General features: G+C 47.2%; 2 protein-coding genes across 4 annotated transcripts in view; both read left to right on the top strand.

Moving 5' to 3' along the window:
• The window catches only part of LOC143287300 (uncharacterized), a 28,146-nt gene extending 24,030 nt beyond the window's left edge, over window positions 1-4,116 (top strand). For both annotated transcript variants that reach the window (XM_076595248.1, XM_076595247.1), the window contains exon 7: window positions 2,003-4,116. In XM_076595248.1, the coding sequence (XP_076451363.1) occupies window positions 2,003-2,537 (535 nt within the window). In that variant the 3' untranslated portion in view covers window positions 2,538-4,116. The remainder of the gene's footprint in view (window positions 1-2,002) is intronic.
• Window positions 4,117-19,843: 15,727 nt separating this feature from the next.
• On the top strand, window positions 19,844-57,921 carry LOC143287556 (alkaline phosphatase-like). Of its 2 annotated transcripts, none has more exons than XM_076595646.1 (11): window positions 19,844-20,046; window positions 33,237-33,344; window positions 34,712-34,935; window positions 35,751-35,925; window positions 40,485-40,648; window positions 41,177-41,284; window positions 42,187-42,289; window positions 48,931-49,071; window positions 49,376-49,567; window positions 53,110-53,256; window positions 56,962-57,921. In XM_076595646.1, exons 2-11 carry the CDS (start codon window positions 33,257-33,259, stop codon window positions 57,249-57,251), a joined length of 1,632 nt encoding a protein of 543 aa, XP_076451761.1. In that variant the 5' UTR covers window positions 19,844-20,046; window positions 33,237-33,256; the 3' UTR covers window positions 57,252-57,921. The 2 variants fall into 2 exon arrangements, with proteins under 2 accessions (XP_076451761.1, XP_076451760.1); XM_076595645.1 differs by lacking the exon at window positions 19,844-20,046 and adding an exon at window positions 31,662-31,689.
• The last annotated feature ends 7,079 nt before the right edge of the window (window positions 57,922-65,000 follow it).

Raw genomic sequence — 65,000 nt, 5'->3', positions numbered from 1 at the left:
GAGGTGGTTATGTCAGGGGGGGGAGGGTGGTGGTAGGGATGAAAAGAGGAGGTGGTTGTGTCGGGGGGGGGGGGGGGTGGTAGGGATGAAAAGAGGAGATGGTTGTGTCAGGGGGGGGTTGGTGGTGGTAGGGATGAAAAGAGGAGGTGGTTGTGTCAGGGGGGATGGTGGTGGTGGTAGGGATGAAAAGAGGAGGTGGTTGTGTCAGGGTGGGGGGGGGGGTTGGTGGTGGTAGGGATGAAAAGAGGAGGTGGTTGTGTCAGGGTGGGGGGGGGGTTGGTGGTGGTAGGGATGAAAAGAGGAGGTGGTTGTGTCAGGGGTGGGGGGGGGGGGCGGTTGGTGGTGGTAGGGATGAAAAGAGGACGTGGTTGTGTCAGGGGGGGGGGGGGGTTGGTGGTGGTAGGGATGAAAAGAGGAGGTGGTTGTGTCAGCGGGGGGGGGGGGGGGGGGGTTGGTGGTGGTAGGGATGAAAAGAGGACGTGGTTGTGTCGGGGGGGGGGGGGGGGGTGGTAGGGATGAAAAGAGGAGATGGTTGTGTCAGGGGGGGGTTGGTGGTGGTAGGGATGAAAAGAGGAGGTGGTTGTGTCAGGGGGGTGGGGGTTGGTGGTGGTAGGGATGAAAAGAGGAGGTGGTTGTGTCAGGGGGGGGGTTGGTGGTGATAGGGATGAAAAGAGGAGGTGGTTGTGTCAGGGGGGTGGGGGTTGGTGGTGGTAGGGATGAAAAGAGGGGGTGGTTGTGTCAGGGGGGGGGGGTTGGTGGTGGTAGGGATGAAAAGAGGAGGTGGCTGTGTCAGGGGGGTGGGGGGTGGTGGTGGTAGGGATGAAAAGAGGAGGTGGCTGTGTCAAGGGGGAGGGGGAGCGTGGGGGGGGGGGTAGGGATGAAAAGAGGAGGTGGCTGTGTTAGAGGGGGAGTGGAGGGGGGGGGGCAATAAGCACGGAGGGGAGGGGAAGAAACTTATTGGTAGGGACACCAGGAAGTAAGGTGGCTGGGGGGGTGGGGGGGTTGGGATGGCGGGCCAGAAGATCAGAGGGGTATGTCGAAGTCGAAACGTTTTGGTTTGCACAAGAGTTACCAAGGACAAAAGAAAGAATACAAGAAAAAGAACACGAGAACGACCAACCACCAGACAACGTGGACAATGGTTCCAGAGTGTTTCCAGAGGGAGGGGAAGGTGGGGGTGAGGGGCTGTGCTTTAACTGGAAAGAAGTCCTGCCAGATGAGAAGTTGAGTCCAGGTGTGTGAGAGGGTCGGGGTCGATGCCGGAGAGCGGGGGAGAGGGGGGGGGAGGGGTGGCGATCGATAGGTGGCAGGTGGTGGAGGGGAGGGGTGGCGAGGCAGAGGATGGTGTGGAGTATAATGGATTGTGCTTTGATTTGGATTCCCAAACTAGCCGTTTAAATCCGTATTTCAAGAGCAAGTTCTTGCTTCAGATGAACACATTTTAAAACATCAAAACAGTACACTTTCATTTTATTTCTCCAAGAGTACCCTTTGAGGCTTGTCGAACATGTGTGTGCATTCGTTACTCGCATAGCATACACAGAAAGATGAGGGAAAGGCGTGGGATGTGGGAAGAATATTGATACCAAAATACTTTGAGAACCCTTGTTTGCATAGTTACCTTTGGTAATTACTGCTTTCACCACAGTTGCTGTTTGCTGCTTTTGCCGTGACTGATGCTGCTAGAGTGATACATTGGACTGTCCGACTGCTTCGGCTTTGAATGAAAAAATATTTTCATCTTTATCTGTTTTATGCGTTGATTTGCCAACAAAAGAACCCTGGGTGGAAAATGTATTATTTCTTCGTATCGATCGTTTATTGCTGTAACTTACGTTCGTGTCCTTACATAAACTGGGTACTTACTGTTCCCTCAGAAGCACTTCCACTTGTATAAGCTCTTGCTTGTTCTACTCCAATGATTCAATGTTGCTTCAATACATTGCAGTCCAGTGATTCACTGCTTAAAAAAACATCCATTTCTGCTGCTACTGCTCTACAGATCCGTGCCCTCGCTCCTCTTCGCCTATCCCACGGACAGCCCGACGCTCGCTCGACTGAGGAGACCCTCACCGCCCCCCAAGCTGAAGTCGTCTCAAGGGGCAGGCACCATCGGCTACGGGCAGTTTCGTCACTACACCAGACCCCGGTTGGAGGAGAACTTCCACGGGAGCAAGGCCTGCACACCCCCCCAGTCCTGGCAGGACGACGACCTTGGCGGCTTCACTAGCTTCGACGCCAGGATCCAAAGATCCCCAGCTGGGGTGCAGGACATTCTCCGCTGCCGTCGCGCTCAGGCGGAGGATATGTCCAGCCTGGAAGAGCTTGACGACGTCCTGGAGGAGAATTCTCACAGGGACAGCGAGAAGTACATGACCATGAGGAGGTTTGAGCGGGGCTCCCGTCTGCCCGGTGACTGTGGCCACAACAGGTCGGCGACCTTCACTTCCGCCGTGCTGCATGGGCCTGTGTACATGAACCTGCTGGGGCTGTACGGGGAGCGAGGGGGGGAGGAGGGAGCGGGGGGGCCACCATGAGGAGGAGGGGGGTAGGGGGGGTTGCAGTCCTTCCGAGGCATGGAGATCGAGGTGTATAGGTGACGTATAAGTCGTCTGTTTGTACATAATAATGAAATAATTATGTGCGCGTATGCGTACGAAATGGAAACAAAATATCGTTATGTTTAAGTTTTTTGTGCTTTTTTTCTAAATTGCTCATATATGTATAAAGAATTTTTGAAAGTTGAAAACGGATACATTCCATATATATACGGTTGACATGAATCGAAGCATATATATTGTGGGTTTGGAATTGGGGAAGGGTGGGAGTTGCGGGGAGTAGGGAGGTTCGTTGATGTATTGAGGGATTTGTATGAGAATGATAATTCGTACACTGTACTCAGTTTCTTCCGTGAAATGTCGGTCAAACAGAAAATGAACATGGCCTTTTTAAATTTTTGTTATAAATGTAAAAACAATTTCTTCCGTGTAAACATAACAAGCGGACTTGACTATTATCATTATTGTTATCATTATTAGTGTGTGCGTGAGTGCGTTCGTACGTGCGTACGCGTCCGAATGTGTGTGTGTGTGTGTGTGTGTGTGTGTGTGTGTGTGTGTGTGCGACGTGACTTCGCAAAGAGCCATCTATTCACAAATGAAATTGTGGTGTTTGTTTTGAGCAAAGGGGAATGCTGAGCCATTATGCCCCAAGAGTTTGGTTGTTGTTTTTTGGTCTTTTTTTTTTTTTTTTTTTTTTTTAGTTCTCTTGGGGAAAATGGAACTATTGAATGAAATATGAGGAGGAATTTTGTTTAATGTCCCGTCACACATACTGCTGATTGTAGACATTTTGCTGAAGAATGAAAAACTTACAAATGAATGTTAGCATTTAAAGACAAACAAGAAAGGTGGGGAAGGGGGAAACACGAGGGGGGAAGGATGGAATCAAAGATGGATATCTGAAATACACACAAACACACTTCAAGAAAAGTACTTTGTGGACTTCACAAAGCAGAAGTCATGACATTGAAATGGGTGAAAAGCCACGCGTATCCTTGACTTTAACAAACACGACCTGTGCGTGGTTGGAGAGGGTTCAAATCATACCATTGACTGTAATCATTCAGCTTCATTGTTGACTCAGTGTTTGAAGTAAATGAATGAATGCGTTACTGGCATGTGCAACAGAGTGAATATGCTGCACTCGCGAATTGCTCAGCGTTGCTCGTTCTTCCCTCGCTCTCTCTGTCTCTTTCTCTCTCCATATATATATATATATATATATATATATATATATATATATGTATATATATGTTTGTGTGTATATATATATATATATATATATATATATATATATATCTGTGTGTGTGTGTGTCTCATTCTCTATCTGTCTATCTATCTACCTACCTGCCTACCTCCCTACCTACTAGCTACAGCAGGATCAGCATTTTGTGGTGAAATGTTGCCACTGTTTGAAATGTTTCGCTTCGTTTTTGGTTTTGTGTCGATCTTGCACATTTAGGTGATTTTGTAAATCTCTAATCATGAGATGTGGTATGCATTTGACGGACTGTCAAAGTGGTTAGAGTGCCACTGAAAGGGAATGGTTGGTGCAATTCTGTGAAGAATAAAGATGAATTTCACTTTTTTTGGTTTGCGTTTCCTCTCCCTCTCTCCCTCCCTCTCTCTCTCTCTGTGTTTGTGTTTGTGTGTGTGTGAAGTGAACGCCCCAACATTAATGCTGTGAAAATCATTGTAGCATTCACCTGCTCTGATTAACTGAGGAATGCATTCAGCCGCGGGTGTCTGCTTCACCAGAAGCATTGAAGCAAGGGAAACAAACACGTATATTACAGAAAGCTTCAGTTCAATCCGGTTGCTTCTCTTCTTTTAGTCACCTCTCTCTCTCTCTCTCTCTCTCTCTCTCTCTCTCTCTCTCTCTCTCTCTCTCTCTCTCTCTGTGTCTCAAAGGGCAAACCTTCAGTCTTGGCGGCTTGAGACATGCTGCTGACAGAAGTGGCTGGCGTGAACTGCCAAAGGAACGCAGTGAGAACATTACAGGGAGACCACCGACGGTGCCTTGCTGCTGCTAGAGACGGCCACACAGAGCTTTCTGCTGACGTTCCTTGCCCCTCCAGTAACCAGTGTGCTTCGGTCTTGGGGTCTGGAGCCCCATGTGTGTCCACCGATGACGTCCATCACGTGACGCAGCCCGTCATTCTCGGTGCCCGAGACACAGCCCTGATGACGATACCTTCACAACAACTGCTGGGCTTTTTTGTTTGTCCTATGTAGCACAATAAATGTCTTGCAACAATAGATTATGCTGCAACATATTGTGATGCGTTTGTTTTTTTTTCCAGTCGTTTTACTGCATTACTGCATTTTCATTGGATGATAACGAAGATGCTGATGATGGCGATTTAACGACCAACACCCTTATCATGGGACAATAGAGGTGAAAGCATTTTTGCATGTTAGACGAGATAAAACAATAAAATACAAGAATGGCAATAGCTGTTCATTTCAGGACCCCCAGTGAAGTGTGGGGGTATCACCTGTGTCGCCTGCTTTCTCCCTGATGCCTGGCTTGCCCTTGGTTCTTACTTTTGCCACTGAAATCAGAGTTGTTGGCAGTTTCATTCTGATACGTGGGTAACAGAAAATAGTCAATGGACATACCGATTTCCTATATTTACATAGGGGCGACACCTTTTTTCAGTTTTATTTTCATAGGTTTTTTTTTATTTTCTATTTTTTGGTGTGTTTTTTTTATATATATATTTTTAGTGGGATTCAAAGATTGGTTTATTATGAGGAGATGGAGTGTTGATTGTTTTCTTCACACTTCACACTGCATGCAACATTTAGCCAGGCACCACAGCAGGATGGAAGAGACGTGCAAGTCCAGGGAGGACTGTCAGTTCCACACTACAGTGCTGGTATCTATAGTGCTGGTATCTACAGTGCTGGTATCTACAGTGCTGGTATCTACAGTGCTGGTATCTACAGTGCTGGTATCTACAGTGCTGGTATCTATAGTGCTGGTATCTACAGTGCTGGTATCTATAGTGCTGGTATCTATAGTGCTGGTATCTACAGTGCTGGTATCTACAGTGCTGGTATTTATAGTGCTGGTATCTCTATAGTGCTGGTATCTCTATAGTGCTGGTATCTACAGTGCTGGTATCTACAGTGCTGGTATCTACAGTGCTGGTATCTACAGTGCTGGTATCTACAGTGCTGGTATCTACAGTGCTGGTATCTCTATAGTGCTGGTATCTACAGTGCTGGTATCTATAGTGCTGGTATCTATAGTGCTGGTATCTCTATAGTGCTGGTATCTCTATAGTGCTGGTATCTACATAGTGCTGGTATCTATAGTGCTGGTATCTACAGTGCTGGTATCTACAGTGCTGGTATCTATAGTGCTGGTATCTACAGTGCTGGTATCTATAGTGCTGGTATCGGGGACAGCCCAACAGCGCCAACAGTCCCAAAGTACGAAATTAGGAAAATCCGAAAGTAGACCAAAAGCGCGCCGGTCGACTTTGTAGATATTTCAATCGTTCCAGCCGATTCTTGTGCATTATGAATTGGCATTCTGCTATTAAAAGTCATCTTAATGCTTCAACGCCGTGTGTGTAGTTTTGACATGTTATTTGATTATTATGTTAGCAAATCTGGTAACACAGCATGCAGTCATAATTATTTGACCGTATATCGTCACCGACATGGACTGCAAGAACAGAGGTACACGGTACACGGTAAAATCTTCTTTCTTTCTTTTTTTTTAATCATTATCTCTGCGAGGATCCGCCATTCGCGCTTTGCGGGACATAGGCAATGGACGCCATTGATTTACCGGGGGGGGGGGGGGGGGTGTGCATTTGTACTGCGTACAGCGCTACTGGGTAAAATGGAAGGTTCACACTTGGGGCTGTAGCCATGATATCCACCCCGCTGATGGCCAGGTTGATCTTTACCCCAGTCAGGAAGGTCTGGCGGTGGCCGTGTAGTCCGGCGTGTGTGTGTGTGTGTGTGTGTGTGTGTGTGTGTGTGTGTCTGTGTCTGTGTCTGTGTCTGTGTCTGTGTGCGTGCGTGCGTGCGTGCGTGCGTGCGTGCGTGCGTGTATGTGTGTGTGTGTGCGTACGTGCGTGCATGTGCTCGTGCGTGCGTGCGTGCGTGCGTGCGTGTGTGTGTGTGTGTGTGTGTGTGTGTGTGTGTGTGGCTCACATATTCTTCATGAAGTGGGTTATGTACACTCACTGTGTGTTTAGCATCCAGGAGTTTGTCCAAAGCCATGTCAGGCGGCAGGGTGTCCTTTGGTCCAGAGACATTGGAGTGGGTTGAAAAGTGGGTAGAAGGGGGTGGGGTGGGGGGGATAAAGGGCTGGGTGGACTGGGGTGGCAAGCGGTGGAGTGAGGTAGGGTATGATGATGATGATATGGATACTTATACAGCGCAGTGGGGTGGGGTACAATGGGAGGGGTGGGGTGGGGTGTGGTAGTGGAAGGGTTGCAATGGGGGTGGTGTAGGGTGGGGTATAGTGGGAGGGGTGGTGTAGGGTGGGGTATAGTGGGAGGGGTGGTGTAGGGTGGGGTACAGTGGGAGGGGTGGTGTATAGTGGGAGGGGTATAGGGTGGGGTATAGTGGGAGGGGTGGTGTAGGGTGGGGTATAGTGGGAGGGGTGGTGTAGGGTGGGGTACAGTTGGAGGAGTGGTGTAGGGTGGGGTATAGTGGGAGGGGTATAGGGTGGGGTATAGTGGGAGGGGTGGTGTAGGGTGGGGTATAGTGGGAGGGGTATAGGGTGGGGTATAGTGGGAGGGGTGGTGTAGGGTGGGGTATAGTGGGAGGGGTGGTGTTGGGTGGGGTACAGTGGGAGGGGTGGTGTAGGGTGGGGTACAGTGGGAGGGGTGGTGTATAGTGGGAGGGGTATAGGGTGGGGTATAGTGGGAGGGGTGGTGTAGGGTGGGGTATAGTGGGAGGGGTGGTGTAGGGTGGGGTATAGTGGGAGGGGTGGTGCTGGGTGGGGTACAGTGGGAGGGGTGGTGTAGGGTGGGGTATAGTGGGAGGGGTATAGGGTGGGGTATAGTGGGAGGGGTGGTGTAGGGTAGGGTAAAGTGGGAGGGGTGGTGTAGGGTGGGATATAGTGGGAGGGATATAGGGTGGGGTATAGTGGGAGGGGTGGTGTAGGGTGGGGTATAGTGGGAGGGGTTGTGCAGGGTGGGGTATAGTGGGAGGGGTTGTGTAGGGTGGGGTATAGTGGGAGGGGTGGTGTAGGGTGGGATATAGTGGGAGGGGTATAGGGTGGGGTATAGTGGGAGGGATACAGGGTGGGGTATAGTGGGAGGGGTGGTGTAGGGTGGGGTATAGTGGGAGGGGTGGTGTAGGGTGGGGTATAGTGGGAGGGGTTGTGTAGGGTGGGGTATAGTGGGAGGGGTGGGGTATAGTGGGAGGGGTGGGGTATAGTGGGAGGGGTATAGGGTGGGGTATAGTGGGAGGGGTGGGGTATAGTGGGAGGGGTATAGGGTGGGGTATAGTGGGAGGGGTGGTGTAGGGTGGGGTATAGTGGGAGGGGTTGTGTAGGGTGGGGTATAGTGGGAGGGGTATAGGGTGGGGTATAGTTGGAGGGGTGGTGTAGGGTGGGGTATAGCGGGAGGGGTGGTGTAGGTGGGGTATAGTGGGAGGGGTATAGGGTGGGGTATAGTGGGAGGGGTGGTGTAGGGGATATTGGAAGGGGTATAGGGTGGGGTATAGTGGGAGGGGTATAGGGTGGGGTATAGAGGGTGTGGTGGTGTTGGGTGGGGTATAGTGGGAGGGGTGTAAAATGGGGTATAGTGGGAGGGGTATAGGGTGGGGTATAGTGGAAGTGTTATAGGGTGGGGTATAGTGGGAGGGGTGTAGGTTGGGGTATAGTGGGAGAGTATAGGGTGGGGTATAGTGGGAGGGGGGTGTAGGGTGGGGTATAGTTCGAGGGGTGGTGTATGGTGGGGTATAGTGGAAGGGGTATAGGGTGGGGTATAGTGGTAGGGGTATAGGGTGGGGTATAGTGGGAGGGGGGTGTAGGGTGGGTATAGTGGGAGGGGTGCTGTAGGAGGAGTATAGTGGGAGGGGGGTGTAGGGTGGGGTATAGAGTGAGGGGTGGTGTTGGGTGGGGTATAGTGGGAGGGGTGTAGGGTGAGGTATAGTGGGAGGGGTATAGGGTGGGGTATAGTGTAAGGGTTATAGGGTGGGGTATAGTGGGAGGGGTGTAGGGTGGGGTATAGTGGGAAGGGTGTAGGGTGGGGTATAGTGGGAGGGGTATAGGGTGGGGTATGGTGGGAAGGGTGTAGGGTGGGGTATAGTGGGAGGGGTATAGGGTGGGGTATAGTGGAAGTGTTATAGGGTGGGGTATAGTGGGAGGGGTGTAGGGTGGGGTATAGTGGGAAGGGTGTAGGGTGGGGTATAGTGGGAGGGGTGTAGGGTGGGGTATAGTGGGAAGGGTGGAGGATGGGGTATAGTGGGAGGGGTGGTGTTGGGTGGGATATAGTGGAAGGGGTGGTGTTGGGTGGGGTATAGTGGGAGGGGTGGTGTTGGGTGGGGTATAGTGGAAGGGGTGGTGTTGGGTGGGGTATAGTGGGAGGGGTGGTGTTGGGTGGGGTATAGTGGGAGGGGTGGTGTTGGGTGGGGTATAGTGGAAGGGGTGGTGTTGGGTGGGGTATAGTGGGAGGGGTGGTGCTGGGTGGGGTATAGTGGGAGGGGTGGTGTTTGGTGGGGTATAGTGGGAGGGGTGGTGTAGGGTTGGGTATAGTGGGAGGGGTGGTGTTGGGTGGGGTATAGTGGAAGGGGTGGTGTTGGGTGGGGTACAGTGGGAGGGGTGGTGTAGGGTGGGGTACAGTGGGAGGGGTGGTGTAGGGTGGGGTATAGTGGGAGGGGTGGTGTAGGGTTGGGTATAGTGGGAGGGGTGGTGTTGGGTGGGGTATAGTGGGAGGGGTGGTGTTTGGTGGGGTATAGTGGGAGGGGTGGTGTTGGGTGGGGTATAGTGGGAGGGGTGGTGTTTGGTGGGGTATAGTGGGAGGGGTGGTGTTGGGTGGGGTATAGTGGAAGGGGTGGTGTTGGGTGAGGTATAGTGGGAGGGGTGGTGTTGGGTGGGGTATAGTTGGAGGGGTGGTGTATGGTAGGGTATAGTGGAAGGGGTGGTGCTGGGTGGGGTATAGTGGAAGGGGTGGTGTTGGGTGAGGTATAGTGGGAGGGGTGGTGATGGGTGGGGTATAGTTGGAGGGGTGGTGTATGGTAGGGTATAGTGGAAGGGGTATAGGGTGGGGTATAGTGGTAGGGGTATAGGGTGGGGTATAGTGGGAGGGGGGTGTAGGGTGGGTATAGTGGGAGGGGTGGTGTAGGAGTATAGTGGGAGGGGGGTGTAGGGTGGGGTATAGAGTGAGGGGTGGTGTTGGGTGGGGTATAGTGGGAGGGGTGTAGGGTGAGGTATAGTGGGAAGGGTGTAGGGTGGGGTATAGTGTAAGGGTTATAGGGTGGGGTATAGTGGGAGGGGTGTAGGGTGGGGTATAGTGGGAAGGGTGTAGGGTGGGGTATAGTGGGAGGGGTATAGGGTGTGGTATAGTTGGAAGTGTGTAGGGTGGGGAATAGTGGGAGGGGTTTAGGGTGGGGTATAGTGGAAGGGTTATAGGGTGGGGTATAGTGGGAGGGGTTTAGGGTGGGGTATAGTGGGAAGGGTGTAGGGTGGGGTATAGTGGGAGGGGTGTAGGGTGGGGTATAGTGGGAAGGGTGTAGGGTGGGGTATAGTGGGAGGGGTGGTGTTGGGTGGGGTATAATGGGAGGGGTCGTGTTGGGTGGGGTATAGTGGGAGGGGTGTAGGGTGGAGTATAGTGGGAGGCGTGATGTAGGGTGGGGTATAGTGGGAGGGGTGTAGGGTGGGGTATAGTGGGAGGGGTGGTGTTGGGTGGGGTATAGTGGGAGGGGTGGTGTTGGGTGGGGTATAGTGGGAGGGGTGGTGTTGGGTGGGGTATAGTGGGAGGGGTGGTGTTTGGTGGGGTATAGTGGGAGGGGTGGTGTTGGGTGGGGTATAGTGGAAGGGGTGGTGTTGGGTGGAGTATAGTGGAAGGGGTGGTGCTGGGTGGGGTATAGTGGAAGGGGTGGTGTTGGGTGGGGTATAGTGGAAGGGGTGGTGTTGGGTGGGGTATAGTGGAAGGGGTGGTGTTGGGTGGGGTATAGTGGGAGGGGTGGTGCTGGGTGGGGTATAGTGGGAGGGGTGGTGTTGGGTGGGGTATAGTGGGAGGGGTGGTGTTGGGTGGGGTATAGTGGAAGGGGTGGTGTTGGGTGGGGTATAGTGGAAGGGGTGGTGTTGGGTGGGGTACAGTGGGAGGGTTGGTGTAGGGTGAGGTACAGTGGGAGGGGTGGTGTAGGGTGGGGTATAGTGGGAGGGGTGGTGTAGGGTTGGGTATAGTGGGAGGGGTGGTGTTGGGTGGGGTATAGTGGGAGGGGTGGTGTTTGGTGGGGTATAGTGGGAGGGGTGGTGTTGGGTGGGGTATAGTGGGAGGGGTGGTGTTGGGTGGGGTATAGTGGGAGGGGTGGTGCTGGGTGGGGTATAGTGGAAGGGGTGGTGTTGGGTGAGGTATAGTGGGAGGGGTGGTGATGGGTGGGGTATAGTTGGAGGGGTGGTGTATGGTAGGGTATAGTGGAAGGGGTATAGGGTGGGGTATAGTGGTAGGGGTATAGGGTGGGGTATAGTGGGAGGGGGGTGTAGGGTGGGTATAGTGGGAGGGGTGGTGTAGGAGTATAGTGGGAGGGGGGTGTAGGGTGGGGTATAGAGTGAGGGGTGGTGTTGGGTGGGGTATAGTGGGAGGGGTGTAGGGTGAGGTATAGTGGGAGGGGTATAGGGTGGGGTATAGTGTAAGGGTTATAGGGTGGGGTATAGTGGGAAGGGTGTAGGGTGGGGTATAGTGGGAGGGGTATAGGGTGTGGTATAGTTGGAAGTGTGTAGGGTGGGGAATAGTGGGAGGGGTTTAGGGTGGGGTATAGTGGAAGGGTTATAGGGTGGGGTATAGTGGGAGGGGTTTAGGGTGGGGTATAGTGGGAAGGGTGTAGGGTGGGGTATAGTGGGAGGGGTGTAGGGTGGGGTATAGTGGGAAGGGTGTAGGGTGGGGTATAGTGGGAGGGGTGGTGTTGGGTGGGGTATAATGGGAGGGGTCGTGTTGGGTGGGGTATAGTGGGAGGGGTGTAGGGTGGAGTATAGTGGGAGGCGTGATGTAGGGTGGGGTATAGTGGGAGGGTGTAGGGTGGGGTATAGTGGGAGGGGTGGTGCTGGGTGGGGTATAGTGGGAGGGGTGGTGTTCGGTGCGGTATAGTGGAAGGGGTGGTGTTGGGTGGGGTATAGTGGAAGGGGTGGTGTTGGGTGGGGTATAGTGGGAGGGGTGGTGTTGGGTGGGGTATAGTGGGAGGGGTGGTGTTGGGTGGGGTATAGTGGAAGGGGTGGTGTTGGATGGAGTATAGTGGAAGGGGTGGTGCTGGGTGGGGTATAGTGGAAGGGGTGGTGTTGGGTGGGGTATAGTTGGAGGGGTGGTGTTGGGTGGGGTATAGTGGGAGGGGTGGTGTTGGGTGGGGTATAATGGGAGGGGTGGTGTTGGGTGGGGTATAGTGGGAGGGGTGGTGTTTGGTGGGGTATAGTGGGAGGGGTGGTGTTGGGTGGGGTATAGTGGGAGGGGTGGTGTTGGGTGGGGTATAGTGGGAGGGGTGGTGTAGGGTGGGGTATAGTGGGAGGGGTGGTGATGGGTGGGGTATAGTTGGAGGGGTGGTGTATGGTAGGGTATAGTGGAAGGGGTATAGGGTGGGGTATAGTGGTAGGGGTATAGGGTGGGGTATAGTGGGAGGGGGGTGTAGGGTGGGTATAGTGGGAGGGGTGGTGTAGGAGTATAGTGGGAGCCGGGTGTAGGGTGGGGTATAGAGTGAGGGGTGGTGTTGGGTGGGGTATAGTGGGAGGGGTGTAGGGTGAGGTATAGTGGGAGGGGTATAGGGTGGGGTATAGTGTAAGGGTTATAGGGTGGGGTATAGTGGGAGGGGTGTAGGGTGGGGTATAGTGGGAAGGGTGTAGGGTGGGGTATAGTGGGAGGGGTATAGGGTGTGGTATAGTTGGAAGTGTGTAGGGTGGGGAATAGTGGGAGGGGTTTAGGGTGGGGTATAGTGGAAGGGTTATAGGGTGGGGTATAGTGGGAGGGGTTTAGGGTGGGGTATAGTGGGAAGGGTGTAGGGTGGGGTATAGTGGGAGGGGTGTAGGGTGGGGTATAGTGGGAGGGGTGGTGTTGGATGGGGTATAGTGGGAGGGGTGGTGTTGGGTGGGGTATAATGGGAGGGGTGGTGTTGGGTGGGGTATAGTGGGAGGGGTGGTGTTGGGTGGGGTATAGTGGGAGGGGTGGTGTTGGGTGGGGTATAGTGGGAGGGGTGGTGCTGGGTGGGGTATAATGGGAGGGGTGGTGTTGGGTGGGGTATAATGGGAGGGGTGGTGCTGGGTGGGGTATAGTGGGAGGGGTGGTGCTGGGTGGGGTATAGTGGGAGGGGTGGTGTAGGGTGGGGTATAGTGGGAGGGGTGGTGCTGGGTGGGGTATAGTGGGAGACCACGGAGCTGGAGTCGCTGGCCGACCCCACGATGCTGATGTCGGCCTGGGACTTTCTCCTGCCCTTCATGATTCGGCCTTGCTGCTACTGCTGCAGCGGGTGTTCACGGCTCCATACCGGCTGATGGTGCCAGTCCGCTTCAACATTCACTCTGTTTCAGACGAAATGGGGAAATCATTTTAGTAGTCAGTCGTGTCCGATCATGACCGTCAGAACAGTAGAGGAGGCTACTGCTATCCCGACTATATTAGTTAGACTGCTTATAATGGAGAGTGTTTTGCCCAAGTTACATCCCCACTCTCTCGGCCATGAGGGCTATAGGGCAGTTGGCGTTGGGAAAAAATAAAAGGGCGTCCCAAAATGTTCATTTCGTTCTGTAGGGGTGGTGTGGTGTACTCTCTCTCTCTCTCTCTGATGCTGTAAATACTGAGTAATGCAGTTTTATACCTATCATCTATGGCATATGGCGAGGAGCAAGGCGTCCTCATAATGTCTTTCATTGTTGCTTATGAACAGTAGTGTGTGTGTAAGTGTGAGGGGTAGGGGTTGTGTGGATGGGGGATCGGGAAGGGCTCTCATGAGGCGTTCTGTATCCAAAACATGCTTTGCTGTTTGACCAGCCGGTGTGCTGCCCTACTGGAACAAACACAAACGACTCTGGACACACTGACCAGACTGGTCTCCCCTGTTCTTCACCTGGAGTGCTGGTCCTGACGCTGGCCATTCAGATGACAAAATCAACCAAGGTTCCATGTGCAGCATGCACTTAGTGTACGTACACTAAGAAACCACGACAACAAAAGGGTTGTCTGTCAAAATTCTAATGAACATCCATTCTAATATACACGTGTGGTGTGCACGTGACTGACTGACTGACTGACTGACACAGGAAATGAATGGTGAGCGCCTAAAGTAGCGTGGGTTATGGAAACTACAATATACCCAGCATGCACTCCCCCAAAAACGGAGTATGGCTGCCTACATGGCGGGGTAAATACGCAGATTGGTCATACACGTGAAATGTTACATGTCTGTATGAGTGTCCTGTGTGTGTGACTGAAGCCTGACTAAATGACATAGGAAACGAGTGATGAGCGCATATTCAAATTCAAATTCAAATTCAAATTCAAAAACACTTTATTAAATCACATGGAAATCAACGTGTGCAATCACAGGTTCGTTGTAGACACCAACATAAAAATGAACATATGTACCATACAATACACTAAAACAAGTCAGATATAAACTCTCAGTAGCTGACTAAAACAACCCCACACCCGCACACCCCTACACATGCGCACACATTAAGACAATAGAGTATTGCACAACAATGTATACCGATAGAAAACATCCAGCAAATATAAATATTTACCTCTCACCCCCCCCCCCCCCCTCCACACAGAAATGGTGAGAGCACTATGCGGTGCCCCAGTGTTTGTAAAAGCGCTTAGTGTAGTCCCTGACCGGATATAGGCATTGCATGAACATCAGTGATAATAACAATAGCATTAGCGAATATTTCGATAGCTGAGAAATCCAAAGCCGGATCTGTTGACTGCAGTCTACGAAAACAACAGAAAGAAAGAAAGAGAGAGAGAAAGAAAGAAAAACAACACAAACATAAGCCGCTGATTTAATTTTTTTTAAGCCACTGTAAGCATGATACCAGTGCAGGTCAGGTGCACTTCAGCACCCAAAGGAAGGCCAGATTCAAGGTGTTTTTTTTCCTCGGGGACTGGTGACTGAAATATCCAAGACGTCCTTTGCTTTCTCGGTGTCGCATCAAGATTTACTTCCCCCCTCAAAATGCTGCACGGCTATCGCAGTAACCTGGCCCGAAAAAACGTTTATCTGTGTGTGTGTGTGTGTGTGTGTGTGTGTGTGTGTGTGTGTGTGTGTGCGTGTGTGTGTCTGTGTGTGTGTCTGTGTGTGTGTGTGTGTGTTCGGGTTTATATGTGTTTGTGTTTGATCAGCACAATAGGCAAAATGAAAAAAATCTGGAAGAGATTGTTGGAGCAAAAGTCGATATTGAGCTGCTTCAGCACCACTTTTTGGCTCATGTGTGTAAACAATGTGAGCCTATGTAATAACCCATCTTCGTTTCTCTCTCTCTCTCTCTCTCTCTCTCTCTCTCTCTCTCTCTCTCTCTCTCTGTGTGTGTGTGTGTGTGTGTGTGTGTGTGTGTGTGTGTGTGTGTGTGTGTGTGTGTGTGTGTCCGTGGTAAATTTCAACATTGTCATTTTCTCTGGAAGTACAAGGTCTACTGACACCAAATTTGGTTTAAAGATAGAAACAAATCAGCTCTTTACACTCATTACAACCTTAATACTGTGACACTTCTTGTTAGATCACAAAAAATTGAAGTACATTTTAGACATAAGTACATAAGACAGAGGCACTTCTCATTAACTCAAAGCGCTCATTTTCTGACTTGCTTGAGCCTTCATCTATCCTGGTAGGGACCTCAGATATACCTTTCTCAGCATCAGCACGCAATTTAGGTTACATGCTTTCTGATGACATGACACTTGACACACGTATCAACAACATTTGTAGGTCAGCATATGCAGCACTCCGACAAATCAGCTCCATTCGGCAATATCTAACCACAGAAACCACGAAGACTTTGGTCTGTTCTTTTGTTCTTTCTAGATTAGATTACGGAAATGTCCTTCTGCTGGCTGCCCCGAACACTGTGTTGACAAACTTCAAAAAGTTCAAAACTCTGCAGCACGACTCACTCTCAAAGCTAAGAAACGTCAACACATCACTCCCCTACTTAATTCCCTTCACTGGCTCCCCATTCAAGCACAAATACATTACAAACTCTCAGTTCTTTGTAACAATTTCTTCAATGATTCTTGTCCTGTCTATCTTTCAGATCTACTTTCTGTCTATTCACCATCCAGACAACTCAGTTCTTCAAATGACAAGCGCGCACTGTCCATTCCAAAGATTCATACTAAAACTTATGGTGAACGTTCCTTTTCTTTTGTTGCACCTAAACAATGGAATTCACTGCCCCCACACCTCCGTTACACCCCAACACCCGCATTCAACAGAGCACTCAAAACATATCTTTTCAAACTGTACTTTTCTCACTGAATTTTTTTCCATATGCTTGCTGTGATTTTTGTTGCTGGATGCGTTCTTTGTGTTGATCTGTATGCATCTCTGATGATTTTGGTGTGTTTTTCATACCTGGTTCCCTGGTGTTTATTTTTGACAATGGTGAATGTGACGTGCTTTGTTTTGCTGTGATTTGCACATGGACAATGATTTGAGACTGTGATAGCGCCTGTGTCCTATTTACATATATCGAGTGTCCCCCCAAAAAAGTGAACCGCTTTTTGACAAGTATTTTTTCAGTGGTACAGAAACCGAATTCATTGAAAATTTTCACACATAATCTTTGTGACAGCCCCTGCCATGTACACAAGGATGTGCACTTTCAGTTGGTCTTGCATTATTCGCACCTTTCTCTGCACACCACTGTGCTGGAGCAGTAAATCAGTTCACATAATGTTTCCTGAGCTTTTGTAAAATGGTCCACAAAGGTCTTCCCCTCTTCTTTTTGCAATCCCTGCCGTTCTACCTCCAGATGTAAGCACTCTCTCGGATAAACTGCTCTCTGTGTGTGCCGTTCAAGAGCTGATGATGTGGGTGTAGTATTTTCCAATGTTTTCCTTTCTTTTGAAAGGAGAGGCTGCCTGACCATGCTGACGACACGCAGATGGCTCAGACAATCAAACAACAGGGCAACAAACTACTCAACAATGTACTCCGGGACTTTGACTGGCTATCCATCATCATCAGGAAAGCAATAGTAGTTTGCTTACAAACAGCTACTCGATATGTTCCATGCTTTACTTTTGCTTCTGCCAACAAGCCAAGCCATGGTTCATGCGCGATTCCTGCTGAACAACAACAAAATCAAAAGTGACAAAGGGAAGGGGGTGGGAGAGGGATTTAAGTACTAATATGAATCTGAAACATATAATATTTTTGATCGCCATCTGATACCAGTGTTTTTTCGAGCCCAAGTTCTGTGCTGCATACGAAATGATTCTCTCTTCAACAGCCCACATCCATCTTTATTTCATTGCTTTAAGATCATTATTTAGAGCTGTCAACGTTTCAAACTTCCTCTATGTTTGTCGCGACTTTCTGGCTTTACTAACTTGTAACAAAAATGTCAAAAGCAAATTCTGGTGAAATACTTTCGGCAGTCACTCCGGGCAAGTCCATTTCTTTTGTCAATTTGTGACTGGCGGATCAAACACGCATTTCCACTCTGAACAATACAAGATTTTCTTGTGTTTGGGAGCGTGCGGATTTGCCAACGGCTCTATGTGTGTGTGTGTGTGTGGGCGTACGCGCGCGCCCATGCGTTCATGCGCACACTCACCATGTTTTTCACACTTACAGGGAAAACACGTGCACGCGCCAACACACACGCACACACACTTTACCATCACACACATGCACAGAATATACACAAAAACGTTCGTAAACGGCATACATACACGTGGGCACACACGTACACAGACACAAATATACACACAGACATACCTACGCACACGTACACATGTGACCATACACAAAACACACAAACGCGCACACATATGTACATGCGCGCGCGCGCACACACACATACACATACACGCACGCACGCACTCTTACTCCATCAACCACTTTCACACACGATCTCCATCCTTGTCAAGACGCTGGAGCTGTTGGTAATGCTGCATACAAACGACATGATCATCACTTCAGTTGTGACATTCAGTGGAGTTGCGCTTCCAGACCAAAGACACAAATAATTCTAGTGTCTATGTTCCAGGCTGATTTTATGTTAGCTGATTATGTGGCTATACACATCATGACTGCAGTTCGTAAACGTTAGTTTGATCAGGTTCTAAGCCGAAGTTTCAAAGATTCATACATCAGCTTATGGGCGTGAAATATTTGAACATTCACTGTCGCCGTCGGCTCTCTTGTGACTGTATAATCTGCAGTTCATTCCTCCACTTGCCATTCATATATCTAGTACAGAGAGAAAATACGAATTTTTCCTGTGCCTTTGTCATATCGAAATCTAAAATTTACTTAATTCCAAATCGTCTGGCACCACATATATGTTCAAGAAAATTCTTGTTTTAAAGTTACAGACAGACAAATATGTGGGGGTTCATGTGGCTGAATAATCTGTATGGCATGACGTCACTCCTCCACTTGCCATACTTGTCTTCGTTTCAGTAGTGCAGAGAGAAAATACGAATTTTCCTGTGCCTCTTTCATATGGAAATCTAAAGATTATTCAGTTCTGAATCTTTTGACACTACATAGATATTCAGGATAAATCTGGTTTTTTAAGTCACAAACACACAAATATGTGTTTTTTTCATGAGCAGATTTCTCCATTTCTACTCCTCGGGCACACGAGCTTAGAAAAAATCATAGAAAAAAACTATGACAGGTTTTTTTTTTCAAACAGTGATTTTTATACTTTTAGATGGTATACAAATGTTAAAAATGACAGATTGCGACTTTCGCCGGGTTTTCGCGTGCTGCGTCACATATGTTCAAAGCTATGCCGTGTGCCGGTCCGAATGTTTCCTGGGGAGCGCTTTTGCTCGCGGAAGAGGTCCTGCTGAGAAAGCCTCTCTCTCTCTCTCTCTCTCTCTCTCTCTCTCTCTTGTATAAATAAGTCACTTGAATGTATAAACAAGACGGCGTGACAAGGAGATTAAGATACAGACGTCAAAGTTTGCATATATGATCATTCGAGTTTGTTTTGATTAATGATTGCAGCTTTTTGTGGTTTTGTTCACTTATCTATTTTTCATCACTGTCCTGCCAAGGCATAGTACATAGTAAACCAAAGGCAGAAAATCATTATTATTTGGGTAGGAATGTAAGCGCTTGTAACCACATACACCCTGCCACTCCCCATTTTCGGTTTTGTTGTTGTTCAGTTTGGACAGAGAACAAGATCAGACACTGGTACACGGTCGATAGTTTCCAGATTGTTGGTTCAAGTTTGGGTTTCTTCAAAACAGGCCGGAGGAGGCCGGCAGAATTGAAAACTAATGGAACCGTTCCAGTAACTGGAGACGAGTTGACGATGCTTGTGATTGTGGGGAGAAGCTGTGGGAAAGACTGGGAAAAGACAGAAGCTGGCATGGCATCAAGCTCACTGGATCTTATTGTCATTTCGTTAAGGTTGTCAAGGATTTCTGTCTCGGTCAAGGGATGACAAGAAAGATGAGGTGTGCCGATGAGCCGGGGATCAAAAGGTGTAGGTAGGAAAGGTCTTCCACGCTGGTACAAAAGTTGCCGACTTTGTCAAAAAACAAGGATATGAAGACATCAGGGAGTTCAGATGAAGTGATGGCTGTTGGAAGAGGAGTCATTTCTTCAGTAACAAAAAGATTAGACATGATGGAGTAAAGAATTTAGGTGGATACGGCATCGAGAACATGAAGGAGAAATAGGTTTTCTTTGCTGATCATATCAAAAACTGAAGTCTTCTTCATTATCCACTCCCGATTTTGTATTGGTATATGAGCCCTTGCAACACAACCACTGTCATAACATCACGTGAACAACAACAGCACACACACACACACACACACACACACACACACCTAAGGTGTACCAAATTGGCCTGGGTGCAAGGTTTGGCCTCGGAGGAGCGGGGACACCTGTCATGCGGTGTTTCGCGATAAGTCCGGATTTCATCCGCCTTCCTCTGTCACTATCTCATCTCCCAACCCCCTTACCCCACCCGGACCCCAGCTACCCCTGGTGTTGGCGTCCTCAGAGGTAAAAGAAAATTCAGTTAACGATATCCTCCAGTCCAGCCTTGAGGGAGCATCGCCTCAAGTCAGACAGCGCGACGCCAGGGCCAGGTGACACATCGTTTGGACAGGTAGGTTGGCAGGCAGGTAGGCTGGGCTGTTAGATTACATCTATTTGTGTATTAAAATTTATAAATGTGCGTATCCATGTCTGTCTGTATGTAAGTGTTGCGTGTGTGTGTGTGTGTGTGTGTGTGTGTGTGTGTGTGTGTGTGTGTGTGTGTGATATACATATGTATTTTCTATAATAAAAATGACTGGAATTCTAGACATTAGTCAGATGTATCAAAAGATATGTAGCTGTGCCATGCAATAGATCTGGGGTTATGTGTTACTGGGATTTAAACGGGAGAGAGATAACGATAACGATGGTGAATTTGTGAAAGAGAAATAAGCATGCATTTTTTTTTTTTTTTTTATAATTTTTTACAAAGCGTCAGCATAAATATCATAATGACATGGGGTTCACAATTTCATGGGTATAGTCAACGAAAAATAAACATTAACACAGAACAGTTCTGAGAGAGAGAGAGACAGAGACAGAGAGAGACAGAGAGTTTTCTCTGATGGTGTCATAATTATTTTCATAATTAATGTTAAAATTTTGTGAACATGTATATGGTTGGTATATCTGAAGTTTCGTGAATATGATAACGGTAAGTTGTTTTTGTTGTTTTTATGTTTTTTCTTTTCTTTCTTTGGGTCACCTTTTACGTACAAGGGTAGATAAAAGAAATAGTTCTCGGCCCCACCAAGAAAGCTTGGCTGGAGAAACCTGACTCTTTCCTACTTTTCAATAAGGTCTCCCCTGACTGCAGTGCACTTTGCCCATGGTTGTTCAAGCATTGCTATCCCTTTGTGGAAGAAGATTGCATGTTGCACCTCCAAAATTGCCTAAACAGTATGAATGCTGTCATCATCACTCCCACAAAGATGGGATTTCAGTTTTGGGAACAGGAAGAAGTCAGATGGAGCCAGGTTGTGGTGAGTAAGGGGGATTGGGCAAAAGTTTAAACCCACAGTCGGCAGCCTCAGCCACTGTCACCCATGCAGTGTGAACTGATGCATTGTCTTGCAGCAAAAGGGACCCCTGCTTGGAGCTTTCCACGGCGTTTTTCTTTGATGGCATCTTTATCAAGTTGGCGCAGTTCTGAGGCATAGTCTTTTTTTCTTTTTCTTTTTTTGTCCCGGACTTTCTTGGGTCGACCACCGTTTTATTTTGTATATAAATTCATTATGACAATTCAGAATAGATGGGACAAAACTGTGAACATAAACAATAACAGACGTAAGTGATTATGCTGATATATATATATATTTGATTACACAATTAAACACATGAATCATTTTATGGTTTTTAGTGACAATATATAAAGTCACAGACACAAACACTGACACAGAAACATAAGCACACACACACACACACACACACACACACACACACACACACACGTTTTGCTATGTCAATCATCTTTATGCTGAGCGCAGAGCTGCAGTCATTTCTAGCCCAGCCATGTTACCATTGTCTTCTACGTCCGCTGACAACCTTTTTTTTTCATCGCTGTATCTTCATACTATAACACATCACAATGCTATTACAAACACATTTATGATCGCTGTGTCTTTTTTGTCTTTTTTCTTTCTATTTTTTTCTTATCCCCCCCCCCTTCTTCTCCCCTTTTCCCTTTTTTTTACTGCTTCACATGAACTTCTTCATTGGAAAGAGAGAAAAAAAATCAATAGCAAAAAAAAGAAAAAAAAAAAAAAGAAGAAGAAGAAGAAGAAAAGACAACAAAATAAAACAAAACAAAATAAAAGGGAAAAATAAATGAACGAACATACATACCTACATGTCTGCTTGATTTCATATACATGTCTGCCTGATTTCATATACATGTACATTTCGTTGTTACATGTATGGTTACCTCTGAACCGGGTTTTAATTGCTCGCGTATGTGTATGTGTGTGCGTGCGTGTGTACGCACGTGTTTGATTTCATGATGACATCGGAGCTCAATATTAAATATTCCAAACCATACACACAGACTTGTCCCACACACATTTCTACAAAGACAGCTGCTGCCATCCCCCTTCTTCCCACCTCCTCCCTTGTCGTTTAAACCGTAATCAGCACTTCCCTTTCCATGTAAATCTGTTTAATGCATTTATATGTTTCTGTATTTCATTTCTTGTTCAAAGATTAAAGATATTGGCATGGCTGTCTTTGTCTTTTTATAGATACGAATGCACATTTTCGCTATTAATATTATATGATTGACCTTTTGAATGATAATATTATTGCATTTAAATTTGTCTGATCGTTTCACTCCAAAGAGGGCTTCGTTCACATTCAATTCCATTCTGATGCCAACTGCTCCAACTATATAAAATTCGATATATTTCCAGAATAATTTCACTGGTGGGCATCTGTAGAAGAAATGTTCTATGTAATCAACTTCTACGCAGATTGAGCATTTATTGTTTTCCATTATTTCCATTTTATGCAATAGAATATTAGTTGGATATATGTTATGCAATATTTTCCATTGTAGTTCTTTTAATCTGTTCCCTTTGGTTGATGAAGAAGGCAGTAGTAATGATCAGTTTCCACGTTACGTTTTCTGAGCCAGAAGTGGTAGGCACATGGTTTTACTTCATCTTTCTTTGGTTTTTTCATTCTTTGGGATATGAATTTTAGCTTTGTACAGAACACTTTTAGGTCGTCAACTGTGTTAGAATTGACAGTTTCTTTAAAGTCACCCATCCATTGCTTCTACTGGTGAGTAACAGCGTTTAATAAAGCATTATATCCGAAAATAAAAAATATGGCTGGTTTTTCCCCATTTTCTCTATAATTTCTTGTAAGTTATTCATCCTTTTTTCTTGTATGTCCTATCCCTGCAGTCTTCCACGAGGGAAAGAATAAAGAGTTATGCTTGTATTGGATTAAGTTATTGTTCCATAACAGTTGGACACTAAAGTTGTTCTTGTCAATGTCTGATTCCTTTTTTCAATATTTGTGTGTTAAATGTGTTCGTAATACATTTTGCCAAAATATAATTTGTAATTTTTTTTTACAGTGCTTTTAAATTGCTGGGTCTGCAATTTATGTCAAATGCCCCAAGCTTGCTTGCAAGTTTTCCGAAGTGCCACCGTGGAATATATTCCAGTTTTCATTTTCTGATGCAAAAGGTTTTCCAGCCCATTACAAATAAAAACATTCCTGGACTTTGTGAACATTTACCATATCCAGTCCACCCTGGGAAACTTCTGCTTCCATTATTGTCCTCTTAACTTTCTCAAAGGCCTTTCTGTTAGACCTTCTGCGTTGCCAAACAAATATATACAATGTTCCATTTCTTTTAGAAAGTACACGGTCTTATAGTCCTATTGCTTGCATTATGTATATAAATTGGCTTAGCAGAAATGTTTTAATGATAATGATTTTCCCATGGATGTCCAAGTCTCGTTTGCTCCACGTACCTATTAATTTATTCATCGTAGATATTTTACCTAGCCAGTTGTCTTCTGTGCTTGATGCCAGACTGGAGTTGTGAAAGTGTATTCCTAATATTTTTATTTTGTCTGTTTACTCAAAAGGCAGATTATTTTCTCTGTGTTCTATATGTCCTATCTTCATAGCTTTTGTGTTTTTTTTGAGCATTTGAATACAGACCAGAAATACATGAAAAATCGTTATGTCCACTGCCTTGTTCATATCATCACAATTGTTAAAAAAAAAAGTGTCGTGTCATCGGCTAATTGTTTTATTTTTAGTGTTTTGTGTTCATTGTTTTGAGTAGGAAGTGTAACCCCGGTGATGTTGCTATTCCTAATTTTTATTGCTAACAATTCTACTCCCAATATAAAGGCAAAGGTGAAAAGGGACAACCCTGTCTGATTCCACATTTTAACATAAAAGGTGCTGATATCCATCCCCCATGGTTGATACTACTAAATGTATCTTTAAACATAACTGTAACCCACTGTATAAACTGTTTACCAAACCCAGATACATTTAATGTTTCTAGCATATATGTTTTAGAAATGGTATCGAATGCCTTTTGATAATCTAAAGCTAAGAGACAGCCAGTTTTGTTTGTTTCTTTCAAATATTCTATGACGTCATCAGTTGTTCTTATAACGGTAGATATGCTTCTACCTTTAAGATATCCCACTTGATCTTGGTTAATCAATTTATCCACTACACAGCTTAATCTTCTTGCTAATGTTTTTGCCATTATTTTATAATCAGTGTTTGTGAGGGTAATAGGACGCCAGTTATTAGTTTATCACGTGCCAAGTCTTTTCCTTTGCGCAGTAAGATAATAATACCTTGTTTTTGTGTGTACATGTCATTCTTGTCAAGAGCTTCATTGTATGATTCAGTAAATAGCACTTTCAATCGATTCCAGAAATATTTCATGAATTCTACCGAAATACCATCACTGTCAGGGGCAGACCCATTTTTCATTGATTTTAAAGCCAATCCTGTTTCTTCAACATTCATCAAACCTTCACAATTTGACGACTCTTCATTATTTAAGCGCGGGAAATTTTCATCTTTAACGAACCTGTGTATTTCTTCATTAATGTTATGATCTGTGTTTGATATTCTACCATATAAAGAGGAGTAATATCTTGTTTGTTCTTTCAAAACTTCTAACTGGTTTGTTACAATCTGTCCATTTTCATTCCGAACATGTGTCATGATGTTGCTGTTTGCTCTGGTTTTCTCTAAGCCTAAAAAGTATCGCGTGTTCTTTTCTCCTTCTTCAACCCATTTAGTTCTTGCTTTAATTTGTGCTCCCCTTGCCTTTACTAATGGTATAATCTCCAGTCTGCTTTTAGTTTCAGCTAGCTCTGACTGGAGGTCTAGACTGTTCGGATCTTCTGCACACATTTTTTTCCAACCGCTGCAACTGTATCTGCAAATCTAGCATTTCGTTCTTTCTTTTCTGTGCCTTTGTTTTGCCGTATTCAATACAAACATTCTTGATATTTATTTTACAAAGTTCCCATTTGTCTTGTGCATTCAATTCACTTTCATTTGTCAACCATATGTCTAATCTGTAGTTCATTTGTTGTGTAAAGTTGGTGTCAAACAGGAACGAGTTGTTAAATCTCCAGTAGCCTGGCCCTCTTTCAAACACACAGTTATTGATTTCTAAAAGAAGAGCTCTGTGATCTGTATTGGGAACTGATAATATTTGACAAGAAACGCAATCATTAACTATGTTTTCATTAATTTTGCAAAGCAGTAATCCAACCGTCGAGCAATAAATGGATTATATCTACTCTCTGTGTATTCCTTTTCTGTATTGTGGAGTAATCTCCAAACATCAACAATGTTCAGCTTATTCACTAGACTATGAAAATGATCAATATCCCTGTGACAGTGAGGCCCCCCTGACACTATATCTAAACCATCGGTCATAACACAGTTGAAGTCCCCAAGAATTATTATTTTCTTGTCACTATAGTTGGTGAGGACAGAGTGCATCCAATCGAAGTATTTTATTTTATCTGTGGTATCATTTGGAGCATAAACGTTAACAAGGATGAAGTCATGCTCTGATGACTGAACGGACAAAATGATTGTTCGATCATATGTTTTTTCCAGTACTACTTCTCCCTTCAATTTGTTTGATACTAGCACGACCTCTCCTCTTCCATGATTTGTGCCCTTGTTAAAAAACAGCTTCCCACCCCATTGTTTTTCCCACAGTAATGCTTCAGCGCTGCTTATGTGCGTTTCTTGTAAACATATAATATCATATTTGTGTTGTTTAAATTTGAAAACATAGCTGTTCGTTTTAATTTATTTTTTAAACCTCAGTATTCAGATAATACAGGCAAAGACCCTCCATTACTTTTAATTGATGGCAGTTAATGCCAGTATTTTTTCTGTTGTTACGTTCTGTCATAACTGTCATTGTTATTGTCATCATGATCATCGCTATGGTGTTAGCGTTATTGTTATTATCATGCGTAAAGTAATCAAGATTACCATTTACATTAGTTAATTCTTTCGTGTGTTTAGCATAACTGGGTATTGATACTGCAATGTCCATGGGCAAGGCAACGTTCGTAACCGGCACCGGCAAAATCCAGTCACACTGCGCCTATCAAGTAACACAGGTGTCATTCATCTTATCCTCGTCCTCCCTCTCCGCGACATATGGTGCTGGCTCATCATCTTCCTGCCGTGGATATTTGTCACACTGCTGTGGTGGTGTGGAGTCTTTTGACCGTGGGCGTTTTGCAGAGGCAGATCTGGAACTGTTTCTTTTAAAGTTCAGTTTCGTTTGGTTCTTTGAGCTGACTGCCTGACCTGCCGGACGCCGCACTGTTGGTCCACCTCTCGTTTCTCTGGGAGACTTTGGAGCTGTCTTTTGTGTGCTGTCACTTTTTCTATGGGGCGGCTGTTGGCTCTCGGACATGCTTCCTCATCATCGGAACAGTTCCCTCCCTCGTTCCCTCCCTCACCTGCTCTCCCAGTTGTTACTGGTGCTAGCTGGCACCGGGGGTCACCCGCCACATGTCCTCCAGGAGACACTGGCGACATTTGATGGGTTTGTACAGTAGGCTGCAATGTGGCCCTTTTCAAAACATTTCCTGCACTCCACATCATTCTGTTTCTTGGCGATTTTCTGTTCCTTGTGATACAAGGAGGCTTTGAAAGGGCCAGTGACGATGATTCCTGGAAGTGGCTCTTTGGGAACGTCGATGTAAATGAACCTTCTCCCTGTTTTCCATCTAGTCAGTTTGCCATCTTTGTCTCTGTCTCTTTCAGCTATCAGTTTTGATCTGATGTTCACTCCCATTTTTTTTACAGACCTAGTTATTTCCTCATCGGGAAATGATAAAGGAATATTATTCACCACTAATTTAGTTGCGGGTACCTCTCTCTCTTCTCCCTCTGCTGTAACCACGATGAATGGGCTCTTGTCTTTCACTTCCACCCATACCCCTCTCAGAATAAAACCCTGAATCAGTAGTTTATTTCTTGTGTTGACATTGTGAGGATATATCCTCCACAAACCCTGAACCAGTAGTTTATTTCTTGTGCTGACATTGTGAGGATATATCCTCCACAAACCCTGAACCAGTAGTTTATTTCTTGTGTTGACATTGTGAGGATATATCCTCCACAAACCACCTATCCGTTGTCCCCAGCTATTGACTCAAAACCACATGTCTGTTCGGCAGCACCACAAATGTCGGCAGTACTAAACGGTTTTTCATCAAACGTGGAGAGCTGATTATTTAACACAAACACTGGCACACCTGCCATACTGTTCATCACTTATCTTTTTTGAACAATAATTAAATATTCTGAAGAAGCAACAGAGAATCCACGAATGAATAAATAAGTTGTCAGAAGACAGTACAAAATATTCCAGCGTCCTCTTGTACTCAGATTGATCACAGAGTGTACGTACCGATAAAGAAAATCCGAAGATAAACTTGATGAGCGGTACTGGTCTTCCTATCAAAAAAAAAAAAAAAGAAAAAAAAGTAAATGCTGGAAAACAAAACAAACAAACTGCAGTAATTCACACAGGCAAACACAAAGCTGAACAGGGAACTGTGTCCTGTGAAAATCTGAAGTGAACACTCATCAGGAACAACACAAAACCTTGCCATCGTTCCTTCGCATGCGGACAGACCAGAAAACACGACCTCTCGCCGCGATTGTCGCTCACCAAGTCGTCTGAGGCATAGTCGTCTCCTGTGATGGTGTGACCCTTTTTCAGGTAGTCAGTCATTATGATTCCCTCACACCCTCAGAGAACAAAGGCCATGACTTTTCCAACAGAGGCCACCTGTTGGCATTTCTTAAGATGTGGATAACCAAGGTGCTCCCATTGCTTGCTGTGCTGTTTTGATTCATCTTGAGTGATCATTTTGGACAAATTCACTGGGACGGCCTGGAAACGGGCCAGAAGATCCCTTCAGGTTTCAAATCTGGACATCTGATCCAGCGTAAGCATTCTGGGCAGTCATCTTGCAGACAGCTTTCTCATCCCTAAGATAAACCGTCTACACTGAACCGTAGCTGATGCCTATAGTGTTGGCTATTTGTTCAATAGACAAACGCCTGTCATCCAAGATCTTGCGGTGAATGACTTCCACTGGGTCCTCAGTGGTTGAGGATTTGGGGCGGCCAGACAGTGGGTCATCTTCTGTGCTCTCCCTGACCCGCCTGAAGTCAGCAGCCTACTTCTTGATCGGATTGTTGAATAATGGGAAGGGGAGTCGTCACCAAGTGTCTCTACCATGTCTTCGTGGAGGGGTTTGGATGTCATGCCCTTTTTGTGCAAATACTTGATTACCACGCGGGATTCCTTTTTGACATTTCTGCTATTTTGGCCACCCTTTGCGACTTTAAAAGACCCTCGCCTGCAGACAAATATAGACATATATTTATAACCAACTGAATAACCTTTTAACAAATTTGTCCCGTTTCGCCTATACGCCATTTCCGTTTTGTCTTACCCAGCCTCTCTCTCTCTCTCTGTGCACGAAGGAGTGTTAAAATACGTCTGTGCAGAGATACCATTATCAGCATGCATGAACACTTGTATAGCACGTCTAGAGCCAGGGCGAAGTCCTGTGAGTGCAGTCACATAAGTGACTTGGGGTGACTGACCCTGTTACATGTCAGTTCAGGGGGAAGCTTTGTCAGTGTCGCCTGGTGGAACTCACTCACAGCAGGAAAAGCAGACAAACGTTGCTCATGATTTCCGACACAGAGAGACAGTAGGACACACAATGTCACCTTTTGGAAGTGTTGCCAGGCGGGGGTACAGGCCGCCGTCACAGAGACAGGCTTTGTGTCTGTTTTTTAAAAACATATCCACTAAGTACATAGGCGAACTGGGAACAGGCGAATCGAAATCAGCAATGTACTGACAGGCAAATCGAGAATTGGTGAATTAGGTAAAGGCGAATCGAGAATAGATGAACTAGGAACAGGCGAATTGAGTATAGGTGAATTAGGAACAGGCGAATCGAGAATAGGTGAATTAGGAACAGGCGAATTGAGTATAGGTGAATTAGGAACAGGCGAATTGAGTATAGGTGAATTAGGAACAGGCGAATCGAGAATAGGTGAATTAGGAACAGGCGAATCGAGAATCGGTGAATTAGGAACAGGCGAATCGAGAATCGGTGAATTAGGAACAGGCGAATCGAGAATAGGTGAACTAGGAACGGGCGAATCGAGAATCGGTGAATTAGGAACAGGCGAATCGAGTATAGGTGAATTAGGAACAGGCGAATCGAGAATCGGTGAATTAGGAACAGGCGAATCGAGAATAGGCGAAACAGGAATGGAATACTCGGGATTAGGTGGATCGGCATGGCACGGAGGGGGAGGAGGGTGCGGAGGAGGGGGTGCAGAGGGGGGTAAGAGGGGGGGGGGGAGGCGCGGGGGGGGGGGGAGAGACAGAGAAGGGGAAGGAAGACAGAGTTCAGGGAAAGTTGGAAGCAAGACGAGACGAGAAAGGATTTTTTATTGTATTGATATGACAGGCCAACAAGTACATTCTGAGAGATAGATAGAAAAAGAGACGGACAGACAGACAGACAGGCAGGCAGAGACAGACACCCAAAGACAGATGCAGAGAAATGGAACAACTGCCACATTCACAGCCCCCTTTTCCAGAACATGCTCCCTCAGCTCCCCTCCTCTTCCTCCTGCCCCAGACCCCCTGTACCCCCGCTCCCCAACACACACACACACACACACACACACACACACACACACACACACACACACACACACACATCGCTTCAGACGACAACCTACCAATCAAGGGGTTGCACACGTTATCTTTGAACTGAACACGTGATAGTTCTCGGGAAACCTCCTTTTAAAGATGTCATGAGGTTATATATATGGAAAAAAACAACAACGAAAAAACATAATTCTGCATGTCTAAGTCAATATTTGAACTGATATAGGCCGTGCTGTGAATGCTCAGGTTAAAGCGACAATAAGGCAACCAAGACATTAGCGCAGTATGCATCGAATTGCTTGTTTTTTTGTTGTTGTTTTTTTCCCAGTGTAAGTTTGTTGCATTTTGTGAGTAAGTACGAATGCACTTGCGAGAGTGTGTGTCTTCAGCATGTGAGTCCTTGAACGGAAAAAGCTAAATAAAAACACGTATGATCACATTAAAACATGGTAATAGTGTTTGAAATACCCGTATATAAAGCTCGTAGCTTCCTGTCTGTCTTTTAAAGCGCTTAAGAGGGATAAATACAGTATTATTGAAATGAAAGGGAGAAGAATGTCTACTATAACAGTTGCGAAAAGAAAAGGTGTTGAAATTACGCGTGTTTGTTGTTGTTGATGTTGTTAATATGCTCGTAACTCCATGATTGCTTCTTAATTGTCCCCCAAAGGATCCATTACATGTTACTGAACCGAACTGACTGAAGAAAGAACGGAACACTGTCTCATAACATGTATAAAAGACGGGTGTGGAAACACTGCATTTGAGCGCGTTCTCTTTCTGACAGTTTGTTCTGTTCTGCGTCTTCATTTTCTTGGTGTGTGGGTGATGCAGACTGGTTTCTTTCGGTGACCACGTCCTCTGTGGGTTGTGTAGAACTAAACCGATTTGAGTTCAACCTGAGAAAATGCGTTCAACAAAGTTATCATTTAAAAAAATCTATTTCATTTCATTTTATTCTATTTATTCATTTTTTTATGCAAAGATCACAATGAACATGACATTGTTATGTGTGTTGAAGAACAGACAATAAAAGAATGAAAAAATGACTAACAAAATAACAAATCAAAAACTGAATGGTTTTGGGAATTGAGAGAAAACAGAAGTAAAATAAATCAAGAAAGTTTGCCTTAGATTTTTTTTCCAGACTTCTCAGAAAGCAACAAATATTTTTGAAGAGTGAAAGAAAGTGCGTTGAAACTACAGATATACCCCCTCCCCTCGCCCCTTCCCCCTCCCTCCCCCCGATCCCCCAAATCATGGCTTCTCTGTCAACATGCAACGCAGACGTGACCGACTTGAAAGTGCTTCCCTTGAGACAAATTTTATCGGTGGCCGATAGTCCCCCTCTCCTCCCCCACCCCCACCTCCCCTTTATGCCTTGGTTGTCGGCAAGGACGAATGCAGAAAGACTCTGATAACACCGATGACAGAGCAAGGTCAGGGGTCAAGGTGAAACGCTGTACAAATGAGGACGACAAGGTGAAAAACCTTCAGTTTGCCAACTTTGTCATGAGGTCGGCTCGCTATGCTTGGTTAAGACGTATCAATTCAGTTCACTGGGGAGGTCAGGGGTTGGGTATAGGGAGGAGGTTGGAGGAGGGACTGTGGACAAAGGGGGGAGGGGGTGGGGGGGGGGGGCAGATATTGACGAGGAGACAACTCGTCAGGGATAAAGCAGGTTGAGAATATGGTGTTTGAGAAAAGGGGGTTGTGGTGGCGTTGGTATTGATAAACAGGACAGTCTAGGAAAAGAACAACAACAACAACAACAACAACAACAAAATAGTAGCAGGACATAAAGAAGTGTGGGTGGTGGAAAGGGTGACGGTGGTTGAGAAGAAAGGATTAACTCTTTACGTGTTAACTTTCAGGAAAGCGTATCTCGGATATCTGTCGATTTTCGTTGATCATACAACAGTTTGGAAAGGGGGACATCTTCACGAAAATTCAGGATGCGCAATAGGGGTAAGATCCATTATTCAGATCTGAGTCTTATTTTGATCAAATCGAAACCGATTCTTATCACAACGAGTGCGCGCTTGAAGCGAATTGAATATATAAAACAAATCTGTCGATATGATTATAACTATCAATTTCTCACCTCTTCAACTCGAAATTTCTCTTATAGGCTCCAAATCAATATCTTTCCATTGTACTTGAAATATTTCGTAAGACATTTTAATTTCGAACTGAGAAACCAAGACTGGACATTTTTTGGTATTACAATAATCTTTAACAGCTCCGAATGATTATATTTCAGCTCGGACTCGGATTCTTGAGATGACCTTGAGAATGAAATATTGACAAATTTGACAGAATACTTATGTTTGGACCTGAGTAATGTTGAAAACCTGACCTTTCCCGTCAGATCGTGTAAATTCCATCAGTAGCCAAGCACATAAACAAAAGTGAAAACAATACCTTGGCGGAAGGTTAGGTTAGAGGTTCAAGTTTCCATAGCCTTTTCTGGCCTTCGGGGCATGTGATTCATATCCACTGTGTGTAGACGTGGAGTGGGAAAGCGGGGCCGAGTCTTCTTCCACCGTTTTAACATTTAGGGATAATCAGCCTCGGCAGGCTTCGCTGCGATATTCATGCGGAAAATGCAGAAAATTTACTAAAACCGACTACGTTTTGCTCCATATACACACAAGTGAACACATCCGGAAAAGCTATTGAAGTTACTTCCCTTCGCATGCGGTTTATAAATATGTACAACAAGGAAACGGTTTTGATTAAATGAATTTTGTATCCATTCACATGTGGGTGGAGTGAGGAAAATGAGTAAGGTGCCTTTCCCAGAACAGACCATGCCCAAACAGGGCGTCGAACCCCGTTCACTTACCAACACTTGTTCAGAAGTCCAATGTCTAACCGATTCTGTCACGGTGCCGTGTCAACAAACGATGTAAACGGAGGCGGCGACCTTCGTATGTTTGGTCCGAAAGCTCTCAAGGCCTGACAAAGCGCTTTGGGTTATGCTGCTGGTCAGGCATCTGTTTAGCAGATGTACTATAGCGTTTATGGGTTTTTCCGAACGCTGTGACACCTCCTTGAGTAACTACTGAACTGAACTGAATCTGCCGCTCTGCAAGGTCTTCTCTAGTGGGTGTTCTCAGGGCGACGTAACACTGACAGCTCTCTGTGGAGTGCTGGAGCATGGACTGCTGCAACGAAATAACGGAGCTGCATGCAAAACAGATTAAAGAGGTTAGCGGGACAGTGAATTCATAGCCACTGTGTCGTGGGCTCGGCGCAGGAAGGCGGGGCCCAATCCTCTCCTTCCGCCGATGTAACATTCCCCAGCAGAAATCCCTCATTCACAACTCGGTGGAGTAAGGAAAGTAGAGTAAAGTGCCTTTCTCAAGGACGGGTGAATATTGGATCATAAGTCCTACGCCTAACCGATTCTTCTACCATGCCGACTCTTGAATAAGCCTGGCAGGGCAAATGGAAACAAAGGAAAGAAAGTCTAAGGCGCTGTCTTTGTTTCCTCTGTCATTCTCACTCAGGTCCCAGAAGACAGCCGGAGATGACGTCATCCCTGCACGTACTGCTCGTGGCTTGCCTCACTGTCACTGCCATCACCGCCATTCCTGTCAGTGTGGACAAGGAGAAAAGTAAGAGTGTCCATGCTGTCTGTGTGTCCGTAAAGTAAGAGTGTCCATGCTGTCTGTGTGTCCGTAAAGTAACAGTGTCCATGTTGTCTGTGTGTCCGTAAAGTAACAGTGTCCATGTTGTCTGTGTGTCCGTAAAGTAACAGTGTCCATGTTGTCTGTGTGTCCGTAAAGTAACAGTGTCCATGCTGTCTGTGTGTCCGTAAAGTAAGAAGATGCCTGTTTGTCTGTGTACGTATAAGGTAAGAAGATGTATGTTTATGTGTGTGTCCATTTGTCTTATCTATTGCCTTTGCTGTACTGGTAATTTGGCGAATATTATCATACATTGCTTCGAAAAAGAGAAAACAATTAACTGGAGTGATTGGTGGCATCACAACACAAGCCACATTGGACGATGAACAACAGCAACAACAACAGCAATGACAAGAGCAACAATAATAAAATCAATAGTGAAGAAGAAGAAGAAGAAGATTTGTGATCCTGATGATGATGATGATACTATAACTGCTATTGCTATTATTACAACTAATACTGTTAATAAAAAAAAATAAGAAGAAGAGAAGAATCATCATCGCGATCAAACCTTGTTGCGTTCTTTTACAGAAGATAGGGGTGGGGGAGGGGTACGTGGGGGAGGGAGGGACTGTTACAGTTTGTCTTGTCTTGAAAGTAATCTTGCTGTCTCCGACAGGTTTCTGAACAATTACTGCAACTAACAAGTACGGCAAATTTCGGGTCTACTAGACTGAAAAAGTAACTTTCGCTCTGACATGGGTGCACACATTCAAGCCAAAGCCAATTAACGCCTTTCATCGACCAACACAACAGCCGATGGGTTCAGGATTAAGACTTTCAATCTGAGGGTCCTGGGCTCGATCCTGGTGTCGGCTCCTGGAATAAGGGTATACTTTTTTTTTCTGTTTACCCAAGTGACCATGTGTTCAGACCTGATAGTACCCGATCCACCTTCGTAAAAGATCCCGTAAGCAATGTCAATGGAAACACAAGTATACCCAGCATGTACACTCACGAAAACAGAGCATGCATAAATGATGAGGTAAAAACAGCCCTGCATGGAAAAGCCCACACGTAGATACAGAACGCAGGAGTTACAGCCAACGAACGGGGAAACACCCCCACCCACCCCCACACTTGTTCTTGTACTTGTTCTTGATTTTCTTGTTCTTGTACTTGTTCTTCTTGTTCCTGTTCTTGTTCTTCTCCCTTCATGGTGGGAAAGGGTCACTGGAGCACCGAACAGAAGAACTGTTACTCCAGATTCCTTCTTGCAGGTCTGTTGGTTGTGTGTCAAAGCCTGTGTGTCTGCAGATGGTTTAAAGTTAGTGCGTCCTGTGTTCCCCCGTCAGAGCCCAGTTACTGGAGAGCAGTGGCCCGAGCGGAGCTGGACAGAGCCCTCCGACACAATGACCCCGTCGTGGGTGTGGCCAAGAACGTCATCCTGTTTCTGGGCGACGGGATGGGACTGAGCACAGTGACCACTGGCCGAATCCTGGCCGGTCAGCTGAACGGAGAGAACGGCGAGGATCACCACCTGAGCTTTGACAAATTCCCTCACGTCGCTCTGTCCAAAGTGAGTGTTGACAAATTCCCCAGCGTCGCTCTGTCCAAAGTGAGTGTTGACAAATTCCCCAACGTCACTCTGTCCAAAGTGAGTGTTGACAAATTCCCCAACGTCACTCTGTCCAAAGTGAGTGTTGACAAATTCCCCAACGTCGTTCTGAGTGAAGTAGGTCTGATATGGGTGGTTGGTTGTGAGATAGTTTATTGTGCAGATTGTTCCCTGGCCATATATACATACACGCGCGCTCATGCACGCACACACGCATCGCACACACACGCATGCAAGCACACAAATACACACAGCACATATAAAAGCACATATGCACACACACACACACACACACACACACACACACACACACACACACACACACACACACTGACCCAAATATCTTCCCCAAAAAACCTTTTTGTTTTTGATTCATGCTACACTATATGAAATTCTACCTGCCTGTCATGTATTTTATGTTTGCATAATATATGTACATTACGACAGGTTATTAATATAACTGTAGAAAACTTCCTTGCTCTCCTGTAAAACTCATTGTGTTTGTATTACGTGTGGCATTTCCAAATAAAATACCGTTTAAAGCAAACGTTTCTTGCCTGCGCCCGCACTGCCACACAACGTGGACAACCAGGAGCCCGATTCGGCGGGCACGGACACGCACACACACATGCACCCACACCACCACCAAAATCTTCTTTTAGTGGGGTGGTGGGGTGGGGTCGGGAGGGTCATCTCAAGCCGTGAACACCTTGACCTGATGGGCTTTTTGCCAAAGGTCGCCGGACTCAAACTGTACCCTTGTGCCCACCCACCAGACATACAACGTGGATCACCAGACCCCAGACTCCGCGGGCACGGGCACGGCCTACCTGACCGGGGTGAAGACCAACAAAGGCACCATCGGGGTGGACGCCAGTGCCCATCACGGAGACTGCCAGTCCTCCCTCCACGCCCACCTCACCTCCATCCTGGACTGGTCCCTGGCTGACGGTGGGTGGGGCCCGTCAGACAGACAGAGACAGGACAGGACAATACAGGACATGGCAGGATAGGACAGGACAGGACAACACAGGACAAGACAAGACAGGACAGGACAAGACAGGACAGGACATGGCAGGATAGGACAGGACAGGACAAGACAGGACAAGACAGGACAAGACAGGACATGGCAGGATAGGACAGGACAGGACAAGACAGGACAAGACAAGACAGGACAGGACAGGAGAGGACAGGACAAGTCAGGACATGGCAGGATAGGACAAGACAGGACATGGCAGGATAGGACAGGACAGGACAGGACAAGACAGGACAGGACATGGCAGGATAGGACAGGACAGGACAAGACAAGACAAGACAGGACAGGACAGGACATGGCAGGATAGGACAAGACAGGACATGGCAGGATAGGACAGGACAGGACAAGACAGGACAGGACAGGACAGGACAGGACAGGACATGGCAGGTTAGGACAGGACAGGGCAGGACAAGACAAGACAGGACATGGCAGGACAAGACAGGACATGGCAGGATAGGACAGGACAGGACAGGACAGGACAGGACAGGACATGACAGGACAGGACAGGACAGGACAGGACAGGACAGGACAGGACAGGACAGGACAGGACAAGTCAGGACATGGCAGGACAGGACAAGTCAGGACATGGCAGGATAGGACAAGACAGGACATGGCAGGATAGGACAGGACAGGACAAGACAGGACAGGACAAGACAGGACAGGACAGGACATGGCAGGTTAGGACAGGACAGGACAGGACAGGACAGGACAAGACAAGACAGGACATGGCAGGACAAGACAGGACATGGCAGGATAGGACAGGACAAGACAGGACATGGCAGGATAGGACAGGACAGGACATGACAGGACAGGACAGGACAGGACAAGACAGGACAGGACAGGACAGGACAGGACATGGCAGGATAGGACATGGCAGGATAGGACAGGACAGGACAAGACAAGACGTAGACCGATACAAGACAGGACAGGACAGGACAAGACAAGACAGGACAGAAAAAGAAAAGGCAAAGCAGGACAAGACAAGACATAGACCGATACAAGACAGGGCAGGGCAGGATAGAACAAGACAAGACAGGACAGGACAGGACAAGACAAGACAGGACAGAAAAAGAAAAGGCAAAGCAGGACAAGACAAGACATAGACCGATACAAGACAGGGCAGGGCAGGATAGAACAAGACAAGACAGGACAGGAAAGACAAAACAAGACAAGACAGGACAGGACAGGACAAGGCAACGCATGACAAGACAAGACATAGACCGATACAAGACAGGGCAGGGCAGGACAGAACAAGACAAGACAGGACAGGACAAGACAAGATAGGACAGGACAGGACAAGACAAGACAAGACAAGACAGGGCAGGACCGGATAAGACAAGACAGAGACCGATACAAGACGAGACCCAACGATACAAGGCAAGACAGGGTAGGACAGGACAAGACAGGACCAGAAAAGACACAGACCGAGACCAGGCGAGACCCAACGAGACAAGGCAAGACAGGGTAGGACAGGACAAGACAGGACCAGAAAAGACACAGACCGAGACCAGGCGAGACCCAACGAGACAAGACAAGACAAGACCTTTATTTCAGGAAACAACGTGGGTGTTGGGAGTACATGAAAATGAAAGATATTATCTGCAACCGATACAAAACTATGAAGCAGTGCGCACAATCAGTTGCAGTGGCAACAGGGAGGGAGGGGAGAGGATTAGGGAAGAGCATGTGAGAGGGAAGGGAAAACATTGGGTTGTGTGAAGGGAAGGGGAGGGGAAACAATGGGTTGTGGGAAGGGAAGGGAAAACAATGGCTTGTGTGAAGGGAAGGCAAGGGAAAACTGTGGGTTGTGAGAAGGGAAGGCAAAACAGTGGGTTGTGAGAAAGGAAGGGAAAACAGTGGGATGTGAGAAGGGAAGGGAAAACAGTGGGTTGTGAGAAGGGAAGAGAGGAGAAAACAGTGGCTTGCGTGAATGGGAAGGGAAAACAGTGGGTTGTGTGAAGGGAAGGGAAAACAGTGGGTTGTGTGAAGGGAAGGGAAAACAGTGGGATGTGAGAAGGGAAGGGAAAACAGTGGGTTGTGGGAAGGAAAGGGAATGGAAAACAGTGGCTTGTGTGAAGGGAAGGGAAAAGAAAACAGTGGCTTGTGTGAAGGGAAGGGAAAACAGTGGGTTGCAGGAAGGGAACGGAAAACAGTGGATTGTGAGAAGGAAAGGGAAAACAGTTGGTTGCGGAAAGGGAAGGGAAAACAGTGGATTATGTCAAGTGAAGGAAAGGGAAAACAGTTGGATGCGGAAAGGAAAGGGAAAACAGTGGATTATGTCAAGTGAAGGGAATGGAAAACAGTGGCTTGTGTGAAGGGAAGAGAATGGAAAACAGTGGGTTGTGAGAAGGGAAGGGAAGGAAAAACAGTGGGTTGTAAGAAGGGAAGGGAAAACAGAGGGTTGTGTGAAGGGAAGGGAAAACAGAGGGTTGTGTGAAGGGAAGGGACAAGAGTGGGTTGTGCGAAGGGAAATGAATGGAAAACAGTGGGTTGTGAGAAGGGAAGGGAAACAGTGGATTTTGTGAAGGGAAGGTGAAACAGTGGGTTGCGTTAAGTGAAGGGTTGTGAAAAAAGTGAGTTGTGTGAAAGGAAGGGAAAACAGTGGATTGTGTTAAGGGAAGGAAGGGGAAAACAGTGGATTGTGTTTAGGGAAGGAAGGGGAAAACAGTAGGTTGTGTGAAGGGAAGGGATGGGAAAACAGTAGGTTGTGTGAAGGGAAGGGATGGGAAAACAGTGGGTTCTGTGAAGGGTATGGAAAGCAGTGGGTTGTGTGAAGGGAAGGGAAAACAGTGGGTTCTGTGAAGGGAAGGGAAAAAGTGGGTTGTGTGAAGGGTATGGAAAGCAGTGGGTTGTGTGAAGGGAAGCAACGGGAAAACAGTGGGTTGTGTGAGGGGAAAGGAAGGGAAAACAGTGGGTTGCCTGAAGCAAACGGAAGGGAAAACAGTGGGTTACTGAAGAGGAAGCGAAGGGAAAACAGTGAGTTGTGTGAAGGGAAGCGAAGGGAAAACAGTGAGTTGTGTGAAGGGAAGGGAAGGGAAAACAGTGGGTTGTGTGAAGGGAAGGGAAAACAGTGAGTTTTGTGAAGGGAAGTTAAAGGAAAACAGCGGATTGTTTTAAGGGAAGGGAAAACAGTGGGTTGTGTTAAGGGAAGTGAAGGGAAAACAGTGGATTGTGTTAAGGGAAGTGAAGGGAAAACAGTGGGTTGTGTTAAGGGAAGGGAAGGGAAAACAGTGGGTTGTGGGAAGGGAAGGGAAGGGAAAACAGTGGGTTGTGTGAAGGGAAGGGAAGGGAAAACAGTGGGTTGTGTTAAGGGAAGGGAAAACAGTGGGTTGTGTTAAGGGAAGCGAAGGGAAAACAGTGGGTTGTGTGAAGGGAAGGGAAGGGAAAACAGTGGGTTGTGTGAAGGGAAGGGAAGGGAAAACAGTGAGTTGTGTGAAGGGAAGGGAAGGGAAAACAGTGAGTTTTGTGAAGGGAAGTGAAGGGAAAACAGTGGATTGTGTTAAGGGAAGTGAAGGGAAAACAGTGGGTTGTGTTAAGGGAAGGGAAAACAGTGGGTTGTGTTAAGGGAAGGGAAAACAGTGGGTTGTGTTAAGGGAAGTGAAGGGAAAACAGTGGATTGTGTTAAGGGAAGTGAAGGGAAAACAGTGGGTTGTGTTAAGGGAAGTGAAGGGAAAACAGTGGGTTGTGTTAAGGGAAGTAAAGGGAAAAGAGTGGATTGTGTTAAGGGAAGGGAAGGGAAAACAGTGGATTGTGTTAAGGGAAGGGAAAACAGTGGGTTGTGTTAAGGGAAGTGAAAACAGTGGGTTGTGTTAAGGGAAGGGAAAACAGTGGGTTGTGTTAAGGGAAGGGAAGGGAAAACAGTGGGTTGTGTGAAGGGAAGGGAGGGGAAAACAGTGGGTTGTGTGAAGGGAGGGGAAAACAGTGGGTTGTGTGAAGGGAAGGGAAAACAGTGGGTTGTGTGAAGGGAGGGGAAAACAGTGGGTTGTGTGAAGGGAAGGGAGGGGAAAACAGTGGGTTGTGTGAAGGGAAGGGAAAACAGTGGGTTGTGTGAAGGGAAGGGAGGGGAAAACAGTGGGTTGTGAGAAGGGAAGGGAAAACAGTGGGTTGTGTGAAGGGAGGGGAAAACAGTGGGTTGTGTGAAGGGAGGGGAAAACAGTGGGTTGTGTGAAGGGAGGGGAAAACAGTGGGTTGTGTGAAGGGAAGGGAGGGGAAAACAGTGGGTTGTGTGAAGGGAAGGGAGGGGAAAACAGTGGGTTGTGTGAAGGGAAGGGAAAACAGTGGGTTGTGTGAAGGGAAGGGCATCACGCCTTCCCTGAAAACGAATCCTGGAAAGATGTGTACACGCAAAGTTTCACGCTGTTCCACGCTTTTTTTATTGTTTATTTATGTATCTATTTATTGATTTATTGATGTATTCGTTGATGTAATCATTTGTGAATTTTTTTCGTTGTTGTTTACCTGTCACCCGATGCAGGTAAATCAGCGGGAGTGGTGACGACCACACGGGTCACTCACGCCACACCGGCCGCCACTTACGCCCACACCCCGCACAGAGACTGGGAGGGCAGCGTCCCCTCAGGGCAGTCCCCCTGTAAAGACATCGCCTCCCAGCTGGTGGAAGAAAACCCCGACATCCATGTAAGTTCGGAATGAGGGGAAGTGGGAAGGTGGAAATCAAATCGTGTTGCTCATTGTAGCATCCCAGCCACCTCAAAGCGATGTTTCAGAGTTGAGGGAAGGTCTGAAGGGGAGGGGGGGGGGGGATAATGATTGTGGATCGGATGGGTGTAGTTGATCTTGGAGGTGATGTCATTAATCAAAAGCCCCCATACTCCCGCTTCCTTTTGGATTGGATGGGGCCTTGTCAAAATCTTGAAAGGGAAATAAATCTAAATGGTGAAATATTGGTGGAAGTTTTTTGCTTTGTTTTGTTTTGGTTTGGTTTGGTTTCCATTGACCCCAGCACGTTCCTTTTCTTTCTTTGTAGTTAAATCACAGTCTGGAAGCATCTTATCAAAGAAGCATCTTATCAAAGAAGCATCTTATCAAAGAACGGAGTATATCTATCTATCTCTCTATCTATATGTGTCTGTATGTATAAGCGTGCGTGCGCGCGTATGCGTGTGTGTGTGCATGTTTGCGCGTTCGTCCGTGTGTGCTGGGCAGGTGGTGATGGGCGGAGGACGGAGAGAGTTCCTGCCCAACAACACGGTCACAGACCCCGAGGAAGGACTGGTGGTCAAGGGACGTCTGGATGGGAGGAACCTCATTGAGGTCTGTGAAAGACATTGGACATTGGACTTGTGGTGCAGTGTTCGTTGACCACTGATCAGGGTTAACACTTCTGCCTTATTAAATGCTAAAACAACTGGCAGGGCTGTTGAGAGCATGACATTTAGGTTGTTACTAAATGCCCCATACACAAATCATTGTGAAAATATTGAATGCATTTGCAAGGGAGAGCACGTTTTAACCCGCTGTTTAGACATGAAACCTTTTTTGCCTTCAGAAATAACTGAACACGTGTTACCTGTTTCAAATGTTTTTTTTTTTTGTTTTTTTTTGGGGGGGGGAGGGGGGGGGGGGGGAGTTATATATTTCAAACTGTTCTTTATCAAAATTAGCTAGTTATGTGTTAAATAGTCCAGTTGGTTGTTTATTGTAGGTCCCCCACAGGAACCTCTTTTCAAATAATAATGTACAGAAGTAGTGCATACAATATTTGATTATTGATTAATTATTTTTTGTCCTAATCCCGCTTCCCCCGTCCCCCCTCTCACACACACCCTTCTAATATTATGTTTTTTCTTTCTCCAATCACTGACACTCACCCTCTCCATTTTACATTTTGTACTCTTATCTTTTCCACATTCTGTTCTCTCTCTGTCTCTGTCTCGGTGCGTTGTGGGAGCTTAAACACGCCCAGCATGCACAACCTGAAAACGGAGTGTTGCTGCCTCCGAGGCAAGGTAAAAGCGGTAATACACATAAAAGCCCACTCATTCAATCCGGAGGAAAAAAAAGTGTAATCAATATGAGAAGCAATTTGAATGTGTTCATGATATTCATCATATTCTACAATATAGCATATGCACGTGTGTGTGTGTGTGTGTGTGTGTGTGTGTGTGTGTGTGTGTGTGTGTGTGTGTGTGTGTGTGTGTGTGTGTGTGACACAGCTATGGAAAGAGACCCAGAAAAACAAATCCAGGAATTACCGCTACGTGTGGAATCAAACCGAATTTGACGCAGTGACGCCAGAAAACACAGACTACTTACTGGGTACGTATGATGTTTCTTCTTCTTCTTCTTATCTGTCTGTCTGTCTGTTTGTCTCTGTCATTGTCTCTCTCTCTCTCTCTCTCTCTCTCTCTCTCTCTCTCTCTCTCTCTCTCTCTCTCTCATTTTATGAGAGAAGGGAAATAAATCGCATATAACACTGTCATTTACATACATTTATTCCCCTTATATCATTTTATCTGTCTCTTTCTGTCTGTCTGTCTGTCGCTCTCTCCATCACTTCTCTGTCTGTCTGTCGCTCTCTCCATCACTTTTCTCTCTGTCTGTCGCTCTCTCCATCACTTCTCTGTCTGTCTGTCGCTCTCTCCATCACTTTTCTGTCTGTCGCTCTCTCCATCACTTTTCTCTCTGTCTGTCGCTCTCTCCATCACTTTTCTCTCTGTCTGTCGCTCTCTCCATCACTTTTCTCTCTGTCTGTCGCTCTCTCCATCACTCCTCTGTCTGTCTGTCGCTCTCTCCATCACTCCTCTGTCTGTCTGTCGCTCTCTCCATCACTTCTCTGTCTGTCTGTCGCTCTCTCCATCACTTTTCTCTCTGTCTGTCGCTCTCTCCATCACTTCTCTGTCTGTCTGTCGCTCTCTCCATCACTTCTCTGTCTGTCTGTCGCTCTCTCCATCACTTTTCTGTCTGTCTGTCGCTCTCTCCATCACTCCTCTGTCTGTCTGTCTGTCGCTCTCTCCATCACTTCTCTGTCTGTCTGTCGCTCTCTCCATCACTTCTCTGTCTGTCTGTCGCTCTCTCCATCACTTCTCTGTCTGTCTGTCGCTCTCTCCATCACTTCTCTGTCTGTCTGTCGCTCTCTCCATCACTTCTCTGTCTGTCTGTCGCTCTCTCCATCACTTCTCTGTCTGTCTGTCGCTCTCTCCATCACTTCTCTCTCTGTCTGCCGTACGTATTTCATTGAACATTGATGAATTTGTGGTGCGCTTTGGTTTGTATTTGTTTTATTTTCTGACGTTTAGGAACATATTTACTTTAACATTTTCTTTTTTTCTCACTTCATCTAAGTTATGCTCGATTCATATCAATTACTGCATTTGTAAATCGATTACAGTTTGCTGCTGCTTCAAGTATAGCGCTATGTGATACATAAATTCTTCTTCGATTCTTCTTCTTCTCTGTGAAGAGTCATTGGGCCGCCGCACAGAAAAAACTTCTCAACAGATTCCTCCAGGTCTGTTGCTCGTGTGTCAAAGCCTGGGTCTCTTCAGATGTTTTGAGTGTTTGTTCTGCACTGCTGTCTGTCAGTGTTTGGCTTCCTCTTCGGTCTCCCTCAACAGTGGCCGTCCTCAAAGAACTGATAAACACCCCTCACCCTACCTCTCTCTCTCTCTCTCTCTCTCTCTCTGTATATATATATATATATATATACATATATATATATATATATATATATATATATATATATCTGTGTGTGTGTGTGTGTGTGTGTGTGTGTGTGTGTGTGTGTGTGTGTGTTGTTAGGAATGATCAGAGAAGGGGAATAATGATTAGCCAATGTAGCGAATTGTTTTGAGTTACTTCCCTTGTATCATTTTGTGTGTGTGTGTGTGTGTTCTTATCTATCTCTCCGTCTCTCCACCAGCGTCGATCAGAAAAGAACTTTTCCACATAAAAGGGATTGGTAGCGCGTATATTATATGATGACCGTGACGATGACGACGACGACGATAATGATGACAACAACGATGACGATGTACTCAGACGTTGGATGACACATTTCATCGAACTGAAACCACAGCCAAGAAATGAACCACGCTTGACAGGAACAGATGACGATGGCGACAATAAAGTTCAGGCTTCTCTCCCTGAGAGCACGCTTCGCCACAGAACAGCGCCACCCATAATTATTGTTTCTTTTCTTTTACTCTGTATGTTTTGTTCAAAGTTGGTTTCTTTTTACTACATAATTTGTAGCCGTGAGTTCTTTGACGTGCGTTTAGTGCATGCTGCACACGGGACTCATCGTCTCATCCAAATGTCTAGCACCCAGATAGTGTGTTGTGTGCTTTTGGCGTGCGGCCCTGTCAGTCGGCACGCCGTGTGGTCAGTATTTTGTTGACCGTGTGTTGTGAGGCGCCGTCTGTCCGCTGTGGTCACTCTCTGCAGTCGGTGTTCCACTCTTATGTGGCCCAGTCTGTGTGCTCGATGTTGGAGCATCGTGTACTGCCCGAGTGTTGCTGCTGCGATGAGCGTCGTCCTGGTGTGCTGCTCCTCTCGTACCGACACACCCTTCACACCTCGTTGCTGTTGACTCGGGGAGACATCGGTGTTGTCATGCTGCGTAAAACCACCACTCAGGGTCTAGTGAAGGCGAGAGGTGGAAGAGGGTTGAAAAGCCCGGTCCGTATAATCATGGGACTCAAACACGTCGACACTGGCTTCCTGATCGGACACATTACCTCTTGACCACCGCTGTCCTGATACTGATGATAATGGAGTGATGGCCTAGAGGTAACACGTCCGCTTAGGAAGCGAGAGAATCTGAGCGCACTGGTTCGAATCACGGCTCAGCAGTCGATATTTTCTCCCCCTCCACTAGACCTTGAGTGGTGGTCTGGACGATAGTCATTCGGATGAGACGATAAACCGAGGTCCCGTGTGCAACATGCACTTAGCGCACGTAAAAGAACCCACGGCAACAAAAGGGTTGTTCCTGGCAAAATTCTGTAGAAAAATCCACTTCGATAAGAAAAACAAATAAAACTGCATGCAGGAAAAAATACCAAAAAAAAAAAAAAAAAAAAAGGGTGGTGCTGTAGTATAGCGACGCGCTCTTCCTGGGGAGAGCAGCCCGAATTTCACACAGAGAAATCTGTCGTGATAAAAAGAAACACAAATACAAATGACGATGACATCGATGATGAATACGATGATGACGAAGTGTCTGGGTGTGACGGGCCTGTTCAGTTACAGCTAACTGTGTGAAGATCTTGTTCAGGGACCACCACCCTCCCACCCACACCCACACCCTCGCCTCCGGGACGCTCTGTTTCAGTTTCCAGGAAATCATGATCTGTAACTTACTGTCATTTTACATGGACTGAAACATACGTGGGTGATCTAGTCTCTTTATGTTACTTTCAATGTTCCAAACTTTATGTTGGAGTCTGTGTGGACAGTGCGAGATGTTGATAATGAACTGGGCTTTCTAAGGCGGTTTTGCTTGATCTTTTACAGTTGTTTTGCATTCTCTTTCACTGGTGTTAAGAACTGATGGCTGTTAGCCCAGTCCTGCCTCCTTGCGATCGGCAGGGCTGCGGGCAACAGTTGAATTGATTTGATGTGATGTGATGACAGGTCTGTGTGATGTCATGTGACAGGTCTGTGTGATGTCATGTGACAGGTCTGTGTGATGTCATGTGATGTGGTGACAGGTCTGTGTGATGTGATGACAGGTCTGTGTGATGTCATGTGACAGGTCTGTGTGATGTCATGTGACAGGTCTGTGTGATGTCATGTGATGTGGTGACAGGTCTGTGTGATGTGATGTGACAGGTCTGTGTGATGTGATGTGATGTGACAGGTCTGTGTGATGTCATGTGACAGGTCTGTGTGATGTCATGTGACAGGTCTGTGTGATGTGATGTGATGTGATGACAGGTCTGTGTGATGTGATGTGACAGGTCTGTTTGATGTGATGTGACAGGTCTGTTTGATGTGACAGGTCTGTGTGAGGTGTGATGTGTGACAGGTCTGTGTGATGTCATGTGACAGGTCTGTGTGATGTATGTGACAGGTCTGTGTGATGTCATGTGATTGTGTGACAGGTCTGTGTGATGTGATGACAGGTCTGTGTGATGTCATGTGACAGGTCTGTGTGTGATGTATGTGACAGGTCTGTGATGGATGTGATGGTGACAGGTCTGTGTGATGTGATGTGACAGGTCTGTGTGATGTGATGTGATGTGACAGGTCTGTGTGATGTCATGTGACAGGTCTGTGTGATGTCATGTGACAGGTCTGTGTGATGTGATGTGATGTGATGACAGGTCTGTGTGATGTGATGTGACAGGTCTGTTTGATGTGATGTGACAGGTCTGTTTGATGTGACAGGTCTGTGTGATGTGATGTGATGTGATGTGGCAGGTCTGTTTGATGTGATGTGATGTGACAGGTCTGTGTGATGTCATGGGACAGGTCTGTGTGATGTGATGTGACAGGTCTGTTTGATGTCATGGGACAGGTCTGTTTGATGTGACAGGTCTGTGTGATGTGATGTGACAGGTCTGTGTGGTGTGATATGATGTGACAGGTCTGTGTGGTGTGATGTGATGTGACAGGTCTGTGTGATGTCATGTGACAGGACTGTTTGATGTGATGACAGGTCTGTTTGATGTGATGACAGGTCTGTTTGATGTGATGTGACAGGTCTGTGTGATGTGATGTGATGTGACAGGTCTGTGTGGTGTGATGTGACAGGTCTGTGTGATGTGATGTGATGTGACAGGTCTGTGTGATGTGATGTGATGTGACAGGTCTGTTTGATGTGATGACAGGTCTGTGTGATATGATGTGACAGGTCTGTTTGATGTGATGTGACAGGTCTGTTTGATGTGACAGGTCTGTGTGATGTGATGTGACAGGTCTGTGTGATGTGACAGGTCTGTGTGATGTGAGGTGACAGGTCTGTTTGATGTGACAGGTCTGTGTGATGTGACAGGTCTGTGTGATGTGAGGTGACAGGTCTGTTTGATGTGACAGGTCTGTGTGATGTGATGACAGGTCTGTGTGATGTGATGTGACAGGTCTGTGTGATGTGATGTAACAGGTCTGTGTGATGTGATGACAGGTCTGTGTGATGTGATGTGACAGGTCTGTGTGATGTCATATGATGTGACAGGTCTGTGTTATGTGATGTGACAGGTCTGTATAATGTGATGTGATGTGACAGGTCTGTGTGGTGTGATGTGACAGGACTGTTTGATGTGATGTGATGTGATGTGATGTGACAGGTCTGTGTGATGTGATGTGATGTGATGTGACAGGTCTTTTTGATGTGATGTGATGTGATGTGATGTGACAGGTCTGTTTGATGTGATGTGATGTGATGTGACAGGTCTGTTTGATGTGATGTGATGTGACAGGTCTGTGTGGTGTGATGTGACAGGTCTGTGTGGTGTGATGTGACAGGTCTGTTTGATGTGATGTGAAGGTCTGTGTGGTGTGATGTGACAGGTCTGTTTGATGTGATGTGATGTGAAGGTCTGTGTGGTGTGATGTGACAGGTCTGTTTGATGTGATGTGACAGGTCAGTTTGATGTGATGTGACAGGTCTGTGTGGTGTGATGTGACAGGTCTGTGTGGTGTGATGTGACAGGTCTGTTTGATGTGATGTGACAGGTCAGTTTGATGTGATGTGACAGGTCTGTGTGGTGTGATGTGACAGGTCTGTGTGGTGTGATGTGACAGGTCTGTTTGATGTGATGTGACAGGTCTGTTTGATGTGTTGTGACAGGTCAGTTTGATATGATGTGACAGGTCTGTTTGATGTGATGTGACAGGTCAGTTTGATGTGATGTGACAGGTCTGTGTGGTGTGATGTGACAGGTCTGTGTGGTGTGATGGTATGTGACAGGTCTGTGTGGTGTGATGTGACAGGTCTGTGTGATGTAATGTGATGTGACAGGTCTGTGTGATGCGATGTGACAGGTCAGTTTGATGTGTTGTGATGTGACAGGTCTGTGTGATGTGATGTGATGTGACAGGTCTGTGTGATGCAATGTGACAGGTCTGTGTGGTGTGATGTGATGTGACAGGTCTGTGTGATGTGATGTGACGTGACAGGTCTGTGTGATGTGATGTGATGTGACAGGTCTGTGTGATGCGATGTGACAGGTCTGTGTGATGTGATGTGACAGGTCTGTGTGATGTGATGTGATGTGATGTGATGTGACAGGTCTGTGTGATGCGATGTGACAGGTCTGTGTGATGTGATGTGACAGGTCTGTGTGATGTGATGTGATGTGATGTGATGTGACAGGTCTGTGTGATGCGCTGTGATGTGACAGGTCTGTTTGATGTGATGAGATGTGACAGGTCTGTTTGATGTGTTGTGACAGGTCAGTTTGATGTGATGTGACAGGTCTGTTTGAAGTGATGTGACAGGTCAGTTTGATGTGATGTGACAGGTCTGTGTGGTGTGATGTGACAGGTCTGTGTGGTGTGATGTTATGTGACAGGTCTGTGTGGTGTGATGTGACAGGTCTGTTTGATGTGATGTGACAGGTCTGTGTGATGTAATGTGATGTGACAGGTCTGTGTGATGCGATGTGACAGGTCAGTTTGATGTGTTGTGATGTGACAGGTCTGTGTGATGTGATGTGATGTGACAGGTCTGTGTGATGCAATGTGACAGGTCTGTGTGGTGTGATGTGATGTGACAGGTCTGTGTGATGTGATGTGACAGGTCTGTGTGATGTGATGTGATGTGACAGGTCTGTGTGATGCGTTGTGACAGGTCTGTGTGATGTGATGTGACAGGTCTGTGTGATGTGATGTGACAGGTCTGTGTGATGTGATGTGATGTGATGTGACAGGTCTGTGTGATGCGCTGTGATGTGACAGGTCTGTGTGATGTGATGTGATGTGACAGGTCTGTGTGATGTGATGTGATGTGACAGGTCTGTTCAATTACAACCACATGGAGTACGAGGCGGACAGAGCTCAAGACAAAGGGGGAGAGCCCAGCTTAAGGGAGATGACGGAGAAAGCCATTCGAATGCTGCAGACCAACAACAAAGGGTTCTTCTTGCTGGTGGAAGGTTCCCTCTCTCTATTCTGTCTGTTTCCGTATCTCTCTGTCTGTCTCTGCCTTAACCTATTTGTCCGTGTCACACACACACACACACACACACACACACACACACACACACACACACACACACACATAAACAAAACACGAACTCACATGCTAACCTCTCCGCCATCCCGCAACCACACTCACATCCCACACCGCCACTACACCCTTTTCAACCAACACTCCACATCTTTATCCCCAAATCCAAGCTTTCGTTTATGTTTATTTATTTATTTATTTATTTATTTATTCATTTATTTGCCCTTCAGGAGGCCGTATTGACCATGGGCACCATGACACCAACGCTGCACGTGCACTGCACGACACTGTGGCCTTTGCCGACGCCGTGGAAGGGGCGGTGAACATGCTGGACACCTCGGACACTCTGATCGTGGTCACTGCTGACCACTCCCATGCTTTCGCCATGGCTGGCTACCCCAGGAGGGGCAACGACATTCTGGGTATATAATACGATATTGTTATGATAAGTTGGTTTGGTCTTTCAGTTCTGTGTGTTGTTTGCTGGTGTGGGTTTGGGTGAGGGGTGTGGTGTGTGAGGGGTGTGGTGTGTGATGGGTGTGGTATGAGGGGTGTGGTGTGTGAGGGGTGTGGTGTGTGGTGTGAGGGGTGTGGTGTGAGGTGTGTGGTGTGTGGTGTGAGGGGTGAGGTGTGTGTTGTGAGGGGTGTGGTGTGTGAGGGGTGTGGTGTGTGGTGTGAGGGATGTGGTGTGAGGTGTGTGGTGTGTGGTGTGAGGAGTGAGGTGTGTGGTGTGTGGTGTGAGGAGTGAGGTGTGTGGTGTGAGGAGTGAGGTGTGTGGTGTGAGGTGTGTGGTGTGTGGTGTGAGGAGTGAGGTGTGTGGTGTGAGGAGTGAGGTGTGTGGTTTGAGGGGTGTGGTGTGAGGGGTGTGGTGTGTGGTGTGAGGGGTGTGGTGTGTGAGGGGTGTGGTGTGTGGTGTGAGGGGTGTGGTGTGAGGAGTGAGGTGTGTGGTGTGAGGGGTGTGGTGTGAGGGGTGTGGTGTGTGGTGTGAGGGGTGTGGTGTGTGAGGGGTGTGGTGTGAGGGGTGTGGTGTGTGAGGGGTGTGGTGTGTGGTGTGAGGGGTGTGGTGTGTGAGGAGTGTGGTGTGTGGTGTGAGGTGTGTGGTGTGTGAGGGGTGTGGTGTGTGGTGTGAGGGGTGTGGTGTGTGAGGAGTGTGGTGTGAGGGGTGTGGTGTGTGGTGTGAGGGGTGTGGTGTGTGGTGTGAGGAGTGAGGTGTGTGGTGTGAGGAGTGAGGTGTGTGGTGTGAGGGGTGTGGTGTGAGGGGTGTGGTGTGTGGTGTGAGGGGTGTGGTGTGTGAGGGGTGTGGTGTGTGGTGTGAGGGGTGTGGTGTGTGAGGAGTGTGGTGTGAGGTGTGTGGTGTGTGGTGTGTAGGTGTGTGGTGTGTGAGGTGGTGATTGGTGTGTGGTGTGTGAGGTGTGGAGGGGTTGTGGTTGTGGTGTGAGGGTGTGTGTGTGTGATGTGTGTGAGGTGTGTGGTGTGGGTGTAGGTGTGTGGTGTGAGGGTGTGGTGAGGTGTTGTGATGTGTGTGAGGTGTGTGTGGTGGTGTGTGGTGTGAGGGTGTGGTGTGTGGTGTGAGGTGTGGTGTGTGTGTGGGTGTGGTTGTGGTGTGTGTGGTGTGAGGTGTGTGGTGTGGTGTGAGGGTGGGTGTGATTTCTGAGGGTGTGGTGTGTGAGGGTGTTAGGTGTGAGGTGTGTGGTGTGAGGTGTGTGGTGTTGAGGGTGTGTGGTGTGTGTGGTGTGAGGTGTGTGGTTGTGAGGGGTGTGGTGTGAGGTGTTGAGGTGTGGTGTGAGGTGTGAGGGTGTGTGGTGTGAGGTGTGTGGTGTGTGATTGTGAGGGTGTGTGTGGTGTGTTGGTGTGTGGTGTGAGGTGTGGTGTGGGTGTGATTGGTGTGTGAGTGTGAGGTGTGAGGTGTGTGGTGTTTGAGGGGTGTGGTGTGGGTGTGAGGTGTGTGGTGGTGTGTGAGGGTGTGGTGTGAGGTGTTGAGGTGTGGTGGATGTGAGGTGTGGTGTGGTGTGTGGTGTGTGAGGTGTGAAGGGTAGTGAGGGTGTGTGGTGTGAGGTGTGTGGTGTGAGTGTGTGAGGTGTGTAGGGGTGTGGTGTGTAGGTGTGTTGAGGTGTGTGGTGTGAGTGGTGATGTGTGTGTGGTGTGTAGGTGTGTGTGTGAGGTGTGAGGGTGTGTAGGTGTGAGGGTGTGAGGTGTGAGGTGGTGTGGTGTGAGGTAGTGTGTTAGGTGTGTAGGTGTAGGTGTGTGGTGTGAGGTGTTGGTGGGTGTGTGGTGTGAGGTGTGTGGTGTTAGGTGTGTGGTGTGAGGTGTGAGGGGTGTGGTGTGAGGTGTGTGGTGTGTGGTGTGAGTGTGGGTGTGTGGTGTGAGGGGTGTGGTGTGAGGTGTTAGGTGTGTGGTGTGAGGTGTGTGGTGTGTGTGGGTGTTAGGTGTGTGTGTGGTGTAGGTGTTGGTGTGAGGTGTGTGGTGTGTGGTGTAGGTGTGTGGTGTGAGGTGTAGGTGTGTGTGTGGTGTGTGGTGTGTGGTGGAGGTGTGTGGTGTTAGGTGTGTGGTGTGTGTGGTGTGAGTGTGTGGTGGTGTGGGTGTGTGGTGTGTGAGGGTGGGTGTGGTGGTGTGAGGTGTTGGTGGGGTGTGAGGGTGGTGTGAGGTGGTGTGTGTGTGAGGTGTAGGTGTGTGTGTGAGTGGTGTGTGGTGTGTGTGGTTGAGGTGTGGGGTTGGTGTGGGTGTGTGGTGTGAGGTGTGTGTGGGTGTGAGGTGTTAGGTGTGTGGTGTGAGGTGGTGTGGTGTGAGGGTGTGTGGTGTGTGGTGTGAGGTGTGAGGTGTGAGGTGGTGGTGTGTGTGTGGGTGTGAGGTGTGTAGGTGAGGGTGTGTGGTGTGTGGTGTAGGTGGGTGTGAGTGTGTGGTGTGGGTGTGAGGTGTGTGTGGTTGGTGTAGGTGTGTGGTGTTGAGGTGTGTGGTGTAGGTGTGAGGTGTGAGGTGTGAGGTGTGTGTGTGTGAGATGTGTGTGTGGTTGGTGTGGTGTGAGGTGTGAGGTGTGGGTGTGTAGTGTGATGTGGTGTGTGGTGTGTGTGGTGTGGGTGTGTGTGAGGTGTGTGGTGTGGGTGTGAGTGTGTGTGTGTGTGTGGGTGTGGGTGTGTGGTGTGAGGTGTGTAGGTGTGGTGGTTGTGAGGTGGTGGTGTGTGGTGTGGGTGTGTGTGTGTGAGGTGTGAGGTGTGTAGGTGTGAGGGGTGTGGTGGAGGTGTGTGGTGTGAGGTGTGTGGTGTGGGTGTGGGTGTGTGGTTGTGGTGTGGTTGGTGTAGGTGTGAGTGGTGTAGTAGTGTAGGTGTGAGTTGATGTTGTGTGAGGTGTGTGGTGTGAGGTGTGAGGTGTGTGGTGTGAGGTGTGTGGTGTGAGGTGTGAGTTGTGTGGTGTGAGGTGTGAGGGGTGTGGTGTGAGGGGTGTGGTGTGCTGGGTGTTTCGTTTGACCTGGTGTAAGTTCAGAACAAGACATTGACTGCGTACGTGCGCGTGTTGTGTGTGCGTGCTGACAGGCTTGCAGGCTTCGAGCACATGCAGATGTCTGAGGGAGGGGTGGTGGTGCACGCACGCACACACGTGCAGTACTTCAATAAATATGAAATCTGCTTACAAAAAGAAGAAGTAAAAAACACCATAAAGTATACAGCGAAACACACACACCCACACCCACACCCACACACACACGCGCGCACACACACACACACACACACACACACACACACACACACACACACACACACACACAGACACACACGCACACACACCCACACCCACACCCACATACACACGCACACACACCCACACCCACACACACACGCACACACACACACACACACACACACACGCACAGAGACACACACACACACACACACACACACACACACACACACACACACAAGCAAAGTGAAAGGAGGTGAAAGCGAGCGAAGTGAATCGAGGTGTGTGTCAGGTGTGGTGAGGGAGGTGGATGGTCAGCCTCACCTGGCTCGGGACGGCATGCCCTACACCACCCTGGTGTACGGTAACGGGCCTGGCTTCACCGGACTGCACGACCCCTCCCTGCCTGGACGTCAGAACGTCACTGACGCCATAGCCAGTAAGTAGCCACATCAAACAACACGGTCCTGATAATGTAGACACGCAGAAAAAAAAGTAAGTCCATGCCCCATTTGGGAGATGAGTAAAGCAGTTTGATATCAATCATATTGACATTGCAAAAAAAAAAAAAAAAATCCAAATAATTATTATCGCAACAGAAGTCCGATTACACCTTCAGAATAGATGCACATAAGGCTCACTCCTTGACAATGGCCAAGCAGGTTCAGCTTTCGTTATACCAAAACTGAAAACTGAACGATCGTACTATATTGGTAAAAATCGATCGATATTCACAGCTGAACTTATCGCTGTTCTTATGGCTTTAAATTATATTCTTGATCTTCCAGTTTGCCTTCTACAAGTCTTATTTTGTGTTACTTCAAAATCTGCATTATATGCTTTAAACTCATCAAAATGTAAGAACAAGTCCAAAATAATAATAGAAATAAGTCACATTGTACGTCTTTTGAATTTGAGAGGAACGCATATAACTTTTTGTTGGGTTCCTTCTCACCTTGGTCTCCTACATAAATAATGGGCTGACAGGACTACAAGAAAAGGTGCAAAACACCAACAGGGAACCACACAACTTCATGTGCCTTTGTCTGTACCAGAGGGGTACCGCTTACTAGAAAAATCATCGCTGCGAGCAGGATTCAAACCTACGCGGGAAGATCACAATGGATTCCATCGCCTGAACCACTCGGCCATCGGAGCACACTTCATTTTGGTAGTAAATAATTATATGATAAATAGTTTCTATCATGTCAGTCTATGAACGATCGCAAATGACGCAGCTCACCGTGAGGCTACAGTATTACCATTAATCGGAAAACGAACCATTTTCTCTTTGTGGCTGTACTCAGCAATGTCGTCCTGAAAATACAAGAAAACGAAATTCTTCATGGCCCATGGACAACACAAGAGAAAAAATACACAAAAGAAGGAAAGTTTTCCATGATAAGTTATCTGTGAATTTGTGAGAAATCATTTTCTCCTCTGCGCATGTGCGTTCAGTCACTGTTTGAACTTGAGAACAGCTGTTTCATTGATAGGAAATATGATCCACAGGAACTTGTACAACGGGCATCGATCTTCTTCCATCTGTCTTGACAACTGTTCGTGTAAAACTGCTCGGTGTGTGAGGCGGGGTTTTGGGGAGGGGGGAGGAGGTAGGTCATTAAACTAGCGTGTATTGCCGTGCGCGCGTGTGTGTGTGGGTGAAGGACGAGGATCTGTGAATAACTCTTGTAGTTTCCCATCATTGGAAGAGCCCATATTAGTTTTTGCCAAACCAAAGTAAACTGGCTTTGATCGCATGATTTACCTTAACAAGAGTTTTTTAAGATGAAAAAGGTGTCGTAATGTGCCCTCCAGCAAGAAAGGAGTACCGGGGTCTGTCGGCTTTCTTGTGGTGCGTACACACATCCAGAATTTCTGCCATGCTAGTTCATGATGTCTTTCTACCTAGTTCATGATGTCTTTCTACCATGCTAGTTCATGATGTCTTTCTACCTAGTTCATGATGTCTTTCTGCCATGCTAGTTCATGATGTCTTTCTACCTAGTTCATGATGTCTTTCTACCATGCTAGTTCATGATGTCTTTCTACCATGCTTGTTCATGATGCCTTTCTACCTAGTTCATGATATCTTTCTACCATGCCAGTTCATGCCTTTCTACCTAGTTCATGATGTCTTTCTACCATGCCAGTTCATGCCTTTCTACCTAGTTCATGATGTCTTTCTACCATGCCAGTTCATGATGTCTTTCTACCATGCTAGTTCATGATGTCTTTCTACCATGCCAGTTCATGATGTCTTTCTACCATGCCAGTTCATGCCTTTCTACCATGCCAGTTCATGATGTCCTTCTACCATGCCAGTTCATGATATCTTTCTACCATTCCAGTTCATGATGCATTTCTACCATGCCAGTTCATGATGTCTTTCTACCATGCCAGTTCATGATGCCTTTCCACCATGCCAGTTCATGATGCCTTTCCACCATGCCAGTTCATGATGTCTTTCTACCCAGTTCATGATGCCTTCCTACCATGCCAGTTCATGGTGCCTTTCCACCATGCCAGTTCATGATGCCTTTCCACCATGAACTGATGCCTTTCTACCATGCTAGTTCATGATGTCTTTCTACCATGCCAGTTCATGATGTCTTTCTACCTAGTTCATGATGCCTTTCTACCATGACAGTTCATGATGCCTTTCTACCATGCCAGTTCATGGTGCCTTTCTGCCATGCCAGTTCATGATGCCTTTAACGGCCATCGGGGCAGTGTATTCACGTCCACTGGCCCCAGGGTTCAAGGTAGGAAGTTGGGGCCCAATCCTCTCCTTCAGCCGTTTTAACCATCCCCAACCGAAGTCGAGTATCCATTTACACCTGGTGAAGTGAGGAAAATGGAAGAAAAGTTCCTTTCCCAAGAACACAACATCATGCCGGAACAGGGCCTCGATTCCCCAGCACTAGTGGACACTGGGTGAGGAGCCCAGCACCTCACGGATTCTGCCAGGCCTCCTTTAATTCAACCTTTAGATTTCACTAGGAGGTGGGAGGAACTGCGGCTAATGAAGCGGAATGCATTGCTGAGAAAAACAAGTGATACAGACCTAAACGTTATATAATCATGTGAGCATTTCCAGCGAAAGGTTTTGCAGTCTAGTTAAGCAGTAACAGGAGAAAAGTGGGCAGCAGGTAAAATTACAATTATTTATATTTCGTATGTGAACAGTTCCTCTGGGGGATCTGAGACATGGGAGAATATAGACCTTGGGGAACATACATGTCATCCTTTTTTCTGTTGACCCCGATGTGGAACCAAAAAAAACAACAAAAAAACACACACACAAGAAACAACAACAAATTCAATTTCCTGAGGATTTCATCTGCATTACGAATGAATGCTTCTTCGTCATCAACCTGTGATGACTGTCATATTTAGAGTGGGAAAACAACTGAAGAATAGGGAACAGTTGTTTGTGAATAAAGCACAATTAACGTCATGGCCTCCACCACCACCAGTACAACCCATTTCTATCAGCTTACCAAAAAAACACGGCAGAGAAACGGTCCTTCTTTTTGTTACAGTCTTCTCTCAAATGCAGACAAAAAAACTTGTATCCACAGTGACATCCCTAGATCATCCGGCAGCATTTGATACCACTGACCACCAAATTCTTATCAGCTGTCTTAGCACTGCTACTGGCATTCAGTATACAGCTTTAAAATGATTTTCATCATATCTCAGACCGTCATATTACTTCTTAGGTTATCCCTCTTGTATTTGGTGTCCCTTAGGGATCCGTTCTTGGGCCTGTTTTATTCCCTTCATACACTCAGTCTTTGTCTGACATCATCAAAAGGCATTTATCTAAATGTTATAAATACGTTAATGACACTGAGTTACAAAAAGACGCTCCACATTCTGAAATCAAAACAGTCAGTGCTTAGAGTTCTTCACCAAATTCTCAACTCTCTTACGGGCACGTCCTTGTACTGTGTGCTCAATTTTACTGTAAAACTGCATTGTCTCACTAGCATTAATTTCACTCTGTCATTGCAGACAATATGTTTTGCAGTGTATATGTTTTGAGCATGCTATTGCACACATAATTGATGTCATGTGTTATGAGCATTCTTTTCTTCTTCTTTTTATATCTGTATACACTTGTTTGATTCTTTCACAGCCAACATATCCTACCTCCAACAGTCCATCGTCCCCATGGACTACGAGACACACGGAGGAGAGGACGTTGCAATTTATGCGCGCGGCCCCATGGCGCACCTGTTTCACGGGGTGCACGAGCAGAATTATATTCCTCACGTGATGGCTTACGCCTCGTGCGTGGGGGCCTACAGCAAGGATGCAGAATGTGCCAGAGCTCTGGAGAAGACATCGGGCTCCAGTGGGCTGATGTTGGACAGGCGCCTGACTTGGTTGTGGATGTTGGTGGGCGCGTTGATTTTGTTTGCATAAATCATTCAGAACTGTTTATGTTTTTTCAATTGGTGTTTTCTGGATTCGTTATGAGACTGTTGTTTGAAATCACTTGTGTAATTCCTTAAGTGATTATTCTTTGATTTTCATTTGTGATTTCGGTGTTGTTGTTTCATCTCTGGTACTCCGTTTGAAATTGTCGGTTTCTGATTATACTTGTGAAGCTTATTCTGAGTTCAACAATGTATTAAATTTATTCTAATCTCAGACCAGGGAACGTTTCTTGTGAATTCAATTGCGTACTTTTGCTCTGATTTCACAATGTCTGTGTGCTCTGATTTAGCGGTGAAATTTCATGGTATATAATCTGATTGGACAGTGTTGAGCTTTGCTTTCATAATGTTCACCAGTTGAGTTTTGCTTTTATAATGTACACTGAGCTTTGCTTTCATAATGTTCACTATTTGAGTTTTACTTTCATAATGTTCACTAGTTGAGTTTTGCTCTCATAATGTTCACTAGTTGAGTTTTGCTCTCATAATGTTCACCAGTTGAGATTTGCTTTCATAATGTTCACTAGAGTTTTACTTTCATAATGTTCATTAGCAATCTGATTTCAATGTTTACTCAGTTGTGATTTCAAGACGTACGATCTGAGTTGATGTCAGTAATGTGACACCATCACAATACAACATAACCGTGTTTTGAATTTACAGTGTTTCATAATCTCTTGCATGAATGTATCTTCCTGTCAAAAAACAAAGGTTGAAGAGTTCCATCTTTTTCACTTCCTCGTTTACACAAAACGAGCCTGTGTAATAACCCTGTTTCGGTGCTCTCTCTCTCTCTCTCTCTCTCTCTCTCTCTCTCTCTCTGTGTGTGTGTGTGTGTGTGTGTGTGTGTGTGTGTGTGTGTGTGTGGTGAACTTTATTCAACAACCGCAGCTAGGAGAAAAATCACCTGAGGCAGGGTGATGGACGTTAAAACCTATCCAGTCACCACCTTCATGCAGACGTTAAAACCAGTCACCACCTTCGTGCAGACGTTAAAACCAGTCACCACCTTCATGCAGACGTTAAAACCAGTCACCGCCTTCATGCAGACGTTAAAACCAGTCACCGCCTTCATGCAGACGTTAAAACCTATCCAGTCACCACCTCCATGCAGACGTTAAAACCTATCCAGTCACCACCTCCATGCAGACGTTAAAACCTGTTCAGTCACCACCTTCATGCAGACGTTAAAACCTATCCAGTCACCGCCTTCATGCAGACGTTAAAACCTATCCAGTCACCGCCTTCATGCAGGCGTTAAAACCTATCCAGTCACCGCCTTCATGCAGGCGTTAAAACCTATCCAGTCACCACCTTCATGCAGACGTTAAAACCTATCCAGTCACCGCCTTCATGCAGACGTTAAAACCTATCCAGTCACCGCCTTCATGCAGACGTTAAACATCAGCGAGACAAACGTTTGAAAACAATTTTCATACATTTTTATTATCTAAAAAAATGACATTTTAGTCACGAATCATTACTTTTTCCTTTTCACTTTGTTAAACTCACATGATAATACCTTTTCTTACGCCAATACGGTAGTGACTGAAAATGGTTGATATCAGGACAAGATGATGTTGGATGTATTTATTCCATATATTATGTTCTAGTTCTGAAAATGGGAATCAGTCCTAGCAAGCACAAACGTTAATGGGGAGCCATGCATTAACACCTGCAGTGTGCCAAAAGTGTGATACTTGTTGGAATTGAAAGGGGGAGAAAAAAAAAGAAAAAGAAAGACAAGAAAAGACGTCGCTGGTGACGAGGTTTGATGACTGACGGCACTCCCCCTGTTTGCCCTGATCCCACCCAGTCATGTCCACACACGGCAAGTGTTTCCTTCACACCGCCAACAGTGCTTCCTTCACACCGCCAACAGTGCTTCCTTCACACCGCCAGCAGTGCTTCCTTCACACCGCCAGCAGTGCTTCCTTCACACCGCCAACAGTGCTTCCTTCACACCGCCAGCAGTGCTTCCTTCACACCGCCAGCAGTGCTTCCTTCACACCGCCAGCAGTGCTTCCTTCACACCACCAGCAGTGCTTCCTTCACACCGCCAGCAGTGTTCCCTTCACACCGCCAGTGTTTCCCCCGCCAACAGTGCTTCCTTCACACCGCCAACAGTGTTTCCCTCACACCGCCAGCAGTGTTTCCTTCACACCGCCAACAGTGCTTCCTTCACACCGCCAACAGTGCTTCCTTCACACCGCCAACACCGCCAGCAGTGCTTCCTTCACACCGCCAACAGTGCTTCCTTCACACCGCCAACAGTGCTTCCCTCACACCGCCAACAGTGCTTCCTTCACACCGCCAACAGTGCTTCCCTCACACCGCCAACAGTGCTTCCTTCACACCGCCAACAGTGCTTCCTTCACACCGCCAACAGTGCTTCCCTCACACCGCCAACAGTACAGTGCTTCCTTCACACCGCCAACAGTGCTTCCTTCACACCGCCAACAGTGCTTCCTTCACACCGCCAACAGTGTTTCCTTCACACCGCCAGCAGTGCTTCCTTCACACCGCCAGCAGTGTTCCCTTCACACCGCCAGCAGTGCTTCCTTCACACCGCCAGCAGTGTTCCCTTCACACCGCCAGCAGTGCTTCCTTCACACCGCCAGCAGTGTTCCCTTCACACCGCCAACAGTGATCCCTTCACACCGCCAACAGTGCTTCCTTCACACCGCCAACAGTGCTTCCCTCACACCGCCAGCAGTGCTTCCTTCACACCGCCAGCAGTGATCCCTTCACACCGCCAGTGTTTCCCCCGCCAACAGTGTTTCCTTCACACCGCCAGCAGTGCTTCCTTCACACCGCCAACAGTGCTTCCTTCACACCGCCAGCAGTGCTTCCTTCACACCGCCAACAGTGTTTCCTTCACACCGCCAACAGTGCTTCCTTCACACCGCCAACAGTGTCCGCCAACAGTGTTTCCTTCACACCGCCAGCAGTGCTTCCTTCACACCGCCAACAGTGTTCCCTTCACACCGCCAACAGTGTTTCCTTCACACCGCCAGCAGTGCTTCCTTCACACCGCCAACAGTGTTCCCTTCACACCGCCAACAGTGCTTCCTTCACACCGCCAACAGTGCTTCCTTCACACCGCCAGCAGTGCTTCCTTCACACCGCCAACAGTGCTTCCTTCACACCGCCAACAGTGCTTCCTTCACACCGCCAACAGTAGCAGTGTCTCCTTCACACCGCCAACAGTGTTTCCTTCACACCGCCAGCAGTGCTTCCCTCACACCGCCAACAGTGCTTCCTTCACACCGCCAGCAGTGCTTCCTTCACACCGCCAACAGTGATCCCTTCACACCGCCAGTGTTTCCCCCGCCAACAGTGTTTCCTTCACACCGCCAACAGTGCTTCCTTCACACCGCCAACAGTGATCCCTTCACACCGCCAGTGTTTCCCCCGCCAACAGTGTTTCCTTCACACCGCCAGCAGTGCTTCCTTCACACCGCCAGCAGTGCTTCCTTCACACCGCCAGCAGTGCTTCCTTCACACCGCCAACAGTGCTTCCTTCACACCGCCAACAGTGTTCCCTTCACACCGCCAACAGTGCTTCCTTCACACCGCCAACACACCGCCAACAGTGCTTCCTTCACACCGCCAACAGTGTTCTATTCACACCGCCAGCAGTGTTCCCTTCACACCGCCAGCAGTGCTTCCTTCACACCGCCAACAGTGCTTCCTTCACACCGCCAGCAGTGCTTCCTTCACACCGCCAGCAGTGCTTCCTTCACACCGCCAACAGTTCTTCCTTCACACCGCCAACAGTAGCAGTGTCTCCTTCACACCGCCAACAGTGTTTCCTTCACACCGCCAGCAGTGCTTCCCTCACACCGCCAACAGTGCTTCCTTCACACCGCCAGCAGTGCTTCCTTCACACCGCCAACAGTGATCCCTTCACACCGCCAGTGTTTCCCCCGCCAACAGTGTTTCCTTCACACCGCCAACAGTGCTTCCTTCACACCGCCAACAGTGCTTCCTTCACACCGCCAACAGTGATCCCTTCACACCGCCAGTGTTTCCCCCGCCAACAGTGTTTCCTTCACACCGCCAGCAGTGCTTCCTTCACACCGCCAGCAGTGCTTCCTTCACACCGCCAACAGTGCTTCCTTCACACCGCCAACAGTGTTCCCTTCACACCGCCAGCAGTGTTTCCTTCACACCGCCATCAGTGTCTCCTTCACACCGCCAGCAGTGCTTCCTTCACACCGCCAACAGTGCTTCCTTCACACCGCCAACAGTGCTTCCTTCACACCGCCAGCAGTGTTTCCTTCACACCGCCAACAGTGCTTCCTTCACACCGCCAACAGTGCTTCCTTCACACCGCCAACAGTGCTTCCTTCACACCGCCAGCAGTGCTTCCTTCACACCGCCAACAGTGTTTCCTTCACACCGCCAACAGTGTTTCCTTCACACCGCCAACAGTGTTTCCTTCACACCGCCAACAGTGCTTCCTTCACACCGCCAACAGTGTTTCCTTCACACCGCCAACAGTGCTTCCTTCACACCGCCAGCAGTGCTTCCTTCACACCGCCAACACACCGCCAACAGTGCTTCCTTCACACCGCCAACAGTGCTTCCTTCACACCGCCAACACACCGCCAACAGTGCTTCCTTCACACCGCCAGCAGTGTTTCCTTCACACCGCCAACAGTGTTCCCTTCACACCGCCAACAGTGCTTCCTTCACACCGCCAACAGTGCTTCCTTCACACCGCCAGCAGTGCTTCCAGCAGTGCTTCCCTCACACCGCCAACAGTGCTTCCTTCACACCGCCAGCAGTGCTTCCTTCACACCGCCAGCAGTGTTCCCTTCACACCGCCAACAGTGTTTCCTTCACACCGCCAACAGTGCTTCCCTCACACCGCCAACAGTGCTTCCTTCACACCGGCAGCAGTGCTTCCTTCACACCGCCAACAGTGCTTCCTTCACACCGCCAACAGTGTTTCCTTCACACCGCCAGCAGTGCTTCCTTCACACCGCCAACAGTGCTTCCTTCACACCGGCAGCAGTGCTTCCTTCACACCGCCAGCAGTGCTTCCTTCACACCGCCAACAGTGTTTCCTTCACACCGCCAACAGTGCTTCCTTCACACCGGCAGCAGTGCTTCCTTCACACCGCCAGCAGTGCTTCCTTCACACCGCCAGCAGTGCTTCCTTCACACCGCCAGCAGTGCTTCCCTCACACCGCCAACAGTGTTTCCTTCACACCCCCAACAGTGTTTCCTTCACACCCCCAACAGTGTTTCCTTCACACCGCCAACAGTGTTTCCTTCACACCCCCAACAGTGTTTCCTTCACACCCCCAACAGTGTTTCCTTCACACCCCCAACAGTGTTTCCCTCACACCGCCAACAGTGTTTCCTTCACACCGCCAACAGTGTTTCCTTCACACCGCCAACAGTGTTTCCTTCACACCGCCAGCAGTGCTTCCTTCACACCGCCAACAGTGCTTCCTTCACACCGCCAACAGTGTTTCCTTCACACCGCCAACAGTGCTTCCTTCACACCGCCAACAGTGTTTCCTTCACACCGCCAACAGTGCTTCCCTCACACCGCCAACAGTGTTCCCTTCACACCGCCAACAGTGCTTCCTTCACACCGCCAACAGTGCTTCCTTCACACCGCCAACAGTGCTTCCTTCACACCGCCAACAGTGCTTCCTTCACACCGCCAACAGTGCTTCCTTCACACCGCCAACAGTGTTCCCTTCACACCGCCAACAGTGCTTCCTTCACACCGCCAACAGTGCTTCCTTCACAGTGCCGCACGGATGGGTCTGGCGTCATGCTGAGTGCTCTCCGGCTTCCTGGCGGGGTGTTAGATGGTCCACGTTCCCGGGCGTGAACACCCTCCTCATTACAGAGTGAGTGGCGTTGATAAATCACTGAGGGTCCATGCGAGATAACACGTGTGGAGTCTGGCCCACATTCTGACGTCATTTTAGCCAGCATAGCAGTGAGGGCTGAAGCCTTGACGAATATACCGTCACATGCATTGTTGTATTGTATTGTATTGTATGGTATTGTATTGTATTGTATTGTATTGTATTGTATTGTACTGTATTGTATTGTACTGCGCTGCTTTTGTCAGAATAACTCTCCCTGTGTGAAATTCGGGCTTTCTCTCCAGGAAGACCAATTCACCACAATGCAGCAACATTATATTTGTGTTTGTTTCTGCCTGCAGATGTATTTCTGTCGCTATCACAGTGCATTTTACTTATGTCGCTATCACAGTGTGTGTCGCTATCACAGTGCATTTTACTTATGTCGCTATCACAGTGTGTGTCGCTATCACAGTGCATTTTACTTATGTCGCTATCACAGTGTGTGTCGCTATCACAGTGCATTTTACTTATGTCGCTATCACAGTGTGTGTCGCTATCACAGTGCATTTTACTTATGTCGCTATCACAGTGTGTGTCGCTATCACAGTGTATTGTACTTCTGTCGCTATCACAGTGTATTTTACCTCAAACTGTCTCCAGGGACGACCTTCTTGTTCACGTGAGCAAAGTGTATACTGCACGCGGGACCACATGTGACTGTCTAAACCAATCATCAACGGGCGAAGCCTGGTACAAGTGCTGGTGCTGCATGTTGGATGTGGGGTTATTTTGGCCTGGGGGTGGGGTGGAGGGTAGGGGAGGCGGGGGAGAGGGAGGGTCACGCATGGTGCCGTCCTGCCAGGCGTGAATGCTGGGTGTTTAGTTATCTATTTATTTGTTTATTTGTTTGTTGGTTCATTCATTTGTTTTTATTATCATTGTTATCCTTCTTCTTCTTCGTCGTCGTCGGCTACGTCTTCTTCTTCCTCTTATCATTATTATGATTGTGATGATGATAACAGCAATTACAGTAATAATAACAGTAATCATCATCATCATCATCATCTTCATTATCATCATCACAAAAGAAACCACAGCAACAAAGTGGTTGTCTACCTATGAAAAATTTGTGAAAAAAATGCACCTCGGTAGCAAAACACTTGCAGACAAAAAAAGAAAAAAAAAAGGGAAACAGGAAGAAAAAAAGAGAGACCCCCAAAATGTGGCGCTGCACTGTGGCGACGCGTTCTACAGGTGGAGAGCAGTATGAATTTAACAGAGAGGAATCTGTGCTGACAAACAGAAAAGTATCACAGTCACAATACCACGATATAGCCGGCTACAACAGTTTTGTCTGACTGAGTGGGTTCGTGTCGAGACAGTAATTCATACAGGCAGGCGGGTAGACAGGCATACACATACGTACAATAGACAGGTATGCAATCAAACTCCTATATGAACAGAGAAGACAAAGAGACCAATAAACAGATGTGCAACATATTGAGTCATCAAACAGTCAAGATACACACACACGCGCACACGCACACACGCACGCACGCACACACATACAACATACACGCACGCACGCACGCACGCACACACACACACACACACACACACACACCAGGACAGAAGTACTGAGGATGTAAAACCATCAACTGGTGTATGCACAGACTACAAACGAATGAACCCACCAACCAACCAGACACAGACAGTCGTGTAATGAATACAACAAGACAAAACCACATCAGTTTCCTTTTGATGCAAATATTTATTCATTACAGAGAGCTGGTTATATACTTTACAGTGCTGTAAAGACAATTTCTTGACATCAATGATAAATTATTTATGAATACAATCATTTACGATGAATGGACAAAGAGGTGCGCACAAGC

The sequence above is a fragment of the Babylonia areolata genome, chromosome 11 (assembly GCF_041734735.1).
Source record: "Babylonia areolata isolate BAREFJ2019XMU chromosome 11, ASM4173473v1, whole genome shotgun sequence".
Classification (NCBI taxonomy): Eukaryota; Metazoa; Mollusca; class Gastropoda; order Neogastropoda; family Buccinidae; genus Babylonia; species Babylonia areolata.
Note: the sequence above shows the minus strand (reverse complement) of the source record. Positions and strands in the feature narration are given on the sequence as shown.

Bases quoted from the DNA above. Each gene is read 5' to 3' on its own strand.
- LOC143287556 (XM_076595645.1), top strand. The intron at 35,926-40,484 runs GTGGGTGGGGCC...CACCCGATGCAG, and splicing joins GGACTGGTCCCTGGCTGACG to GTAAATCAGCGGGAGTGGTG. The intron at 49,568-53,109 runs GTATATAATACG...GGTGTGTGTCAG, and splicing joins GAGGGGCAACGACATTCTGG to GTGTGGTGAGGGAGGTGGAT.